General features: G+C 38.0%; 1 non-coding gene and 1 pseudogene across 1 annotated transcript; both read right to left on the bottom strand.

Annotated features, from left to right (window-relative positions):
- Positions 1–38,234: 38,234 nt before the first annotated feature.
- Positions 38,235–38,341, bottom strand: LOC127133595 (small nucleolar RNA R71). Its single transcript, XR_007807550.1, has one exon. It is a non-coding gene; the product is annotated as a small nucleolar RNA R71 (small nucleolar RNA).
- A 25,995-nt stretch (positions 38,342–64,336) lies between these two features.
- Positions 64,337–68,049, bottom strand: LOC127131896 (damage-control phosphatase At2g17340-like; annotated as a pseudogene).
- Between the last annotated feature and the right edge of the window lie 4,040 nt (positions 68,050–72,089).

The following is a 72,089-nucleotide window of genomic DNA, read 5'->3' as shown; positions in this document are numbered from 1 at the left end:
TACATAAGATGCTGTGTCAGTACAGCTATTTGGAGCATAACCACGACAAGTGCCGCGTCTGTTCGGTTAATCGCTTGGGTTGCGACCAGGTCCGCCGTGAACTTCAGAAGATGTTGAATGAGGGTACCATTGAGATTCTCCAGAATCGCAATGTTGATATAGTTGAGCCTGAAGTGAACGTCATTTCACCAGTGTTCAAGTTGCCTGAACCGGTTGTTATCCGCTACAATAGCAACAAGTCGAAGGCTTCCCCTTCTTTGATTATTAAGCCTGCAGGCCCTGTGCCATTCAGATATAATCCTGTTGCTGTCCAGGATGGGGTCGAAGTACCTTTGCCTTCCACTTCCGTGACCACTATTGCTGATGTCAGTGGGCTGACCCGAAGTGGTCGTGTATTTTCTGCACCTGCCAAAGCCCCTGCTGTTTCTGATACTGTTGAGCGTCCGGTTGGGACCGCTGTGAATGTTCAGAATCCGGCACTTGATGTTGCCAAACCCTCCTCATCCGTACAAAAGACTCCTATTTCTTCAGTTGGCCCAAGTGGCATTGTTGATGAAGAATCTGATGAGATGTTGAGGCTCATCAGAAAGAGTGAGTACAACATTGTAGACCAGCTTCTACACACGCCATCCAAGATTTCCATTCTTTCTCTGCTGCTGAATTCAGAACCCCATAGGGAGTCTCTGCAGAAAGTCTTGGATCTGGCGTATGTCGATCATGACGTCACCCTTGAGCAGTTTGATAGTATCGTTGCAAATATTACCGCTTGCAACACTTTGAGCTTTTGTGACGCTGATCTCCCTGAGGAGGGAAGAGACCACAACATGGCTTTACATATCTCCATGAACTGCAAATCTGATGCAATGTCCAATGTGTTGGTGGACACTGGATCATCTCTTAATGTATTGCCAAAAACCACACTCTCCAGATTGTCATATCAAGGTCCTCCTATGAGGCAGAGTGGGGTTGTTGTGAAAGCATTTGATGGGTCGCGCAAGACCGTGATTGGGGAAGTTGATCTCCCAATCAAGATAGGACCAAGTGATTTCCAGGTTACTTTTCAAGTAATGGACATCCACCCATCTTATAGCTGTCTCTTAGGCAGACCATGGATTCACGAGGCTGGCGCCGTGACATCCACCCTACACCAGAAGCTGAAATTTGTGAAAAACAAGAAATTGGTTGTAGTAGGGGGAGAAAAGGCTCTCCTGGTTAGCCATCTGTCTTCTTTCTCGTACATTGACGCAGAGGATGAAGTTGGAACTCAGTTCCAAGCTTTATCTATTGATGAACCAATCGAGAAGAAGTCCCCTTCATTCACTTCCTACAGAGATGCGAAGCTGGCCATCGAATGTGGTGCAGTCGCTGGTTTAGGGAAAATGCTTGAACTTGAAGACAACAGATCCCGGGCTGACATTGGCTACTGTTCTGGGGCACATAATGAGCAAGGTTTGTTCACAAGTGGAGGATTCATCCACGCTGATCAACCTGAAGAAGAGGAAGCTGCTGCTATCATTGAAGAAGACGCAGAAGACTTGAACAATTTTGTTATTCCTGGTGGTGTCTGCCACAATTGGGTCGCTGTAGATGTTCCTACAGTCATCCATAGATCAGAGTAATTGTTCATTTTGTTTAAAACCCTTCTCCCATGCCAAAAGGAGAAGTGATGACATTGTTGGCAAAGCATATATACAATGATGTTTTCATTCAATTAATGCATTGTTAAACATCTGTTTTTCCTTTTGTTTTCACTTTTTGCTTTTTTGCATGAAATCAGTGATCACAAAAAACCCATAAAAACAAAAACAAGAATAAAAGCAAACATTTTTCATTTGCATAATGATTTGTTTGTTTAAATTCTAAAGTTTTTCCTTAACCAAAATCATTATGCAGGTTGATCCTAAAACCCATTGAACATAATGATCCAACGCCATCTCCCAATTTTGAATTCCCTGTATTTGAGGCAGAGGAAGATGACGTTGAAGAGATTCCTGATGAGATTACCCGTCTCCTTGAGCACGAAGAGAAGATCATTCAGCCGCATCTCGAAGACTTGGAAACAGTCAACTTGGGGTCTGAAGATTGTGTTCGTCTGGTAAAGATTGGGGCACTTCTGGAAGGGTCTGTCAAGGAAGATTTGATCAGTTTGCTACGAGAATATTCAGATATCTTTGCTTGGTCCTATGAAGACATGCCGGGCTTAGATACAGATATTGTGCAACATTTCCTGCCTTTGAAGCCTGAGTGCGTGCCTGTGAAGCAGAAGCTCAGAAGAACTCATCCAGATATGGCAGTGAAGATCAAAGAGGAAGTTCAGAAGCAAATTGATGCGGGGTTTCTGGTGACTTCTACATATCCTCAATGGGTAGCCAACATTGTGCCTGTTCCTAAGAAGGATGGAAAAGTCCGTATGTGCGTTGATTACAGAGATTTGAATAAAGCTAGTCCAAAAGATGATTTTCCTCTACCACACATTGATATGTTGGTAGACAATACAGCCAAATTCAAAGTCTTTTCCTTTATGGACGGATTTTCCGGATATAATCAAATCAAGATGGCACCAGAGGATATGGAGAAGACAACATTCATCACACCTTGGGGAACATTCTGTTATCGAGTGATGCCCTTCGGTTTGAAGAACGCCGGAGCCACGTATCAACGAGCTATGACTACCTTGTTTCATGACATGATGCACAAGGAGATAGAAGTCTATGTTGATGATATGATTGTAAAGTCCCGAACGGAAGATGAGCATATTGAGCATTTGTTGAAGCTTTTTCAGCGTTTGAGAAAGTTCAAACTTCGTTTGAATCCGAACAAGTGTACATTTGGAGTCCGTTCCGGCAAGTTGTTGGGTTTTGTGGTAAGTGAAAGAGGTATTGAGGTTGATCCTGCAAAGGTCAAAGCAATACAAGAGATGCCTGCACCCAAAACTGAGAAGCAAGTCCGAGGTTTTCTTGGCCGCTCACTACGCCAAAAACTGGAATAGACAGCGCCCCTTAGAGGGCGCTTTATTACAAAAGCGCACTCTAAAGTGAAGAGAAAAAATAAGGAGCATACTACTAGAATAGACAGCGCACTTTAGAGGGCGCTTTTGTAACAAAGCGCACTCTAAAGTGAAGCGAAAAAATAATGAGAAAATGGAGGGACACCAATAGAGGACGCTTTATTGAAAGCGCCCTCTAAGGGTAACCTTAGAGGGCGCTTCTAAAAAAGCGCTCTCTATGTCCATGTACATTTCCAGTTTATAAGGCGCTTTTGGAAAGCCTTAGAGAGCGCTTTTAGAAGCGCCCTCTTAGACCCCCTTTAGAGGGCGCTTTTGTAACAAAGCGCCCTCTAAAGTGAAGCCAAAAAAAAAATGGAGGGACAACAATAGAGGGAGCTTTTGTGAAAGCGCCCTCTAAGGTTACCCTTAGAGGGCGCTTTTGAAAAAGCGCTCTCTAAGTCCATGTACATTTCCAGTTTAGAAGGCGCTTTTGGAAAGCCTTAGAGAGCGCTTTCAGAAGCGCCCTCTTAGGCCCCCTTTAGAGGGCGCTTTTTTTAAAAAAGCGCCCTCTAAGGTCCCCTTTAGTAAACATTAAAATTATAACATATACTGCATGTCTCTTTATTTTCCCTCTCTATAAGCTATTTCGTTTATGTAACTGGGTTTTCTCTCAACTGCGATTACTCTCTACTGCGATTACTCTCGTCCTCCGTTCGTTCTCCCTCCCTCACCGTCATCGTCGCCGTTCGTTCTCCCTCCCTCACCGTTCACGTTCACTGCGTTATCCTCTTCCACCGTCACTGTTCACTTTCTTCTCCATCGTTACCGTCACCTTTAAGGTATTTCTCTTCTCCATCGTTACCGTTCACTTTCTTCATGTGTTTGATTAGGGCATTTTCTAAACTTAGTTTTTCATTTTGTGCATTATGTTGATTAATGTTGTTTAGGGCAAACTGAGTTTTTTATTTCTGATTGAAAACTGATATATTTGAAGTGTGTTTGAGCTTGTGCTTGGAAGTTTGATGATTATGGATGCAAGTTTGTTCATGTTCCAAACACCATAAGTTTGCATTGGTCTTTTGCATGCAGTAGGTGTGTGTGAGTTTGTATTCAATAATGATAAAAAAAAAGAGTTTAGATTGTTGCATGCATTGGTATATGAATGTGTTCACGTATTGAATCATTGTCTTACTTGGGTCTTATTGAATCATTTCTATATTACAGATAAAATGGCTAACCAAGACGATACCAATGCCGCGAATGAATCACGTAATAATGTTGAAAAAGAAATCAAACGAGGATTGACTGTTATGAAGTCAATCATTCGTGCAAGAGACAAGGGTGTAAAATTTGAAGTACATTGGAGTGCTGAAGACCAACTAATTGAGCCTAACGGTTCAATGTTGGCAAGTTACATTGGTTTCCTTGTTCGCCAACATATTCCGATTACATGTGATAATTGGAGAAGTCCGGACTTGAAGGTTGGCAAGGAAAAAATATGGTCGGAGATACAGGTACTTACCATATATTGTTATATGTTTTTTTTGTTGACTATTTGTTAACCATATATTGTTATAATATTACTTTATAATAACACACTCCATTTGTATGTTTTTTAGAGATCCTTTCACATCGATGAAAGCCGGCAAAAATATTGTATTCAATTGGCCGGAAAAAGACTCCGAGGATTTCGATCCTTTTTGTGCAACAAATTTCTCAAGGATGAGGAAGGAAAATTTGTTGAAGGAGAACGGCCAATGAAGTATGCCGAGATTATTTCAGCCGATGAATGGGATAACTTTGTCGCCAAACGAAGAAACGAAAAATTCCATGTAATGTCTATTAATTATGCTATTATACAATTGTTAAGTTACTTGGTTCTAATATGCCTTAAACTTTTTTATCCAGGAAGTAAGCGACATAAATAGGAAAAGGGCATCAAAACCCGCGTATCCGTACAAAAAAGGGCGTACGGGTTATGCACGGTTACAACAAAGAATTGTGAGTATATTCAAATGCTATGAGCTTATACATTGTCACAATATGTTATAATTGATGATCTTATAATCTAATTCAATGTGTAGCTAGCCGAGGAGAAAAGTGACGCAACATCTCTTCCGGAGCACGTATTATGGAAGGCTGCTCGGGTTGGGAAGGATGGGGCTGTCGTTGAAGCGGTCCAAAATGTTTATGACGAATGTGTAAGTATATGTAACATTATTTCTTTAATTATATCGAAAATTTTGTTAGACATATAATTCATTTTTAATCTCCTCTAATAATATTTCAGGAGACTTTATCCCAAAACGTACCTTCAACCGAGGTCCAGGATTGCAGGAGCGTACTTAGTCGAGTACTAAATGTTCCTGAGTATTCCGGTCGTGTGAGGGGTAAGGGTTTTGGTGTGACTCCGTCGTCATTTTATAAAAAAACAAAAACAAAAAATCCTACCAACAAAGAGGTGATGGAGACCTTGGCGGAGTTAAGGGCACAAGTACTCCAACTGCAAAACGAGAATGCAAGGTATAGAGAGGAAAGGTGCGCTTCCGAGGCAAAAGATACTAGTGACCGAGCTAGTATCAATCATCAACCAAAATTTCCCGAGGTAATTATATATGTTATTATGAAATTAAAATAGCACTTTTTTACTTGACACATATACAAGTTAACAATAACATTTATTATTGGTTTAGGGCATTTCACCTTGTCAGCTGTATCTATCGTCACCAACTTATCGCATGGTTGGCAAGGGAAAAGTGCACAATACTTCGGGTGAATTACTTCACCATAATCCCCTCCCGGTGGGATTTATGAAAGTTTCGGTTGACCTCGTATTCGATACGGACGCCCGTCTACCATTACCTGACGTTGTTTCAGAGACAACGTTGATGCGAGATGCAGTCGAATCCTTTGTTGGTTGGCCGTCAGATCTAATTTTCCCTGATGCCGAGGTATATATGTTCTAAATGATTATGAATATTTAGTATTCACATTTCAATTCAGCTACAATTATGATATTTAATCAATCCTTATTACATGGTAATGTTAGACTCCTACAAGACCCACCCCTAAAGCTGGTAAAGGGATTTCAAGACGCATCGAGTCGGTTGCATCTCAAAAAGAGGTACAAATATATATACCCATTGAATTATATACACAACGATTCTTTTGCATCACAAAAAGTAATGATTTATTTTATATGAATTTTTAGGTTCCCGGTCGAAAGTTGAAAAGCGATGGTAAGGATATTCCAACGAAGGATATTCCAACGAAGGATATTCCAACGACGGCCGGGACAAAATCTCAAATTATGATGCGTCTTGAGAAAATGGTGGAAGAGTCCGATATTATGGACGGGTCCATTCGTAGTATAGATTTTGATGAAGGTATTTTCGGAAAAGCTCATTTCGAAATAATTGGAAAGGAGGACATGCAACAACTTTTTGAGCACGACGAATTGGGCATCGCTATCATTCATACATACATATGGTACTCCGATCAATCTATAATTTACTTAGTTTAACAATTTATTTACACATTTCAATGAGTAGTCTAATATTTATTATGTTTCTATTTAAGGTATATGTATGACAAATTGATGCGGGGAACTGAATTGTGTAACCGTTTCAATTTTATTGCTGCTTCCCGTGTCAACGCAACGTTAATATCAAAAAATCCAACATCCGTAAAGAATGATCTAGTCGATAGATTCATGGCGGCCGGCGATAATACTACACGCAGTTTGTATTTGTTACCGTTTAATTCTGGCAACGGGTTAGATTTTCTTTCTAATAATTTCATTCTAATCTATGTATATCTTTTACGTAGAAAATTTTCATTCATCTAAATTTTTGTTTTATTTTACAGTGGTCACTGGGTGTTGGTTGCTATGGATCTTTCGAGACTAATAGTGTATTATCTCGATTCGTTATCGGGTGATTGGAGTAAATATCCGGGTTTGAAGAAGACGGTTGACACGTAAGTGAAATTCCCCTAAATATTCGTGTGTATTTCTATATTTAATTATGTCTGTCAGATTGATCTCAATATACGTTTTTATTTTGTTAGGGCAATAATAAAATTTAGATCGAAAAAGAATTACCGCATTAGGAAGGACATTACCTGGGTCAGAGTTCAGGTATATATTAAGTATCTTATTTTTGCTTATAATAGTGTTTGTTTTTTTGCTTATAATAGTGTTTGTAAGAAATTAACTATATATATATTGTTTGTTTTTCTGTGTAGTGTCCTCAGCAAAATAATTCGGTCGATTGCGGATTTTTTGTATTGAGATTTATGAGAGATATCATTGCGTTGAATCGTATAGACATCCCAAAAATGGTATGGAATAATAACTTAGGGTTTATTTTAATATTATCGGATAACTCATCTAATTTATTACTAAATCATGAATATGTTTTATTCTCTTAATTGTAGTACTTTGAGGAATACAAATCTTACTCAAGAGCTCATTTGGATGAAATGAAGGATGAATTGTGTCAATTCATTGTTGATCAAAGAATCATATAGCTAGGTTGTATATTGTTGTACATATATGTATGGAATGTTGTTGTTGTATGCTGTTGTTGTATATATGTTGTATATTGTTGTTGTACTTTTACTAAATCATGAATATGTTGTTGTATATTGTTGATCAAAGAATCATATATTAATGTTGTATATATATATGGAGGATTAATGTTGTATATAAATGGATTCATGTTGTATATATCAATGGATTAATGGTGTATAACATTGGATTAAAGGATGAAATCAATATGAATTTTACACATTTGCAGCATGCGAACAGGTTACCAATTAAATATCCACTGTTTTTCAAACAAATTTTTTTAAAATAACTAACACTTTAGAGGGCGCTTTCTGTAGGAAGCGCCCTTTAAACACTTTACATTGAGAACTTTAGAGGGCGCTTTGTCCAGAAAGCGCCCTCTAAACACTTTACATTGACAACTTTAGAGGGCGCTTTCTGCAGAAAGCGCCCTCTAAAGTGTTAGTTATTTTAAAAAAATAAGCGCCCTTTGAACACTTTACATTGACAACTTTAGAGGGCGCTTTTTCCAGAAAGCGCCCTCTAAACACTTTACATTGACAACTTTAGAGGGCGCTTTTTTCAGAAAGCGCCCTCTAAGGTGTCCCTTTATGGACCACTCCAGAGGGCGCTTTTTTCATAAAGCGCACTATAATGTGGCCCTTTAGACAGCGCTTTCTCCAGGAAAACAAAGCGCTGTCTTTACCTATGCCAGCGCCAGATTAGAGGGCGCTTAAAAGCGCTGTTATAGGCCAAAATAAGCGCCCTCTTTTCCCTTATTTGGCGTAGTGGCTTGAACTACATTTCCAGGTTTATATCCCACATGACTGCCACATGTGCGCCGATATTCAAGCTCCTCCGGAAAGATCAGTCTCATGATTGGACCGAGGATTGCCAGAAAGCTTTCGACAGTATCAAAGATTATCTGTCCGAACCACCGATATTGTCTCCGCCTGTAGAAGGAAGACCTCTGATTATGTATTTGACAGTTCTTGAAGACTCGATGGGTTGTGTACTCGGTCAACAAGATGAATCAGGGAAGAAGGAGTTTGCTATATACTACCTCAGTAAGAAGTTTACTGATTGTGAGTCTCGGTACCCTATGCTTGAGAAGACGTGCTGTGCTTTGGCTTGGGCTGCTAAGCGTTTGCGCCAGTACATGATAAATCATACAACTTGGTTGATATCCAGAATGGATCCAATTAAGTATATCTTCGAGAAGCCTGCTTTAACTGGGAGGATTGCCCGGTGGCAGATGTTGTTGTCTGAGTATGATATCGAGTATCGAGCTCAAAAAGCTATCAAAGGTAGTATCTTGGCTGACCATTTAGCGCACCAGCCGATTGAAGATCATCAGTCTGTTCAGTATGACTTCCCTGACGAAGAGATTCTGTATTTGAAGATGAAAGATTGCGATGAGCCTACACTTGATGAGGGTCCAGAACCTGGTTCCAGATGGACGATGGTGTTTGATGGCGCTGTTAACCAATATGGGAATGGAATTGGGGCAGTGATCATTACTCCTCAAGGTTCACACATTCCGTTTACAGCAAGGCTAACTTTCAAATGCACGAATAATATGGCGGAGTATGAAGCCTGTATTATGGGACTTGAAGAATGCATTGATTTAAGTATCAAGTATCTTGATGTCTATGGTGATTCAGCCCTGGTTGTCAATCAGATCAAGGGTGAATGGGAGACGAATCAACCTGGTCTCATCCCATACAGAGATTATGCAAGGAGAATTTCAACATTCTTCACAGAAGTTGAATTTTATCATATTCCTCGAGAGGATAATCGGATGGCAGATGCCCTTGCTACGCTTGCTTCCATGATTGTAGTCAGATGGTGGAATGATGTCCCCAATATTACTGTGATGCGCTTGGACAGACCAGCTCACATATTTGCGATCGAAGAAGTGAAAGATGACAAGCCTTGGTATTTTGATATCAAGAATTTCCTCCAGAACCAGGCCTACCCGCCTGGGGCATCGGTGAAAGATAGGAAAACTTTGAGAAGGTTGTCAGGCAGTTTCTACCTCAGTGGTGAAGTGCTATACAAGAGAAATTTTGATATGGTTTTGCTCAGATGCGTGGATAGACACGAAGCAAACCTGTTGATGACTGAGGTCCATGAGGGTTCATTTGGTACTCATTCCAATGGACATGCCATGGCTAAGAAGATGTTAAGAGCAGGCTACTATTGGCTGACAATGGAGTCTGACTGTTGCAAGTATGTGAAGAAATGTCACAAGTGTCAAATTTATGCGGATAAGATCCATATTCCTCCGACACTCCTGAATGTGATTTCATCACCATGGCCTTTCTCTATGTGGGGAATCGACATGATTGGCATGATTGAGCCGAAAGCGTCCAACGGACATCGATTTATTCTCGTAGCAATTGATTACTTCACCAAATGGGTTGAAGCCGCTTCGTATGCGAATGTAACCAGGCAGGTGGTTGTGAAGTTTATCAAGAACCAGCTGATTTGCCGTTATGGTGTGCCAGAGAGGATCATTACTGATAATGGATCTAATCTGAATAATAAGATGATGGACGAGTTGTGCGCTGAATTCAAGATTGCACACCATAATTCCTCTCCCTACAGACCTAAGATGAATGGGGCTGTTGAAGCTGCTAATAAGAATATCAAGAGGATTATCCAGAAGATGACGGTCACGTACAAAGATTGGCATGAGATGCTGCCATTTGCTTTGCATGGATATCGTACGTCTGTACGCACTTCAACAGGGGCAACCCCTTTCTCTCTTGTTTATGGCATGGAAGCCGTTCTCCCAGTAGAGGTGGAGATCCCATCAATGCGAGTCTTGATGGAAACCAAGTTGACTGATGCTGAATGGATTCAGAGTCGTTATGATCAGCTGAATTTGATTGAAGAGAAGCGATTAACTGCCATGTGTCATGGTCAGTTATATCAGCAGAGAATGAAGAAAGCATTCGATAAGAAGGTCAAGCCTTGTGTGTTCCGAGAAGGTGACCTCGTGCTCAAGAAAGTTTTGTCTTTCGCGCCCGATTCCAGGGGCAAGTGGACTCCAAACTACGAGGGTCCATATGTTGTTAAGAGAGCCTTTTCAGGCGGTGCTTTGATGCTTACAACAATGGATGGGGAGGATTTCACTCGTCCTGTGAATTCAGATGCAGTCAAGAGATACTTTGCCTAGAAAAAAAGTATATGCAAATGAAAAAACAGAATAGCTCGCTAAGTTGAAAACCCGAAAGGGCGGCTTAGGCAAAAATGAGCGTCTCGGTGGAGAACCCGCAAGGGTAATCCAGGCAAAAATTAGAGACTTGAAAAAAGAGAATATTTGCATCCCGCTAGATTGAGTACCTCACCCTGGGGCAATCTAGGCAAAAATTAGGGATTTGGCAAGTAACTGCATCCTGACAAGACTGTCTGGTTCATCAGTCGTCATTTCGTCAGAAGATTCTCGATTCGTCGTTAACTGAAGCTTCGGATACATCGAGATTCAAATTGGTAGAGAAAGGATCATTATGTTCAATGTAGCCCTCTTCCAATATATATCACTGATTTCAAATTTGTACAGATCTATGGAGTCTTGCCATTTGCGGACTACCACTCCATCAAATAAATTTGAGCTTTTTATCCAATTATTTGCAGTCTTATTTGTTTCAATTCAACAAATGTTTTGCATGTTTTAAATTGATAAAATATCATTGTTTTAAACAAATAAATTTTTCAAAAAAATTGTTGTTTTAAACGAAGTGAACATTCACAAGATTGAAAGGATACTCAAGAATATCTCAGTGCTCTCCCGAGGGTGGCATGATTTCCAACAGGTAAGACATTTGTTCATATTCCTGGTTTGGTTGTATCTTCTTTCTTCAGATCTTTGTTGGGGTTGTTCCTCAAACAGAGTTGTTATTGGGGTTGTTCCCCAGTATAGTCGCAAGCAAAGTGTTGTTGAAGATTTCGTTTTCTCCAGCAGCATTTTTCCCCAGCATGGGTGTTTCTTTGTGAGTTTCGGCGGTTGACTGGTTTGTCATCTTGGTGCCCCGTCACTTTCTCCAGTGGGTCGTCTGCCCCCGATTTTATTTGTCTCCTCAGCACAGTCGCGAGTAGAGCTATTATTGATATCCCTATTGGAGTTGCGAGCAGAGTTGTTATCACTCTTCCCAGTGCAGTTGCCAGCGGAATTGTCTGTTTCCTCAGCACGATCGCTTTCTTTTTGAAAGACTCGGTAAGTCAGTGGTTCGATACCCGGTACTTTACCTTTTCCCCGGCGAAGTTGTCTGCGGAATTGTTGCTATCTCTCCATCAGAGTTTGTTCTCCTCGGCAGAGCAGGATTTATTTTCCTACTCGATGGTTGATCGGGTTAACATCCCAGTATTTCATCCATCTTTTCCTCAGCGTAGTCTGCAGAATGTTTGTTGTGGCAGTTTTGCCTGCTGAATACTCCTTCAATCCCCAATATGGTCGGATGATGGCTCTAGCCTCCAGAGAATGGATTGATTTCCTGACTGTTTGTGATCCCCAGTAGAGTGGCTTATATTGCAGAATCTACTTGTTGTGATCAGTTTGCTATGTGTATTTTCCCCAAGTGGAGTGGTTTGTTGCAGAATCTACTTGTTTGATCTGTCCTCCCTCAGTGGTTTGTTCCCCAAGAGAGTAGCCGACAGTTTTCCCCAGTAGAGTTGCTTATGCAGTTAGATTCTATTTGGATGATATCATTCTCCCTCAGTGGGTTGTTCCCCCAACGGAGTTATTTGGATTTGCTTCTACAGCAGTTCGTGCTTACGCACTTTTTGCTTCTCAGTTGACACCGGGATCCCCTGCAGATATCTTGGGTTTTCTCTTGTTCCCCTACAGATTCGTCTTGGTGGCTGCTTTGCCCGTTGTGACTTTCTGTACCTGGTTGGGTAGTTTCCTGACATCTCTGACCCTCTGCTTCTCCAGCAGTACCCGCAGATCGTTGTTTCTCAGCGTATAGATCTCCGCAGATTAGCTCTCCAGCTGGTTTTTCCCCTGGAAGTATAATACCGGGCGTTTGATTCCTGGACCTGTTGTGTTAGAATTGTCTGTTTTGTCAGCATTCATCAAATATAAATCACGCATATTCATGCATATTCATAAACATTCAGATATTCATGTTGCATTGTTTGCCATATATCTTTTGTTTGTTGTTCCCTGCTTTTGGGTGATGTAGATCTCTTTATAGATTTCCCCAAGCAGATGTCGGGTGTTTATAAATCTCTCCATATAGAGTCAGCCCCATAAGCAGAAAATGTCTGTTGTCTTTCCTTCTGTATTTCCCCACTGAGATATATCCTCGTGGATGACGGTTTCTTCCGTTTCCTCCCAACACATATATTGGGATGGATTCTCCTATTTGAGTTATATCCTCATTAGGACGTGTCTTGATTCAGTCCGTCTTTTCGAATTATTCCCGAATTGGCTATTTGTCACAAGTCTTGTGCTTCCCAGTGGGTTGTTCCCCAGCGGAGTAGTTTTTGGGCCTCTACCTTCATACCGGTAGTTATAAGTCCTACTTTTCCTGGCTTTCTTGGCAGAATTTGTGGTTATACACCTTTTATTCTCCAGCCAGAGTTTTGGTTTTCTACCCTCATACCGGTAGTTGTAAATCCCATTTTTCCTGCTCTCCAGCAGTTTGTGGTTTGTTATAACCCTGTCTTGGTTTCCCGTGCGGATTTGTGATTTGTTATATCCCCACGCAGAGTTGTTGGTCTTCTACCCCGTATTCGGTAGATGTAAACCCTAATTTTGTGGTTACCTCCACCCTTTTGGCCCTCTGCCTACAAACCAGCAGTCGTAAGTCCTATCTTTGCGGTTTTTCTACAAATCGGTAGTTATAAACCCTGTTTTCTCCGCTTGCAGAGTTAACTTTGTTGTTCATCCTAACCGATGACAATTTCCCTTGTGGTTATCTTCATCTATGTTCTCGATGTTGATTTTCCTTTGCTTGGATAAGTTGCTCAGATCAGCACTTATATCCCTAGCAAGTCTTTTGTGGATAATTGCCGTATGCTAGCAATTTTATCCCCAGCGGGTCCTTTCACCTTTTATCAGTGATTGTATTCCCCGGATCATTGATTTTCATCAATGTATCCCAGCGAGTCTTCTTTCATTTACCCTTTGTTGGTAATGTCTGTTGCTCCCTTTGACTGGTTATCATTATATACCTAGTTTGGTATCCCGATGCCTTTCTTTTCGGTTGATTTATCCTTTATTAACCCAGTAACCGGTTGTGGATAATCTTCCATGCGAGTATATTATTCACGGTCTGCCGGTAATGAATAATATATCTCATTGCACTCTTCAGTCGAAGCCTTTTGTGTTTTCTTTGTTGAGTAAGATTCGTTATTTCCCTTTGTGGAATCGAATATTTCTATATTGTCGGATAATTGCCGGATGCTTGTAATTTATCCCTTTGAGTTGTCTTTCGTTTACCCGGATGCTTGGTATCGATTGTCTCTCTTTTTTTTTGGTTAGTCGCCTATTATATACTTCGGTATCCCTGGTGTCTTTTCCTTTCGAGTATATTATTCACGGTCTGCCGGTAATGAATAATATATCTCATGCGCTCTTTAGTTGGAATCCTTTGTTGATTTTCCCCAGCTGAGCAAGATTCGTATTCTCTGTAGAATCGAATATCCATCCTTTAACCAGTTTGTGTTTTGGATGATGTGTGTTTTGGCATATATACCAATTCACGTTTCGGTAGATCACCTATTATATACCCAGTAACCGGTATCTCTGGTGTTTCTTACCATGCGAGTTTATTATCTACGTTCTGACGGTAATAGATAATATATCTCATGCGAGTATTCTCATCCACGGTCTGCCGGTAATGGATATTATATCTCATGCACTCTTTGGGTTTGTGTCCCCAGTTGAGTAAGATTCGTTTTCCCGTTGTGGATTCGAATGTCCATCCTGTAAGTCGATTTGCTTTTTCAAGCCCTCCTTTCGGATGATGAGTGTTTTGGCATATATACCAATTCACGTCTTTGGATAGTCACCTATTATATACTTCGGTATCTCTGGTGTCTTTTCCTTTCGAGTATATTATTCACGGTCTGCCGGTAATGAATAATATGTCTCATGCACTCTTGGATTAATCTTTTGATTGTTTTCTCCGCAGAGTAAGATTCATATTCCTTGTGGAATTGAATATCCATCCTAAACAAGTCTGCTGTTTTAGCTTTCTTCAGGATGATGTGTGTTTTGGCATATATACCAATTCACATTGCGGTCGGTCACCTATTATATACCTCGGTATCCTTGGTTTCCTTCCTTTCTGCTCCCTATTATGACCTCGGTCCCCCCGTGGAGTCAGATTTTCCTGAGTTTATGTACCTTTTCAGGTCTTTCTCAGATGTTTGGTCGATTGATATCTCTCACCCTTATACCGGTCTTAGATATTCATTCTTCCTGAGTTTGATGCCCGTATACCGGTAACACCTCGTTCTTTAGTGCTTCCTCAGTGAAGTTTTCTTTTGCTTCTCCCCAGGAGTCAACTTGTGTCTCTCCAATGGATTTATTTTCCTTTGGAATGCTTTTCCCCAGTGTGAGTCCTTCACTCCCCAGTGAGGTCTCCAGTCTGTTTTTTTCTGTTTCCCTAATCAGAGTCGTGTCTTGTTCACGCTGTGTCAGTTTTGTCTGTCCCCAACTAGAATCTTGTTAGCGTCTCTGTTCCTGGCGAGTATATCACTCCGATGGATCGTCTTTTCTTTTGTGTGAATCATATTCCCCACAGAATTTGTGTCTTTTGCATGCATACATTTGCATCATGAGGTCTCTTAGGGACCAAAAATTCGTCTCATTACTGTTATTTAAGCCCATTCTACCGCGTCGAGATGAAGATTTCTAAACTTCACTTCTCCGGCTAGAATGACCTTAAATAGGGGCATCTGTAAGACCCCAATTTTGGCCCTAAGATCCCTCATGGCCCATATCATATCATGGCCTCAAGGATCATTGCATGCCCTAGCTTCCCTCCTAGTGGGTAGGTTGCCTTGTGAGTATGGTTCTTGATCACCAAGCATGTCTTGCATTTGTATATCTTTGCTTTTCATATGTTTATTAATCAAAAAGTACAAAAACATTGTCATCTAACCATGTTACTTGCAGCTGAAGCAATCATCAGCAATTAGGTCAAAATCAGTCAAAGTCAGTCATTGCAGTGGATGGTGGCCATTCTTGCAGAATTTGGGCACCATGATCAATAATCAAGAGTTCATATAACTTGGGACATCATTTGGAATCAAGATCTCAAGGATTTAGGGTTTGGAATTCATCAGAACATGCTTCAGTCATCCAAAACCCTAGAAAGTCAAACTTGGTCAACTGTCCATTTAATCAGTGATTTGATGGTGGGATTTGGTCTGAGAGGTCTCATTCATGTCTATACAAGCTTCATACATCATGTCAAGCATCCACAGTGAAGAAAATAAAGTCAGACAAGAAATTTCCAAAAATAGAAAGTTGACCTATAATTGGAATTTGCCAAAAATGGAAACTTCTTGATCCTAAACTTACATCATGATAAAAGCTTCGAATGAATTTTTGCCCAACATGAAAGTTGAAGATCTTGTTCTCCCATTTCCAAAAAGTCCAAGAACACTCAATTCCCATGTATGGTTGGCAAGTTATGATCAATTCAATCTCAAAAATTTTTGAACTTCAAAAGGCCATATCTCTCAAACCATTTGGCCAAATTGGGTGGGGTTTTTTCCTACAAGTCATATTTGATCCCCTCTTTCCAAAAATGTCATCATCATGCATCAAAACATCACCATTCAAAATGGCCTTTTTGAACTTGCTTGAATTAATTTCAAGTGAGGTTGAAATTTGACTTTTCCAAATAATCATTTTTAATCATTTTGGCCAATTGGGAATGTTCTGAAATGTCATTTGGGACATGTTTGCAAGCCCAAATTCGTGTAGCACATATCCCCATACCAACTTGAATTGTTTTTTAGCAATTTTGGCAAAACATGTCATTTGAGCCAAATCCCAATTAACACTTAAACCAATCATGCTCAGCTCACTAAACAGCAAATATATAGCTCTTTTTCTGCCAAACAGAACCCTAGCAGCCTCTTACCAAGACAGAAAAAAAACCATTCTCTAAAAATCTCATTTCTTCATCTTGGAATTTCTGCTGAAAAAATTCAAAACAACTCGAGCTGGCTTTTGTTGTTTCATGATCCCTCATCATCTTGGCACCATTTTCAAGCACCATTTCCCCACTGTAAGCACAGCACGCATCTGTTTTCATTAAAGCTCAGCCATGGCAGATCTGGATTGAGGCCATTCCAAGCACTCTTGAGCCAAAGTTCTTCAACCATTCATCATCTGGGAACTTTGTGAGCACCTGTTTCGAGCCAACAAAGCCAAACAACCATTACATCTCAGTTGTTCCTCAAATCAAGTGAGTTTTCGACCTCTTTGTTTTTCCAAACCATGTTATGCCTTATGTAGAGTTTACCTTGCTGGTCATTATGAGCTTTGAGTTGATGAAAATGGTCAAGTATTTAGCAAGTTATGTTGTTTTAAAGTTTCATATGTGAATGATGTTTTGCTTAGTTCTTCCATTGCTAGCTCGATTTCATGATTTTTGATGTTAGGATGTTGATAAGGTTTGTTTAGTGTTTCGATTGCTGTGCTTGATTTCATTTTCTGGGCCAAATTCATTTCCACGATTTTGGTTGAGTGAGGAAGATGACACTGTTGCGTTGAAACCCTAAAATGCATTTCCAGCTTTCCTGTTCACGTTGCATGGTACTGTTTCATTGAACCGGCCAATCAAAACATTCCGTTTCCATGCGCAAAACGCCGCGTTTTGTTAAGTGACTTCAATAATTTCAAAAATGCCCCTGGTCGTACCCCTTTGACCCATTAATCCATGTTGTTTTATTTATTTGTTTCATTTTGATGCACCAACTTACAAAAATCATAACTCATCCATTTTAAATCCAATTTTTATGAAATTTTTTGCATTATGCTCTGCTTGATCTCTACTTTTTTATCATGATTTTTCCAGAATTTTTGGATGAGTGTATTTTTTATTATGCTAGGGTTTGTGACATGTGTTCATATTTTGTACCTTTTACCAAAACCTTTGTGAAATGATGATGCATTATCCAATGGCCCTGAAATTTTTTGTGCATAAATTAGACACATCCATGGTGATTTTGGTGTAGAGTTTGTGAATTTATCTTATCTGGTTGTTGAGTTATGAATTTTTGAATTAGGGTGTGACAATTTGTGTCACACCATTGATATGCAACTTCATGATTTTTGATACCATGCTTCCTGACCTTAAATTGATGTGAATTTTTGCATGATTGTACTCTTGTATGTCTAGTTCACATGTGAATTTTCTTGGAATTATTTGTGGCATTTCCTAATTGTTTGAGATTTTCTCCCCTGTTTGACCAAAATGTTGACTTGTGTGATACATGTTGCCATTTCCTTTGTGAAATTCTCATACCTTATTGGATGGACATGAAATTTGACATGTGACTAGTAGACATCTTAAGCTTTGCCATGGTGTTGATCCCATTCATTTATCATTTGTTATCACTGATTTATGAATTTTTCAAGTTGATACATGTTTGGTTGACTTCTTTGAGCATGCTTAAACTTGCCTTGACTTTCTGATTTTCATTGACCATCTTCCCATGATCCAAATGAGCTGAAATTTTATATGCATGTCATGTTATGGATTGTGATTGATCATAAATTATTTGATGATTTTTGGAATTGATTATGTTTGGTTTTGGTTTAAGTCTTGCTGTTGACTTCTATGAGCTTTCATTTGCCATGCTTTGACTTCTTTTGCTTATGAAATCACGATGAGGAATGATATGCATGTGGGGCCAATTGAGTTTGTTTCTTGAATGTTTAAACTTGATTTTTATTGGATATCACTTGCTGTTTTGACTTTCTCATCCCCTTTTGACCCTAGGCTTGTCCTAGTGGTCCTGTTGCTTATGTTTGAGTTCATGTTTTCAGGTTAAGCAACAATGCTCCAAAAAGATCATACAAATTTGATTAAGCTTGATTGTTTATCATGAGCTAACATCTTTGTTTTGTAGGTGGCTTGACTCATATGATTTGAGTCTTATGCTTTGCACATTCATCTGATTATGTTGACTGTTAATTCTATTCTCCTTTTGCTTTAACTTTTGAATTGTGTACTGATTCTGTTTGACTATTTCAGGTACCATTAGTTGCTTAGTTCTTTGAACTTGCTTTGCTTTGCTTTATAGCAATTTGCATTGAGGTATAATTCCTTATTCTTCATGTAGTCTGGAAGACCTGGCCTGTTACTTGGCCAGGCAACTGTCTGAAGTCCTCCTTAAGAGGCAATGCTTGTGTGTGTTTACTTTTGTCCCAAGCAGGAAAAGTCCTTTAAATAAGGCAATTGGTAGATCAAAGAGATAAGCAACCTATCTCCTACTATTCTGTGAGTCTTCTCCTTGCTCCCATTACATGGTTGTAGCATTGAGATCCAAACCCAAGATCTATAGAGTCTAATATGTGGAGAGAGTTCCTACTTTCTGAACTCCCACACCTTCTGATATTCAAATGCTCTCCCTGACCAGGGATAAGAGCAATGAGGCACACCCCTCATATCCTTTCATCTGCTTCACCTTAGCCCCTCAATGGCAAGGTTAAGAGCACCAGTAACCCTATTCCAGTTGGCTTCAATGCCTAACCCTTTTGTATGAGCCTCCTTGTTTGGATATAGTGTGTGCTGAATGCTTTCATTGATTGATTGTTGTTTCATATGCACATGTTTGCTTGTATGCTCTATGCATTTATCATCATTAATTGCTCATTAGTGCATGATCATTTCATTTGTCTTTGTGACATTATCATTGTTGTTTACCCATTGAGGACAGTTGTAAGACCATCCTTTGGTTATTGTTCCTATGATGTGGAAGTAAGTATAAGACCATTTCATTGGCCACTCATTTTATCTTTGCTTGATGCATTTGGTTGTATGTGAGGATGCAATTATAAGCCCGTGTAATTTGGCATTTGCTTTCCTATGATCATATGTTGCTTTGCTTGTTTGTATGTGAGGATACAATTATAAGTCCGTGTAATTTGGCATTTGTATTCCTAGGACCATACTGTGGAGGTTAGAGTAAGCCCAGATAGATTGGCATCTGACATCCAAATGTTGTTCTGTTTTAGGAGATTGGTATAAGCCCAGTGATTGGCATCCGGTATCCACTTTATTTTCTTTGTTGAGGAGATTAGTGTAAGTCCATAGAGTGGCCTCTGATATCCAGTTCTGTTTTAGGAGATTGGTATAAGCCCAGTGATTGGCATCCGGTAACCGCTTTTGTTGACTTTCTTTGTTTGTTTGTTATTATCCATTGCTTATTCCAAAGGACACACTTGGATCATCTCCTATATGATTTCAAGAGGTGAACCTTCTAAGAAGTTTTATAATCCATCTTCATCCATTCATCCCCATTATGTCCTAAAACCTTTTCACACTTTGATTTCAAACTTGACATTGATATTGTGCAAACATCTTCATGTTTTCAAATTAAAAACCTGGACCCCAAGTCCTTGACTTTTTCAAAACTCCATTTCATAAAACTTCTTTGAATTAATCTTAATCATACTTTGACTCTACTTTCATAATCATAATCAATTAACTTCACCCATTCACTTGTTTTGGCTTTGTCCATTGTTAATCTTTTCATACATTAGCCATAGGTTTGATTTATCCTAGTTGGTTGATGTCAATCTCACCTATTTGTCCTTAGTTGATTGAATCGTAAGTCTTCCTTGCTTATTATAGGGTTAACCCCTCACTAGCAAGTTGAAGCTGTTCTCACATGGTGGACTTGTTGTTTGTATAAGGTTGAGTTTTCTCCCGTGGATAACGTAAGACCTTAGGGCTTGTGTTTAAAATTGAATCCACCCACTTTTGGAAATCTTTTAGCCGAACTACGGCGTTTTGATCCTTACCTTTGATGGAAGGTACGTAGGCAACGGGTTCATCCGTTCGAACACAAAAATAATAAAATGTACATTCTTTTCTCATTATCTCAATCATGTTTGCACAATAAATATTTCATAACAAATAACAATTTTATACAACAAGTGTGAAAAGGGCTCCCTAGGAGTACCTAGGACGTGATGGGTGCCTAACACCTTCCCATTGCGTAATTTACCCCTTACCCAGACTCTCTGATCTTTTTATTAGTTTTCTACGTGTAAAACTTCTTAGGCTTTTGTTCGCTTTTTAGCCAGTCCTTTGGATAAATAAAAGTGCGGTGGCGACTCGAAATTTCATTGTATGCTTTGCTTATGGTTTAATCGATAAATCATATAGCGACGAATACACCGCTACACAAGGTAAACCATACAAAGTCGAGTCGCCACCGCACTTCTATTTATCCAAAGGAATGGTTAGAAAGTGAACAAAAACCTAAAAGTTTTAACAAAAACTAGTAAAAGAAATAGAGATCTGGGTAAGGGGGTTGGTTATGCAATGGGAAGGTATTAGGAACCCAAAACATCCTAGGTACTCCTACGGAGCCCTTTTCACAATTGTTGTAAAGGTTGTTTGTTTTTGTGAGAATTTATTTGTGCAAACATGATCGAAGGGATGAGAGAAGAATATACAAGTTTATTTACATTTTGTGTTTGAATGGATGAACCCATTGCCTACGTACCATCTTAAAAAAGATTAGGATCAAAACCTCGTAGTTCGGGGTAAAAATCTCAAAATGAGTGAGTGGATTGATTGGTCCAAAAGCCTTAAGGTCTTTTGTTATCAAAGGGAGAAAACTCAACCTGAAACCACAAGTCCACCATGTGAGGATAGCTTCAACATGCTAGTGAGGGGTTAACTCTATAATAAGCATGGAAGGCTCATTGTCCATCACTAAGGACATAAGTGAGTATTACATCCACTACAAAGATAACTCAAACCTAATAGCTAAAGGTTATGGAAAATTTGATTAAGAAAGTGGCCATTGAAACCACAAAAGAAATTTGAATGGGTTATATTTACCAATTAGAAGTATATACAAAAATGGTCAAAGTGGATTAAAAGGTTCAATTCAAAATAAGTATTATGAAAAGGAAGTTTGAAAATCAAAAGCATAAGGCTTAGGTTTCTAATGTTGAAAACAAAAGTCAAATGTTTGCACAAGGAGTTTTTGGCTTGGGTTAGAGTGGAGGGAAGAAGAAGAAGGGCTAAGTCCTAAATAAAACAAAAAGGTAAGGGATAAGAAAATGAACCACACTAGGAGTTCCTCTCTTGAGATCATATTGATGATCCAAGTAGCTCCCATCCTTTGGAATAAGCAATCACAAGCAAATATTTCAAGCAATCAAACACACAAATCAAGCTTCTAGGAATCCTCCAATGGCTTTGGTATCTCTCACTTTGGATGCTCATGGTAATGGTTCCTCAAAGTTACTCAAGGTTGGAATCCCTAGCACAAGAAAACACACATCAAAAAGTTCTATAAACAATCAAAGAATGGACAAGAGGGAGTTTAGAATATGGTCCTTTCAAAGTTCTTCCTTGAGCTTTAAGCATTCTAAAGGCAGGAGGCCTAGTTGCTCTTTGACATTTAAGCACTCTAAAGGCATGTGGCCTAGTTGCTATTCAAATTCCATTTGCTTGGGTAGGGTCCTAAATTCTAAGTCCTTATTGTCCAATCATTTGCATTTGAGTCACAACAAACAGACAAAATACAAGCACAAAAGATATATTCACAATTATGTACCCAAGTGGGCAAAAGGCAAATGGCATTAACATAAACATGTGCTCCAATGAACAAAGGAAAAAGCAAATGGATAATATGTGCAAGAATTGTAAATTTCATAAAAGTAAATTGCATAAAGTAAAATGTTAGTTGTTAGTGGTTAATGGTTAGTATGCCATAAGGCAAAAATTTAGCGCTATGTTAAGCAATCGTAATTGGACTTATGTAGAAGTCACAACTATCTGAGGCCGGTCAATAATAATGTAGGCAACAAACACAAGTTAGGAGTCTTGATTAGTGAACCAAGTCCCTACAACTTGCCATGCCAAAAAGAAGAAGAGAAATGATCTTGTATTGGTTTAAGCCATTTGCATGATTTAAAAGACAACATATCCTTAATGCAAAGCCATTCACTTGATCAATTGATCAAGATGAATTAGATTTGAATCAAGGAATGTTAAATCTCCCTAATCAATGCTAACTTATCAACCTTCAACTCATTGATCAAAAAGAAAAAGGAGTAGAAGAAGAAGAAGGAGAAGATGGATAAGAAAAAATGGGAATGACAAAATAAAATGCATTAAATGGAATACCATGTACCAATCCTCATATGTTGACCAATAACATTGAAAGTCAAGGTCAAACAATCAAGAACAGAAGTGAGATGAAGATTGGAAGTCAAGAAATGAATAGAATATTTTTGGCATTTTTTAATATTAAAATAAACTTGAATAAAAAATAAAAAAAGAAAGGTCAAACTTCAAAATCACTTCAAATCAACCTTGAAAGGTCCAAGTGATTTATCCTAAGTTCAACAAGGTCAAACAAAGTTTGACAAAAAAAATCAGCATTTTTAAAAGTCATAAACTATTTTTAATCAATTAAAAATGAATAAAAATAACCTAATTGAACTAAAATCTCAAATAAATCTCAAATCAATTCAAAAATTGATGAGAATATTTTTCATAGATCCATCATCATTCAAAGAGGTTAGGAAAATATTTTTGTATTTTTTGAATATCAAAAACTATTTAAAATGAATTAAAAATAACCATAAAAGAGAAAATTCACAAAAAATATCAAATGATGAAATAAAAAAAATTAAAAATCAGAAATAGAAACTAGAATTTATTTGGGAAATAATGCAATTGGTCCCATATTTTTTGGATTAAAAATGAAAGAGATATTAATTTTTGAAAATAATTGGAATTAAAGAAAATAAAATGAAAATAAAACAGAAAATAGAAATTGCAAAAAGCGTGGACCGTCTGATCTAAGCTCATTAATTGAGCTGGCAAATCAAGAGGCCAGGAAGCGCGCGCATATGAAACACCAGAGTCAATGCGTGCACACGGGAAAGAATAAAAAGTCATAAAAGGCAATGGCTAAGATTGCATCTGGAAATCAGATCAAGCGGTCCAGATTCAAACTGGACACGATGAAGCCACCGGAAACTTCATCTTCTCCGGTGAACTTCCCAGATTCCGGCCACTTCACAAAAACTGCAGAAACGCAAATGGCCACCAAATGAGGCGATCTATATATCAATCGAAAGAGGAAGTGATGTACATCACTCCTATACCATGTACTTCCACTCTAGATCCCTATAAATGGAGAAATCAGAGCTGGAAGTATGATGGTGTTCATCATGAACTTCATGTTTTTGCAAAATTGAAAGCACAAATCAAATGCCTCTATTGAGAGGACTTCAGCCAACATTAGATCCAAGCAAAAAGGTCAATGGATGAAGAGAATCGAGGAAATTACCAGTTGGAGTGCAAGCTTGAGTTCTGGTGAATTGAGCATGAAACCTTGCTTGCTTTATTAAAACAGAAGTCCAATGGATCAAGGTGAAGAGGTCTAGGAACTTTTAGATCTAAGAAAACAGTCAAGGAAACTGAATTCTAGATCTGAATTTTTTAGAGAAAAGAGAGAGTTCCTTTGGTGTGAGGGTGGGGATTCAATCCAACAGAGTTTTAGGCGCCTTCAGGTTGAAGAAATAAGAGGCCAGGGCATTGTATTTATAGCTGAGTAAGGCTGAATTGCATGATCAAATCGTGTGCATGGATGGAAAGGGCCTCCATGCATGGGCCTGTACAGGCGCATGGAGGGCCCAATTCCACTTGGTTTTGGAAGCTGATCATCATCATGTACAAATTGGACGTGTAGATTGTGTATTAATGGATCATGCATGGTAATTGGAATGATTTTTCAAAAACGCACTATTTCATTGAAGCCTTCGAAAATGCCATGTCCAAAACCAAAATGCAAGCTTATGAGTAATGGTTGGAAAGCTTATTGCATAAGGAACAAATGTCATGTTGATCAAAATTTCATTTGGGCCTTGGAAATTAGTGAAATTTGAGCTTGAAGGGTGATGTGCAAAACATGTCAAGGCAAGGTTTCAAGCCCTTCTGTTTTGATGATGAAAGCTCCAAATGTAAAAACCTCCAACATCAACGTTGTAGATCTTTTCAAGACAATCAAAATGGAATTAAATTTTGCATCATTTGGAATTTTGATGAAAGAGTTATGGGCACTTGAAGTTGGACTTTTTTGACTTTTAATGCCTTTGGTCAAAAAGGACCTATAATGTATTGCATTATCACATGTATTTTCTTTGAGATTTTGAAATTTTGTTCAAAATAACATTTGAATTAGATATCTTAAGATTTCCAATGCATTTGATCCCACCTAAAAATCATAAAAAATGAGTGAGTTATGTCCTTGGGAAGTTGACCCAAAATTAGGGTTTCAGTCAAAATGACCTATAATGTATTGGAATGGAAGATGGTCTTTCAAGCTTCAAATAAATTTTTGATGAACATGAAAGTTGTTCATATTGTCCTTAAGAACATTTTTTCTTTTGGAACCATCTCTATTTGACCAACACATAAAAGGTTAGGTCTCAGTGCATTTCAAAATAGTCAGATGAATTGACTGATCAACTTCTCAAGTCCATGACTCATACCTTGATGAATTGATGATTGAGGACACTCAAATAAGTTCAAATATGAATCAAATGATGAGTTAAAGAACTTCCCTTGATTGTATTTGACCATGGGCCGAGGTTGCTTCATGAGCAAGGCATTGTGGTGTATAGATGAAATTAGGGCTTCTCTGGGGAACAACCTCAAATCCTTTGACTTGTCTTGATCAAACATGATGAATTGAGATACTAGGGAGGCATATTTTATGGATGAGAGCTTTGGGAACCATTATCATGCTTGCTTCCACCTCCTCTTGGCTATGTCTTTGTACCAATGACCTTCTAGAAGCTCTTGATCTTGTGATTGCTCAAGCTACACACAAAGGATGTTATTGACATATTTTTGTGCTTTTGGTTAGTAAACAAAATGAGAAAAGCAATGATATACAATTCAAGCATGCTTGGTGATTTCAAACCACTCACAAAGAGTCCCACCCAAAGGTAAGGGGAACCAAGATGCTCAATGATCCTTGAGGCTATGCAAATGCAATGTATGATGCCATGAGGGATCTTAAGGACAAAATTGGGGTCTTACAAATGCCCCTATTTAAGGTCATTCTAGCCGGAGAAGGGAAGGTTAAAATCTTCGTCTCGACGAGGTAGAATAGGCTTAAATAATAATAAAGAGACGAATTTTGGTCCCTAAGAGACCTCATGATGCAGATGTATGTATGCAAAAGGTAATACTCTGTGGGGAATGCATGTCCACAAAGATAAAGATTAAGAGGAAATTGACGACTCCCATGAATAATTCATTCTATGGGGTAGAGACTCTACTGGGGAGTAAAGGACTGAAATCGCGTGAGCAGGTCACGACTCAAAGCTGGGGAACATAATTTCCAAATGGAATAAATCCATTGGAAAGACTCGAGCTGACTCAAAGATGCATGTATTGGGGAATATGCCAATACAGCGAAATTATCCACAATGGATACCTCGGATAAAAATCCGGACGAAGGCAATCCACTAAGGAACTTCGCTGGGGATGTCTAAAAAGACTCTCCTGGGGAAGTAGTGGGATGAGGTATTACCGGTTACTGGGTAATAAGCTCAAAGAGACATGTGATCCGAACGCCGGTATAAGGGCGAGAGATACAACATGCTCAGGAAGAAATGAATATCTAAGACCGGTATAAGGATGAGAGATATCAAAACTTCAACACATCTGAGGAAGACCTAAAAAAGGTATATTTCCACTCAGGAACTCTGACTCCACAGGGGACAAAAGTCATAATAGGGAGCAGAAAGGAAGGAACACTAGGGATACCGGTTACTGGGCATATAATAGGTGACCAACCAAGACGTGAATTGGGGAATATTTCCAAAACACTCATCATCCAAAAGAGGGCTACAAGCAAACTCGATTATGGGATGGATATTCGATTCCGCAAAGGGGATACGAATCTTACTCGACTGGAGAAGAGCAAAAGGCTTCAACCAAAGAGTGCATGAGATATATTGTCTATTACCGTCAGAACGTAGATAATATACTCGCATGGAAGATTATCCACAACCGGTTACTGGGTTAATAAAGGATAAATCTACCGAAAAGAAAAGGCATCGGGATACCGAAACTAGGTATATAATGATGACCAATTCAAGAAAGAAACAATCGTTACCAACAACAAGGTAAACGAGATGACTCGCTGGGGATAAATTGCGTAATCAGGGCAATTATCCAGGCAAAAAGGGCATATCAACACCGAATATTGGATGAAGATAACCGTCAAGGAGGGGATTACACCTACCGGATACTGGGTAGGAAACCACAGAAAAGTAACCGTCATCGATTACGATGAACAAAAGGTTAACTCTGCAAAGGGAAAGAGAATAGGGTTTACAACTACCGGTATAAGGGTAGAAAACCACAGACTCCGCCGGGGATAACATGAATGATTACTAATTACTGAGCAATTATTCATTTATACCACAGGGAAGATAAAGGAAACAGTCACAAGAGCCAATTTAGGATCAAACCAAAGAGGCAAACTGAATCAAGACTCGTCCTAATGAGGCTATAACTCAAAAGGGAAACCCATCCCAATATATGTGTTGGGAGGAAACAGAAACAATCATCATCCACGAGGATATATCTCAGTGGGGAATGTGGAGGAAAGGATAAACGCTTTCTGCCTATGGAGCTGACTCTATATGGAGAGATCAGACACACACATCTTCTAGGGGAGATATATATCACCAAATAGCAGGAGATAATAAACGGCGATATATGGCAAAGAATGTAACATGAATATCTGAATGTTATAATTATGCATGTATATGTGTGATTTATGTTTGATGAATGCTGACAAACAGACATATCTAACACACACTGGTCCAGGAATCAACCATCTGGTACTACATCTCGAGAGAGAAAGCCAGGATCACCGAAGAGTATCCAATCTAACGGGGATCAGAGATACCAGGAAACAACAATATCTCTGTAGGGGATGAATCATCACAGATAAAATCCACCACACCAATAACTCTACTGGGGATTTTTCCGAGGAAATGAAGGAATAATGGGGGCCAACCACCAAATATCGAACCTTCGAAAGAGAACACATCTGCTGAGGAGGAAAGATCACTACTCTGCTGCAGGGAGGGGAGGGGAATAACCTCAACAAGCACTTTACTCGGTGGGCTAAACCACAACAATATTCAGGGGAAGAGGATACAGTCATGCCAGGAATATGAACAAATGTCTTACCCTGTTGGAGATCATACCACCCTTGGGAGAGCACTGAGGATCTCTTAAGTATCTTTCCGTCTTTGTGAATGTTCACTTTGTTTTAAAAACAATTTATGAAAAATTTATTTATTTAAAACAATGATAATTTCTCAATTAAGCATGTAAAACATTTGTTGAATAGAAACAAAATAAGAGTCCAAATAATTGGATAAAGGCTCAAATTTATTTGATGGAATGGTAGTCTGCAAACGGCAAGACCCCATAGATCTTTACAAATTTGAAATCGGTGATATATATTAAAAGAGGGCTACAATGAACATAATGACCATTTCTCCACCAATTCCGAATCTGATGTATTTGAAGCTTCAGTTGATGATGACTGAGCAAGAATCTCTGACGAATTCGGTTACTTGCCAAATCCCTAATTTTTGCCTAGATTGCCCCAGGATGAGGTATTCAATCTAGCGGGATATATATCTTTTTTTTTGTCTCTAACTTTTGCCTGGATCGCCCTTTCGGGTTTTCAATCCATCGAGACGCTCATTTTTGCCTAAGTCGCCCTTTCGGGTTTTCAACATAGCGAGCTATTTTGTTTTTACTTTTAGGCGAAGTATTTCTTGACTGCATCTGAATTCACAGGACGAGTGAAATCCTCCCCATCCATAGTTGTAAGTATCAAAGCACCGCCTGAAAAGGCTCTCTTGACAACATATGGACCTTCATAGTTTGGAGTCCACTTGCCCCTGGAATCGGGCGCGAAAGACAAGACTTTCTTGAGCACAAGGTCACCTTCTTGGAACACATGAGGCTTGACCTTCTTATCAAAAGCTTTCTTCATTCTCTGTTGATATAACTGACCATGGCACATGGCAGTCAATCTCTTCGCTTCAATCAAATTTAGCTGGTCATAACGACTCTGAACCCATTCAGCATCAGTCAACTTGGCTTCCATCAAGACTCTTATTGATGGGATCTCCACCTCTACTGGGAGCATAGCCTCCATGCCATAAACAAGAGAGAAAGGGGTTGCCCCTGTTGAAGTGCGGACAGATGTACGATATCCATGCAAAGCAAATGGCAGCATCTCATGCCAATCTTTGTATGTAACAACCATCTTCTAGATAATCTTCTTGATATTCTTGTTAGCAACTTCAACAACCCCATTCATCTTGGGTCTGTAAGGAGAAGAATTATGGTGTGCTATCTTGAACTCACTACATAATTCTTTCATCATCTTGTTGTTCAGGTTAGATCCATTATCAGTAATAATCTTATCTGGCACACCATAGCGGCATATGAGTTGATTCTTGATAAACTTCACAACCACCTGCCTGGTCACATTTGCATACGATGCCGCTTCAACCCATTTGGTGAAGTAATCAATTGCTACGAGAATAAATCGGTGTCCATTGGACGCTTTCGGGTCTATCATGCCGATCATGTCAATTCCCCACATGGAGAAAGGCCATGGTGATGAAATCACATTCAGAAGTGTCGGGGGAATATGAATCTTATCCGCATAAATCTGACACTTATGACATTTCTTCAATTATTTGCAGCAGTCAGACTCCATTGTCAGCCAATAGTAGCCTGCTCTCAACATCTTTCTAGCCATGGCATGTCCATTGGAATGAGTACCAAATGAACCCTCATGGACCTCAGTCATTAACAGGTCTGCTTCGTGTCTATCCACGCATCTGAGCAGAACCATGTCAGAATTCCTCTTGTAAAGCACATCGCCATTGAGGTAGAAACTGCCTGACAATCTCCTCAAAGTCTTCCTATCTTTCACAGATGCCCCAGGCGGGTAGATCTGGCTCTGAAGGAAACACTTGATATCATAATACCATGGTTTGTCATCTTTCACTTCTTCTAATGCAAATACATGAGCTGGTCTGTCCAAGCGCATCATGGTAATATTGGGGACTTCATTCCAATATTTCACCACAATCATTGAAACAAGTGTAGCAAGAGCGTCTGCCATCTGATTCTCGTCTCGAGGAATATGATGGAATTCAACCTCAGTAAAGAATGTTGAAATCCTCCTCGCATAATCCCTATATGGAATGAGACCAGGCTGATTCGTTTCCCATTCACCCTTAATCTGATTAACAACGAGGGCCGAATCACCATATAATCAAGATGTTTGATCCTAAGATCAATGCACTCCTTCAATCCCATAATACAGGCCTCATACTCTGCCATATTATTCGTGCATTTGAAAGTTAGCCTTGCTGTAAAAGGAATATGTGTGCCCTGAGGAGTAATGATCATTGCCCCAATACCATTTCCATACTGATTTACAGCGCCATCAAACACCATACTCCATCTGGAACCAGGTTCTGGCCCTTCATCAAGTGTAGGCTCATCACAATCTTTCATTTTCAAATACAGAATCTCCTCATCTGGGAAGTCATACTGAACTGACTGATAATCCTCGATCGGCTGGTGTGCCAAGTGGTCAGCCAAGATACTACCTTTGATAGGTTTTTGAGCTCGATACTCAATATCATACTCAGACAACAACATCTGCCAACTAGCGATTCTCCAAGTTAAAGCAGGCTTCTCAAATATGTACTTGATTGGATCCATTCTGGATATCAACCAAGTCGTATGATTTATCATATACTAGCGTAAGCGCTTAGCAGCCCAAGCCAAAGCACAACATGTTTTTTCAAGCATTGAGTATCGAGACTCACAATCAGTGAACTTCTTACTCAGGTAGTAGATGGCATATTCTTTCTTTCCTGATTCGTCTTGCTGACCCGGGACACAACCCATTGAATCTTCGAGAACAGTTAAGTACATAATCAAGGGTCTCCCTTCCACAGGCGGGAAAATCGGAGGCTCAGACAGATACTCTTTAATACTGTCAAAGGCTTTCTGGCAGTCCTCGGTCCAATCATGAGACTGATCTTTCCGGAGGAGCTTGAATATTGGCGCACATGTGGCAGTCATGTGGGATATAAATCTGGAAATGTAATTCAAGCGGCCAAGAAAACCTCGGACTTGCTTTTCAGTTTTGGGCGCAGGCATCTCTTGTATTGCTTTGACCTTGGCAGGATCAACCTCAATACCTCTTTCCCTGACGATGAAGCCCAATAACTTGCCAGAACGGACTCCAAATGTACACTTGTTGGGATTCAGACGAAGCTTATACTTCCTCAAACGCAGAAAAAGTTTCAACAGGTGCTTTACATGTTCAACTTCCGTTCTTGACTTAGCAATCATATCATCAACATACACCTCAATATCCTTATGTATCATATCATGGAACAAGGTAGTCATAGCTCGTTGATACGTGGCTCCGGCGTTCTTCAAACCAAAGGGCATCACTCGATAACAGAATGTTCCTCAAGGTGTGATGAATGTTGTCTTCTTCATATCCTCGGGTGCCATCTTAATTTGATTATATCCGGAAAATCCGTCCATAAACGAGAAGACTTTGAATTTAGCTGTATTATCTACCAACATATCAATATGTGGTAGAGGGAAATCATCTTTCGGACTAGCTTTATTCAAGTCTCTATAGTCCACACACATCCGGACTTTTCCATCTTTCTTAGGCACGGGCACAATATTGGCCACCCATTGAGGATATGTAGAAGTCACCAGAAACCCCACATCAATTTGCTTATGAACTTCTTCTTTAATCTTCACTACCATATCAGGATGGGTTCTTCTGAGCTTCTGCTTCACAGGCACGCACTCAGGCTTCAAAGGCAAGAAATGTTGTACGATATCAGTATCTAGACCAGGCATGTCTTCATACGACTAGGCGAAGACATCGACGTATTCTCGTAGCAATTCTATCAACCCCTTCTTAACAGATTCTTCCAGGAGTGCCCCAATCTTGACCTCTCGCACACAAACTTCAGACCCCAAGTTGACTGTTTCTAAATTCTCAAGATGCGGCTGAATGATCTTCTCTTCATGCTCAAGTAGACGGGTGATCTCATCAGGAATCTCTTCAACATCATCTTCCTCTGCCTCAAATATAGGGAATTCAAAATTAGGAGATGGTGTTGGGTCATTATGTTCAATGGGTCTAGAAATCAACCTGCATAATGATTTTGGATATGAAAAGCTTTAGAAATCAAACAAGGAAAATCATTATACAGATGAAAAGATTGTTTTTATTTTATTTTTAGGGTTTTATGTGATCACCAATTTCATGCAAAAAGAAAAAAGGGAAAATAAATGGAAAAACAAACATTTAACATGAATTTATTAAATGAAAATATCATTGTATTTATGTTGCCAACAATGTCATCACTCCTCTTTTTGGCATGGGATACGGGTTTTTTAAACAAAGTGATTATTACATTGACTTGTGGATGACTGTAGGAATATCCACAGCGACCCAATTGTTGCAGATTCCTCCAGGGATAATGAAATTGTCAGAGTCCTCTATATCCTCTTCCAAAACAGCAGCAACCTCCTCATCCTGACCAGTGTGGATGAAACCTCCACTCTTGAATAATCCTTGCGTGTTGAAGACCCTAGAAGAAAAGCCAATGCCAGCCCGGGACTTGTTGTCTTCTAGCTCAATCATTTTTCCTAAACCAGCAGTTGCACCACATTCGATGGCCAACTTTGCATCTTTATAGGAAGCAAATGAAAGAGTTCTTTTCTCAACAGGCTCAACTATAGATAAAGCTTGGAAAGGAGTCCCAACTTCATCCTCAGTATCTATGTATGAGAAAGAAGACAAGTGGCTAACCAGGAGAGCCTTTTCTCCCCCCACCACTACCAGTTTCTTATTTTTCACAAATTTCAGCTTCTGGTGTAGGGTGGATGTCACAGCGCCAGCCTCGTGAATCCATGGTCTGCCTAAGAGACAGCTATATGATGGGTGAATATCCATAACCTGGAAGGTAATTTGGAAATCACTTGGTCCAATCTTGATTGGGAGATCAACTTCCCCAATAACAGTTTTACGCGACCCATCAAAAGCTTTCACAACTACCCCACTCTGCCTCATGGGAGGCCCTTGATATGACAATTTAGAGAGAGTAGACTTTGGCAATACATTCAAAGATGACCCAGTGTCCACCAGCACATTGGACATGGCATCGTCTTTACAGTTCATGGAGATGTGTAAAGCCAAGTTGTGGTCTCTTCCCTCCTCAGGGAGATCAGAGTCACAGAAACTCAAATTGTTACAAGCAGTGATGTTTGCAACGATGCTATCAAATTGTTCTATAGTGACATCATGATCTACATATGCCACATCCAAAACTTTCTGCAGAGCCTCTCTATGGGGTTCTGAATTCAGAAGCAATGATAACACGAATATTTTTGATGGCGTTTGTAGAAGCTGGTCTACAACATTGTATTCACTCTTCTTGATGAGCCTCAGCATCTCATCACAGTCTTCTTTCACATTGCCACTCGGGCCAACAGAAGCAGGAGTTAACAATGTAGAGGAGGATTTAACAGCAAGTGCATGATTGGGAGAATTCACCGCATTCCCAATCGGGCGTTCAACAAAATCAGCATTAGTTTGAGGCTTGGGAGGTGCTGAAAATACACGACCACTACGTGTCAGCCCACTTACATCAGCAATATTAACAACGGAGGAGGATGGTAAAGACACCTCTTTCCCATCTTCCATAGCAACGACATTGTAACGGAAGGGAATTTCCTTTTCGGACGAGTAAGGCACTGGACCGGTAGGTTTAATGATAAGAGTTGGAGAGACCTTTTGCTTGCTACCATCGTATTTGATGATAACAAGCTCGGGTATCCGAAACACAGGGGAAATTACGTTGACCTCAGGCTCATCTTCGTCAACATTCCTATTATGAAGGATCTCAATAACTCCCTCATCCAGCATTTCCTGAAGATCTTTACGCACCTGGCGACAACCCAATCTGTTAACAGAACAGACTCGGCATCTATCATGATCGTGCTCATAGTGACTGCAATCACATAATAAACGATGCATTTCAACTAGAGACTGTCTAATATGGCTGACATATTTGACCTTGTATTTTCCAGGGCAACCCTGGACCATGTTAACAGATTTCCCATGCTCGGGCAATGGGTTCTTCTTAACATTAGGACCTATGTCCTCAAAACACAAGATACCGCACCTCACAAGGTCTTGAACCTTGGTCTTCAACGGGTAGCAATTCTCCACGTCGTGGCCGGGAGCACCAGAATGGTAGACACAATGCAACTCAGGCTTATACCACTACTGGGGGTTAGCAGGTATAGCCGGTGGGTCTCTTGGAGTAATCAGTTTTGTCTCTATCAAAGAGGGATATAATTCTGCGTACGTTATCGGAATAGGATCAAAAGTGACCCTTTTCCTCTCGTAACTCGTGCTGGCTTGATTACTATTGTTGCGAGGCTGGTAGGCCTGCTGCTGCGGACGGTGTTGTTGTTGTTGATATTATTGAGGTGGTTGCTGATTGTTATTGTGTTGCTGATACTATTGATTGTCTCTAAAGACAGGTGCTATATGAGCCACCTGATGCTGGTTACTGGCGGGACGCACAGTCTTCCTCCTCACAGAGGGTCTTCTGGGTTTCACATGGGAGGTCACGACATGTGCCTCTCCATCTTTCTTCTTTGCAAACGCCCCATAACGTTTGGCAGAAGAGCCTTCATCCCTGGTTAGACATCCTTCTCTAACCCCTTCTTCTAGACGCATCCCCATATTCACCATCTCGGTGAAGTCAGAAGGAGCGCTAGCAATCATCCGCTCATAATAGAATGAACTCAAAGTCTTCAGGAAGATCTTGGTCATTTCCTTCTCTTCTAGCGGAGGCACGATCTGTGCTGCCACCTCTCGCCACCTCTGGGCATATTCTTTAAACGTTTCTTTGTCCTTCTGGGACATGACCCTCAACTGACCCCTATCGGGAGCCATATCCATGTTCTACTTGTACTGCTTGACGAAGGCCTTGCCAAGGTCGTTGAAGGATCAGATGTTCGTGCTGTCTAGACCCATATACCAACGCAGAGCTGCATCGGACAGACTGTCCTGAAAATAGTGGATGAGCAACTGGTCATTATCAGTCTGAGTAGACATCTTCCTGGCATACATGACCAGGTGGTTGAGCGGACAAGTGTTTCCTTTGTCCTTTTCAAAGTCGGGGACCTTGAATTTCACAGGAATCTTCACGTTGGGAACTAAACAGAGATCGGCAGCAGACTTGCCGAAAAGATCCCTTTCTCTAAGAGTTTTCAATTCCTTGCGCAGCTCAAGAAATTGATCATTCATAGCGTCCATCTTCTCATAGACATCTGGGCCCTCAGACGGCTCAGAATGATAGATGGTGTCGTCTACCCTGGGTATGGTATGCACGACAGGAGGAGGAACAACAAGGACCGGGCTAGATGCCGACATAGAAGCAAAAGTCGGAGCAGGACCCTCAGGCATGAAGTTAGGAGGCATCCCCCACGGAAACCCGGCTGGCATGGCAGTCGGAGCAAAATATGCACTGGCAGCAAGCACAGTCGAAGAGACGATTTCTGAGATAACTGTCCTCTGGGGAGGAGTTGAAGGCGTCGGAGAAGACTGACTTTGGGCAACCATGAATGACTCCATCAGGGCAGTCAATCTGGCTACTTCCTCCTTGAGTTCACGGTTCTCTTGCTCTAGATGATCCATCAGTTTTGCAGAATTGGCTCTAGTGTAGTACCGGTGAGTCAGCTTGTCTTCAAAATAAATGAAGAGCACAGAGTTAGACCACAGGGCAAGAGGCCGGAAACAAAACCTTCTTATGCACATGATGCATGCAATGCTTGTGCATATGATTTATTTTTATATTTCAAAGGAACTTTAGGGTTTTACTTGTAAGCTTTGGAAGCATTAAGCATTTTATCGCATATGGAAATATCTCATTGATAACATGAAACTATATCACATTTTTAGACTTGATTTAATTAAATTATATCGTTATTTGATTCAATTTATTTTATATTATTCGATATTACTCGGTATTTTCTTATTATTTATTTCAGGTATCATTATTTAAAGCACATGTGAAAAAGAAAGAAAAGGGGTGCAAAAAGAAGATTTTCTAGGAAAAGCAGCAAACTGAAGCACCAAAGCGCAACCCACGTTTGGAACAAAGAAAACTGCTGTCACGACCGCCACAAGCACGTGCCGAGCGCCACGTCCTAAGACCTAGTGTTACGACCGTAACACATAGTGTGACGGACGTCACACATCCCATCCTATATTTTAGGCTTTACGTGCGTAACGGAGTGGACGGTTTCCCCTAAATCTTCTCCTGCACTCGTAGACGTTTTGAATGACACTGAAGACCCATTCTAGGAAACGGTTATTTTGGAGAGGTGAATATAAATAAACCTCACAAAAGCCAATTGAAGCACTCTCTTCTCCGTACAACTTTTCCAGCATTATTTTTCCAGCACTCTAAATTTCAAGTAATTTATTTTCTTTTCTTTTTTTTAGTTTAATTTCCAAAGCATACAATTTATTTTCTCACGATAGTTTCTACACCGGAAACTATTGTGTAATTTTTACTGGATCTAACCTTACGTTAGATCATAGTATTTTATTTCCTTGTGTTTACTTTCCTATCTGATCGAGAATTGTGAAGAACAAATTCAACCGGCTTGTGGTGGAGTGTTCGAGCATCGAAGCTAGGAGATAAAATCCAGATTTCTAGTATTTTTCTAGGTTCATTAATTAATTAATTTATCGTCTTAATTTACATATGCTTTGTTCCGCTGTTTATATATATTGTTTGTTTGATATGACCGATTTATACATGATTATTGTTTATGCATGTTTATCATGTCTGGCTAATTAATTTAGATATCGGTATGTAAAGTAAGCGGAATAAAGGAATCAAAATTGAGTTGGTTTAAATTTATTTCAGAATATAGTCACTCTTTTTCTGGTCTCAATTTACAAAGTTAATACCAAGATTTTTGTACGAGAGTAAAAGACATAAAGAAGTTAAAATCAATAGAACGACGGTTTGAGTTTTTAACTTGAAAGTGTAAATTGAACATTAACTTTAAATCAGGGCGAAAGCAATTTTTAAGGTTAATTAAATTCTAATTATTTTCAAAAATTATTTTTAAAATTTAAATGTGAGGACGAGAGTTAAGCATTTAAGTTTAATCATATAATCTAAGTCAACAGAGCGAGAGTTTGAGACGAGGGCGTTTAAACGGTTAGTATTTTCTCAAAAGGAGTTTCTATAGATTCTATTATTTTCAAAAGTGATTTTAGATTTAACGAAATAGTGAGAGCGTATGTTAAAGTATAAAGTCATAGTCTAATTCAACAGAGCGAGAGTTTGAGGAAAAGACTTTTAATTAATAGTGTCTACTGAAAAGACTTATTTTAAAATTTAGAAAAAGACCAACGAAGATTTGATTCCCTAATTACGACTAACTACATATTGATATCCATATTATTTGATATTTTATCTAGATCTAAATTTAGTTTTACTTTTCCCCCTAATCATTAAAGTATCATCCGCCCTAGCTTTACGCAGTAACCCTAGAAAAATGGTAGATCGATTCATTAAGTCCGTGTGGGATCAATATCTTTTAAAACTATGCGATTAGACTGTGCACTTGTAGTTAGTACCCCGATAGACTCATAAAGTCGCGATCAAGTTTTTGACGCCGTTGCCGGGGAATTTTATTTAGTCGATATCGTAACTCTTCTGTTACGCTGTAGAGACTAAGGCAATTTTTATTTTTTCCCTTGTTCGTTGATTTGTATGCCACACACTCGCTCACAAGGCGAGCCATACTACTTACGAATCAACGACGTCGAACGATATCTCCGATTATTACGACGAATTCGGGAGTATCGTGCTAGAAACAATCTTCCTCCAATCGAAGTTCCTGATCTCAAAAATCTCCTTCCTTTAACGATACCAGCGATGGCCGAACCAGCTCGTGCTCTTCGAGATTACGCTGCTCCATCACAGGATGAGCCGCATTCGAGTATTACTCCACCCGCAATCGAAGCGAACAACTTCGAACTTAAACCTTCGCTATTGCAGGCAGTGCAACAAAATCAATTTCTGGAAATCCTACCGAGGATCCAAACCTTCATTTATCCGTATTTGTCCAATACGCTGACACTATTAAAGCTAATGGTGTCACTTCAGAGGCAATTTGACTTCGTCTCTTTCCTTTCTCGTTAAGAGATAAAGCTAGAAGATGGCTTCAGTCTCTTCCTTCCAACTCAGTCACCACATGGAATGAGTTGAAGAAAGTCTTTCTTGCCCGATATTTTCCTCCAAGCAAAACAGCTATGTTGAGAGCCCAGATAAATGGATTTAAGCAAAGAGATAACGAATCTCTTTTCGAAGCATGGGAAAGATACAAGGACATGATGAGACTTTGCCCACACCATGGTTTAGAGGACTGGTTAGTAATTCACACCTTCTACAATGGTCTCTTATACAACACAAGGTTAACAATAGACGCCGCCGCTGGTGGTGCGCTTATGGATAAACCTTACACCGACGCTTATCAACTTATCGAGAGCATGACCCAAAATCATTATCAGTGGGGAAGCGAACGAACAGTGGTAGAAAAACCTCAAACAAAAGGTGGCATGTACGAGATAAGTAGCCTTGATCATGTTAATGCAAAAATGGATGCTCTTGCCCAGAAAATTGAAAGTTTAAATGTATCACCTCCAGCCACCGTGGTTGCCGTAACTCAAAATTGTGAGATCTGTGGAATTCAAGGTCACACTCCTACAGATTGTCAACTCCTAGGAATTCAAACAGAACAGGTGAACTATGCTCAAGGAAATCCTTACTCGAATACCTGTAACTCGAACTGGAAGAACCATCCTAATTTCTCGTATGAAAGTAACAACGCTTTATACGCACCAGGTCAAGCTCCCAGTCAAGCTCCAGCTGTACCACCTGAATATCAAAAGCCGACCCCATCTACACCTAACAATAACGTTCCTAGGAAATCCAACTTGGAAATCATGATGGAGAACTTCATAGCTTCTCAACAGCAAACCAATAAAGAGTTCTTAAACCAGAATGTACACACTAGCGAACAGATTAAACAACTAGCAAGTAAAGTAGATGCCCTGGCTACCCATAACAAAATGCTTGACACACAAATCTCGCAAGTAGCTCAACAACAAGCGTCTACTGCTGCCCCGACTGGTACATTTCCTGGACAGCCACAACCTAATCCGAAAGGCCACGCTCATGCAATTATATTACAAAGTGGTACAGAGGTAGAAGGACCATCTGACCCAGGGATTGAGAACCAAAACTCTAAAAAGTCAACTGAGGAAGAAGGTAAACCTAAGGAAAAGGAAGAGTGTAATAAGGAAATCGTAGAAAAAAAAGAACCTTATGTACCTCCACCACCTTACAAACCACCTATCCCTTATCCTCAAAGGCTAATTAAAACCAAAAACGCGGGCCAATTTAAAAAATTTGTTGACCTACTGAAACAATTAAACATCACAATTCCTTTTACAGAAGCTATTACACAAATGCCCTCATATGCTAAGTTCTTAAAAGAGATTTTATCTAATAAAAAGAAACTTGAAGATAACGAAACCGTTACACTCACTGCTGAGTGTAGCGCAATAATCCAAAATATGCCTCCTAAACTTAAAGATCCTGGTAGTTTTTCTATACCCTGTCATATAGAAAAAATTGTCATAGACAAAGCTTTATGCGATTTAGGAGCCGGTATCAGTGTTATGCCCTTGTCCATATGCAAGAAACTTGAAATGGGAGAATTAAGACCAACTAAAATGTCTGTGCAATTAGCAGATAGTTCCGTTAAATATCCCGTAGGAATTCTTGAAAACGTTCCCGTATGCATAGGTCAATTCTACATACCCACCGATTTTATAATTATGGACATAAGAGAAGATGAAGTTACCCCCATTATATTGGGAAGACCCTTCTTAGCAACTGCCGGTGCTATCATAGACGTAAAACGAGGACGACTCACTTTCGAAGTAGGAGAAGAGAAAATTGAGTTTATTCTTTCCCAATTTTTGAAAGCACCTGCGATAGAAGACACATGTTACTTCATGGATATCATCGATGAATACATAAAAGAAACAGAATCCGAAAACGACGATTTGTCCGACTATCGTGTAGAAGACAGACTGAACCAATGTTTAGCAATAACATCAGATCCTACGCAATGCCTTAAGAAACCAACCCTCGATCTGAAAACACTTCCCAAAAATCTGAGATATGAATTCCTAGACTTAGAACTTGAACGACCAGTAATAGTCAATGCAGACCTAGGAAAACTTGAAACCGAAAAACTCCTACATATCTTAAGAAAATATCCAACCGCATTAGGATACAACATCACCGATCTTAAAGGGATAAGTCCTTCTATTTGTATGCACCGCATCATGCTAGAAGAAGACTGTAAGACTTCTAGGGAACATCAGAGGAGACTAAACCCGATCATGAGTGAGGTAGTGAAGAAGGAAGTAACGAAGTTATTAGAGGCAGGTATCATATATCCTATTTCCGATAGCAAATGGGTTAGTCCTGTACACGTAGTACCAAAAAAAGGAGGTATAACAGTGATCGAAAATGAAAAAGGAGAAACTATAACCAAACGAATTGAATCGGGATGGAGAATATGCATTGATTATAGAAAGCTAAACAAAGCAACCCGAAAAGATCATTTTCCTTTACCATTCATAGACCAGATGTTAGAACGACTAGCCAAGCATTCTCATTTCTACTATCTGGACGGTTACTCAGGTTTCTTTCAAATACCGTTTCATCCTGATGACCAAGAAAAGACAACGTTCACATGTCCTTTTGGTACCTTCGCTTATCGACGAATGTCGTTTGGCTTGTGCAATGCTCCTGCAACTTTCCAAAGGTGCATGATGGCAATATTCGCCGATTTTCTCGAAAACAACATGGAAGTCTTTATGGATGACTTTTCCGTATGCGGGCAAAGTTTCGAAGAATGTCTCGAAAACCTAGAAAGAGTTCTAGAACGATGTGTATAAGTAAACCTAGTACTTAATTGGGAAAACTGTCACTTTATGGTACAAGAAGGAATTGTTTTAGGACACATCATATCAAATAGAGGAATTGAAATAGACAAAGCCAAAATAGAAGTAATTGAAAACCTTCAACCTCTGAAAACCGTGAGGGAAATACGAAGCTTCTTAGGACATGCCGGTTTTTACCGACGATTCATTAAAGATTTCTCTAAAATAACTAAACCTTTAACCGAATTATTAATGAAAGACGCTGAATTCATCTTCGACAACAAATGTTTAGAAGTATTTCAAACACTTAAACAAGCATTGATCTCCGCGCCCATAATGCAGACCCCGGATTGGAATGAACCTTTCGAAATAATGTGTGACGCAAGTGACTATGCCGTAGGCGCTGTTCTAGGACAACGAAAGGATAAAAAACTTCACGTCATATATTATGCGAGTAGAACTCTAGATGAAGCGCATATGAATTACGTCACGACCGAGAAAGAACTTTTAATAGTAGTATTTGCACTAGATAAATTTCGTTCCTACTTGGTCGGAGCTAAAATAATCATTTACACTGATCACGCTGCCATTAAGTACCTCTTAACAAAAAAGGACGCTAAACCTAGACTCCTAAGGTGGATCTTGTTGCTACAAGAATTTGATTTGGAAATCAAAGATAAAAAAGGAACTGAAAACGTAGTAGCAAATCACCTCTCTAGACTCGAAAACCTGGAACCAGAAAGAACATCGATCAACGATGATTTCTCGTACGATAAACTTATAGCTAATTTGGAAGAAAATAGAGCTGACAAACAGGTAGAGACCACCTTGGTTGTATGCGTTACACCATGGTACGCTGATTTTGTCAATTATTTAGCCGCCGGAGTGGTTCCACTTTATTTATCCTACCAACAAAAGAAACGATTCTTCCATGACATAAAACATTATTACTGGGACGACCCTTTACTTTTCAAAAGAGGCTCCGATGGTATTTTCCGTCGCCGTATACATGAAGAAGAGGTAGAAAGTATAATCCAACATTGTCATTCCGCTCCTTATGGTGGACATGCAAGTACATCCAAAACCTGCTCTAAAATCCTACAAGCCGGTCTTTATTGACCAAACATATGGAAGGATGTACATACCGCTGTCAAGAAATGCGATAGGTGTCAACGCACAGGAAACATATCTAGATGTGACGAAATGCCACAAAAAGGAATTTTGGAAGTAGAAATTTTCGATGTGTGGGGAATAAATTTCATGGGACCTTTCCCACCTTCTTTTGGTAACAAGTACATACTCGTAGCGGTTGACTACGTATCAAAATGGATTGAGGCTATAGCTTCTCCAACAAACGACACACGAGTGGTAATTAAACTCTTTAAGAATATAATCTTTCCAAGATTTGGTGTCCCAAGAATAGTCATCAGTGACGATAGATCTCATTTCATATCTAAAATACTCGAAAAATTATTGTTTAAGTATGGTGTAAAACATCGAGTAGCAACACCTTACCATCCTCAAACTAGTGGACAAGTGGAAGTGTCTAATAGAGAAATTAAACAGATATTGGAAAAAAATTGTCGCTACATCGAGGAAAGACTGGTCATCAAAATTACCCGAAGCTTTATGGGCATATCGAACCGCTTACAAAACTCCCATAGGAACAACCCCATTTAAGCTTATTTATGGTAAATCGTGTCACCTCCCAGTGGAGTTAGAACATAAGGCCTATTGGGCTATTAAAAATTTAAATTTAAACTATAAGGCCGCCGGTGAAAAGCGAATTCTAGATATAAACGAATTAGAGGAACTTAGACAAGATGCATACGAAAATGCTAAAATCTACAAGGAAAGAACGAAAAAATAGCATGATAAACGTATATCAAGGAAAACTTTCAAACAAGGCGATGTAGTCCTATTGTTTAACTCTAGACTTAAATTATTCCCAGGAAAACTACGCTCTAGGTGGTCTGGCCCTTTCAAAGTCACTAATGTCTTTTCTAGTGGGGCTGTAGAAATTAAAGGAAAATCTATTGAATCATTTATCGTAAACGGGCAGCGTCTAAAACATTATCATTATGCTGAAAACAATGAAGACTCGCAAGTCCTGCACTTAGACGTATTGTCTCCAAAATTAATAGATTAACATTTAATAGTTCTCTGTCGAGCTTGCGACATTAAACAAAGCGCTTCGTGGGAGACAACCCACAAATTTTTATTTTTCTTTGATTATTCTTTTGATTTTATTCAGTTTTCATTCTTCATATTCTTTATTTATTTTTATTAAATTTTTCTTCTTTTTCTTCTTTCGGCATCTGACCAAATCCTGACTAAAATTCTTGTTTTTCTTTTCTTTAGTTAACACTGACCTGATGGCACATATTAATCACATGGGTATTAATTTCCGAGGGAGAGCTCAGAGACAAAAATTTGAAGAACTTGCTGAGAGAGAGATGCACCCAAATTTTTATGCTGATGATTGTGCAATGACCGTACTTGGGCTAAGAGATAGTGTTCTATATCTGCTGAATCAAATAGGGTGGGAAACCACTTCTATTCGGAGACAATTTGTCACTTACCGGAGGCTAGCTCTAGAATTCCTTAGCTCCTTGATTTATTTACCAAACCATGGAAAAGGAATAAACTGAGGTTTCATTCAATTCAGGATGTTCAATATGGAGTATCAGTATAACATTAGAGAATTTACTAACGTCTTAGGGTTCCCTACTTCTTTTGACACATCACCATGAACCAAGAGGACCTTTTTGAATATCGAGAGCTTGAGCATTTTTGGGGAAGTTTGACGGGAAATGACGAACCTGAGGAACATGAGTTTCTTTCTGGAAACATACATAACCCAACTTTTCGTTATTTCCACAAGATCCTAGCACACACTCTTTTTGGGAAAAGTTCAAACATTACCACAGTATCACGTGATGAACTTTTCATAATATTTTGTGCTTCCCGGAATCGTCCAGTGAATGGTGCCACTTATATGTTGGCGAGTTTTGACCTCCTTATTCAAGATGACCGTGCACTGATTCAAATAGGGGGATTGATAACTATGATTGCTAATGCTATTGGATTGCGCCAACCCATGCTTGATTTGAACCCTTTTTGCGGTATTCAGCCTATGAATATAAATTTCCTTTTCAACACTATGTTTATAGGAAACCTTGGACCTGAAGAGTTTGAACTATTAATTAACAACCAAGCTTTTTACCTATTCACCATGCCTAGCCCGATGACTAGTGTCCATAACCGAAATAATTGGCTCTACAACCTGGATGGAATGCCTTCTCCTGTTAGATCTGTTGAAACCATCCAAGATTATGAGATTCTTGACAGCCAGATTCCTAATGCTGAGTCTGATCCGCAGACACCAACTGGTTACCATGATGCTGCCTCTCCACCTCATCCTATCTCGTCCGCAGAATCGGCAGTACCTGATCTTAGACATCATATGCCCGGAACTGATTATAATACCGCTATTCAAGCTTTGATGTCAGAACAAGAGGCCATTAGAGAAGAGTTAACTATGATGGGACATGAATTTATGAAACACATGAGTAGAATGACAAATCAATTTCACGAGTTGCTACACCGTGTCAATTCCTTTGCTCCTCCGACGAGAGATTCTACAAGTGGCTAGAAGAATTGTAGTTAACTACTTTTAGTCTTAGGAAATTTATAATTTCGTTTGACAATATTTTCAATCTTAGGATTTTCTTTCGCATGTTTTATTTCATCTTCAGTCAAATATTACATTATGTTTATTTTTATGAAGCTACTGGCATTATTGGTTAAATTAAATTTCATTTTGATTTATGCACTGTCTAAAATTACCAATGATGATATATATTGTATGCTACTACTTACATGGCTTATTAGAAAAGAATAATATATATTCTATGGTGTAGTAAAGTAGCATCCATGACACAAAAAAAAAACAACATAATAAAAATAACAAATATAATAAATAAAACCAAAAAAAAATATAATAATAATTAAACACGCATGCTGTCACGAACGTTTTGACCGTTGCATGATCAGAGGTGTGACGAGCGTAACGCATGCTGTCTTGGTCGCCACACCCCCATGACGCCCGTCACGCATGCTGTCACGAACGTGACAACTTGCTTTCTCGTAAAATGTTTTTGACCGTTGTCACGACCGTTACTCCCTTCAATTCACCTTTATCCCCATTAATTTTTTTCTCACCCACTTCTCTTCCCAATTTCAAAACTTTTCCTTTAAATACCTTCACTACATTTCTTCCTACACCACATCATTCCAAAAACTATTCTATACAAAAAATATTTCGTCCTCTTTTCCTTTCTCCTTTTTTTTCTACCTACCAATCAAAATGGCGGAGAACCAACATCAAATGCAATTTGGAAATATTATTTTCCGAACTGAAGATAGTAACTATCAACGGGAGCAATTTGTTCGATTTCAGCAACGCGGTGTCACATCTACCAGATACCCAGATTTCAATTGCTTACAAGAATTGGGATTACATCAAGGAGTGCAATGGCTACTTAGGCTATCCGATTTAACTTTTCTGTGCACACAAAATCACCCAACATACCCATCACTAACCTTGGAGTTTTTAAGCTCTTATTCATACACCACTCCAACCGGTGAGGCCGAGCACTTAACCGGTGTCGCAAAATTCCGTATGTTCAACACTGAGTACGCACTATCTCAAGAACAGTTGAGTGCCATGCTACGTTTTCCTGCAGGAGACGACGTCCACCCAAGAATCCCTCCAACCTCAGAGTGGAACACGATCGCATTCGAACTTTTTGGAAAAATATCTGGTGTGGTAACCACCAATTGGGACGCATTACTTGCTTCACACATACACAACCCCACTATCCGGTATTTTATCCGTATTTTGCAAAACACCATCTTTGGAAGAGCCAACAACAGCAAAGTTAACGCGAAAGAATTATTCTTCTTACACTGCATCTTTTCAGCAAATACAAAGGTAAACGCCGCCTCTTTCTTACTTCACCATATCTGTACCCTTTGTGCTCGAGGCAATCAACCTTTTATGATTGGAGGATTAATAACCACCATCGCACTCGGTTTAAATTTAGGGGACCGACTTCAAAATTTGCAATCTTTGCCGCCCCTGTTTATGGATATCAGCTACTGTCGCTTTTGCCGCTTAATCAAAAATAGGGTAGGCGGGAATTATTATCTTATGGTGAATAACCAAGAAATCCCAAGCGTCGTTTTGCCCAACATTGCACTCACCGATGTTACTAACCCCAACAGATTCATCTACGATTTGAATGCTCCCGAACCTACCATGCCTACACAAGCAAACCCGCCCCCAGACGAGTTTGATGAAATGGAGCAAGGTGATCAAGATCATGAACAACATTCTGTCCCACATGATCCTTCCGATAATGTAGCTGGTCCATTATCCCGACGTCGTCGAAGAAGAAGGCCTGCAACAAATGATGACATCATGGATGCTATTGAACATCAAGGCCAACGACTTGATGCCATGCATGCGCGGAATAACGAAGTAATGCAACTGATGCGCCAGATGCAACAACAACAACAAGAGAGGAATGCAATAACCGACCAGAGGTTCACTGACTTGCTTAACAGGTTTGATGACTTGGCAGTACGTGACCGATCACCGGGTCCGAGAACAAGAGGACGCAGGCAGAATTGAGTTTACGTACCATATTTCCCTTTTTTCGTTTTTTTGAAACATTGGGGACAATGTTTCATTTAAGTGTGGGGGGGATAACTTTGTTTCATTCATGTTAAGATTTCCTATCAGTATGTTTATTTCCCTTTCAATTCAAGTATGTTATTTCCCTTTCAATAATAAAATTTTTCTTCTTAAGTCAAGTCTCTAGTGTGAAAATTTTTATTATCTATTCCCCTCAATTTTCTTGAGCCATAACAAAATTCAACGCACTCAATAAGTATAAAGGTTGCTTATTTTATAAAACTTGAGTGAAATTAAGACAAAATTATTACCGCCCCAACACTCTAAAAACCTCAGCATGTTAGATCAGTCTAAGTACCTATTATACAAATTCCTTGAACTTTTAGTTTTATAGTAACCCCGAGTAGTTTATACGAGAAGTCGGCGCCATCTTAATAGCAAACTACGTGGAGAGCCGATGAGTACAAGTGAATGATTCCTAAAACAGCATATTAAAAATCAGGAAATGCACTAATTAAGTTAGGTGATCCTTACCCGATCATTTAATCCAAAGGTTGCGGACCCTACAAAAACATGGTATGAACGATCCATTGTGAGTTGGTTCAGCGGTTTCTGGTGCTGAACTTGGTAGGGCGGACTACGGTCCGATCCCCCGCAATTTGCAATAGACTAAATAAAGAAGTTATCCAACTTATGTACCAGAACTTCTAACTAAAAGGGGATCAGAATCGCTAACCGGTTACTCCACTATGTGCGCGAAAAGATAAAGGGCTTAATGTGATTTCGCTCGAATGAAAACGTGTGAAATAAGAGTAAAAGAACTAGGCTGAGCTATAATAGCATGACTCGAACTGGTTTGCATAAGGTGGGGTTATTTAGTGTTGTTACGGTAGTTTTTGATGTTAAGATTAAACCCAGGTTATTTCTAACGAGATTTACTTGCAACCTATTACAAATTGATGTATGTTTGGAAATTTCATCTGGCTAATATTTATAAAAAAAAATTGATTTCTACATTGTTTCTTGCTTGAGGACAAGCAAAAGTTTAAGTGTGGGGGAGTTTGATAACATGAAACTATATCACATTTTTAGACTTGATTTAATTAAATTATATCGTTATTTGATTCAATTTATTTTATATTATTCGATATCACTCGGTATTTTCTTATTATTTATTTCAGGTATCATTATTTAAAGCACATGTGAAAAAGAAAGAAAAGGGGTGCAAAAAGAAGATTTTCTAGGAAAAGCAGCAAGCTGAAGCACCAAAGCGCAACCCACGTTTGGAACAAAGAAAACTGCTGTCACGACCGCCACAAGCACGTGCCGAGCGCCATGTCCTAAGACCTAGTGTTACGACCGTAACACATAGTGTGACGGACGTCACACATCCCATCCTATATTTTAGGCTTTACGTGCGTAACGGAGTGGACGGTTTCCCCTAAATCTTCTCCTGCACTCGTAGACGTTTTGAATGACACTGAAGACCCATTCTAGGAAACGGTTATTTTGGGGAGGTGAATATAAATAAACCTCACAAAAGCCAATTGAAGCACTCTCTTCTCCGTATAACTTTTCCTGCATTATTTTTCCAGCACTCTAAATTTTCAAGCAATTTATTTTCTTTTCTTTTTTTAGTTTAATTTCCAAAGCATACAATTTATTTTCTCACGATAGTTTCTACACCGGAAACTATTGTGTAATTTTTACTGGATCTAACCTTACGTTAGATCATAGTATTTTATTTCCTTGTTTTTACTTTCCTATCTGATCGAGAATTGTGAAGAACAAATCCAACCGGCTTGTGGTGGAGTGTTCGAGCATCGAAGCTAGGAGATAAAATCCATATTTCTAGTATTTTTCCAGGTTCATTAATTAATTAATTTATCATTTTAATTTACATATGCTTTGTTCCGCTGTTTATATATATTGTTTGTTTGATATGGCCGTATTTATACATGATTATTGTTTATGCATGTTTATCATGTCTGGCTAATTAATTTAGATATCGGTATGTAAAGTAAGCGGAATAAAAGAATCAAAATTGAGTTGGTTTAAATTTATTTCAGAATATAGTCACTCTTTTTCTGGTCTCAATTTACAAAGTTAATACCAAGGTTTTTGTACGAGAGTAAAAGACATAAAGAAGTTAAAATCAATAGAACGACGGTTTGAGTTTTTAACTGGACAGTGTAAATTGAACATTAACTTTAAATCAGGGCGAAAGCAATTTTTAAGGTTAATTAAATTCTAATTATTTTCAAAAATTATTTTTAAAAGTTAAATGTGAGGACGAGAGTTAAGCATTTAAGTTTAATCATATAATCTAAGTCAACAGAGCGAGAGTTTGAGACGAGGGCGTTTAAACGGTTAGTATTTTCTCAAAAGGAGTTTCTATAGATTCTATTATTTTCAAAAGTGATTTTAGATTTAACGAAATAGTGAGAGCGTATATTAAAGTATAAAGTCATAGTCTAATTCAACAGAGCGAGAGTTGAGGAAAAGACTTTTAATTAATAGTGTCTACTGAAAAGACTTATTTTAAAATTTAGGAAAAGACCAACGAAGATTTGATTCCCTAATTACGACGAACTACATACTGATATCCATATTATTTGATATTTTATCTAGATCTAAATTTAGTTTTACTTTCCCCCCTAATCATTAAAGTATCATCCGCCCTAGCTTTACGCAGTAACCCTAGAAAAACGGTAGATCGATTCATTAAGTCCGTGTGGGATCGATATCTTTTAAAACTACGCGATTAGATTATGCACTTGCAGTTAGTACCCCGATAGATTCATAAAGTCGCGATCACTCATAAAATAACATCAGGGAAAAGAAGCACAACATTGTCAATCATGTACAAGAGAAAAGGAAAATAATCATCCTATGGATCCCTAGAAACAATCATCTAAAGCTCGGGACACAGGAAGATAAGATGCGCGAAGCCTCTTTACCTCCTCTTCATAGGCTGCTTCCATATCTGTCTTCTCCTTGGCGAGTCGATCGTACTTCCTCTTCTAGAAACGGGAGGACTGAGGAAGTAGAGAAGTCCATGCATCATCAGGATCATCAATAACTTGATGCTCGAGAAACTCTATCAAAGCATCCTTCTCCTTAATCTGCTGAAGCAACTCCTCTCGTTCACGGATCCAAACGCGTGAACGGTCTTCATCTCTCAACTCCTCTACTCCTTGGTCAGGGAGGGTAGAAGGCCCAACCATAATCATAGGTGTAGGTCTCGGATACTCATAAGGCATGAGATACTCAGACGCTCTCTTCCTTACCTAAGCGGTATAAGGCTCCAAAGCAATGCAATTCTTAGGACCCAACTCCTTCCTTCCTTTCTTATGAATCTTGCGCCAAGCGCGGACCATCCTAGCTTTCAAGCCTTGGGGATCTTTACCCTCCTGAAAGAACACACCTTCTAACAGAATGTTATTGGATTTATCCTTTAGGGGGAACCCAAGCTGACGACGTGCCAAAACAGGGTTGTAGTTAATCCCACCACATGTACCAAGAAGAGGTACATTGGAGAATTCACCACAAGAGTTGATAATCTGCACACCATCATACACACGGTTGTACCAAGAGATATCATCATTAGTGAGAGACATAAGTCTCGTGGACCACCGTAGACATCTCTTATTCTCCTTGAAAGCGACCGTCTGAGGTAAGTGAGAAATAAACCACTTATACAACAGAGGCAAACAGCACACAATAGCGCCACCACCCTTTGCATTCCTCATATGCAAAGAGAAATAAGTATCACCCAATAGAGTAGGGACGGGATTAAGAGCTGAGAAGATCCTAATAGCGTTCACATCCACAAACTTGTCGATGTTGGGGAACAAAACCAACCCATAGATGAGAAGTACAAATATGACTTCAAAGGCGTCCTCACTCATGACCTTCCCATACATAGTAGCTTGAGCAATGAGGAACTCAGAAGGGAGACCTTGAATTCCACCTTTGGTAGTCATATGAGCACCAACCAGAGATTCATCTATGTGCAACATGTCTGCTATCTCTTGAGAAGTAGGAATACTCTCCAAGCCACTGAACGGCAACTGATCCAGAATAGGTATCCCCACAAGATAGGCATACTCCTCAAGGGTAGGCAAAAGCTGAAAGTCCGGAAAAGTGAAGCAACGATACAAGGGATCATAAAACTGCACCAATACACTCATCAGACCTTCATCCACCTGAGTAGTCAGAAGAGGAAGAAGCTTCCCAAAACGAGCCTTGAAACCCAAGGGATCTAGTACATAGGATGTCAGATTCCTTAACTCTTTCAAATCTGGTTGTCTGAAGCTGTACTTCTTTGTATTCCTTCTCTGTCTTTCCATGTCTGAAAATTTTGCACATAAACCCCTTAAGTTCCTTGAAAATTTTCTTATTATTTTGATGATATGGATGCAAATGGGTGCATGAATGTATGAATGCAACAATCACACTCAAGGATCAAGCAAAGCACACCAAACAAAGGTCATGGGATGGATCATATCATCCTTAATATCAATCATCCATTTTGGTGGATTATGGTTTACACCTTATCAACACCCAAGTTCCATTGATATTAAGGATACATGAACGGATCAACCATGAATCAAGGGTTTGTTGCAAGTCACGAGCATGGGGTCTTGGTTAAGAACCACCCAAAGGGAGTGTACTAAGGTTTAAGCCTGCCAGACATGTTCTACAAGAGGTTCCCATAGTCATCATCCCATCTTTCGGATATTATCGGAGGAACGAATACTCGTATTCCAAAAATATTCTCAAGAGAGACTCTTATGAGTGTAGTATCGCGTAACAATCGTATCAAATCTTACACTTGAATGACTTTCGCACTACATCCTAAGAATAGGCCAAGATGGGCTTGGTAAACTAAGGTCCTTGGCTTCTAAGGTCTATATTGGAAAGAGTAATGTCTAACCACAACTTACTTGTGTGACATTATTGATCCCAACATGACCTCCACCAAGTGAATGGACTTGCAAGTCAACTTGCTAAGGAATAACTCCACACAAGTCAATAAGACTATGCCATTCTCCTATCCTAAGTGCACTTGAGTTCGAGTATAGAACTCATCTCACAAAGACCACCAAGCATGCAAGGAATTAATATTCAAGCAGTTCAAACATTACATACAATACAGTAATCCCAAATAGCACAAAAATATGTCAAAACAAATATACAAATACAATACAACAACAATGAAAAGTAGGCAAAACCCACTAGGCAAATAGTTCCCCAGCAGAGTCGCCACTTTTCTGTAGCAGGGTATTCGTTACCATTAGAGATATTGACTAAATCCAAGGTAAACCATACAAAGTCGAGTCACCACCGCACTTCTATTTATCCAAAGGAATGGTTAGAAAGCGAACAAAAACCTAAAAGTTTTAACAAAAACTAGTAAAAGAAACAGAGATCTGGGTAAGGGGGTTGGTTATGCAATGGGAAGGTATTAGGCACCCAAAACATCCTAGGTACTCCTAGGGAGCCCTTTTCATAATTGTTGTAAAGGTTGTTTGTTTTTGTGAGAATTTATTTATGCAAACATGATTGAAGGGACGAGAGAAGAATATACAAGTTTATTTATATTTTGTGTTTGAATGGATGAACCCATTGCCTACGTACCATCTTAAAAAAGATTAGGATCAAAACCTCGTAGTTCAGGGTAAAAATCTCAAAATGAGTGAGTGGATTTATTGGTCCAAAAGCCTTAAGGTCTTTTGTTATCAAAGGGAGAAAACTCAACCTGAAACCACAAGTCCACCATGTGAGGATAGCTTCAACATGCTAGTGAGGGGTTAACCCTATAATAAGCCTGGAAGGCTCATTGTCCATCACTAAGGACATAGGTGTGTATTACATCTACCACAAAGATAACTCAAACCTAATAGCTAAAGGTTATGGAAAATTTGATTAAGAAAGTGGCCATTGAAACCACAAAAGAAATTTGAATGGGTTATATTTACCAATTAGAAGTATATACAAAAATGGTCAAAGTGGATTAAAAGGTTCAATTCAAAATAAGTATTATGAAAAGAAAGTTTGAAAATCAAAAGCATAAGGCTTAGGTTTCTAATGTTGAAAACAAAAGTCAAATGTTTGCACAAGGAGTTTTTGGCTTGGGTTAGAGTGGAGGGAAGAAGAAGAAGGGCTAAGTCCTAAATGAAACAAAAAGGTAAGGGATAAGAAAATGAACCACACTAGGAGTTCCTCTCTTGAGATCATATTGATGATCCAAGTAGCTCCCATCCTTTGGAATAAGCAATCACAAGCAAATATTTCAAGCAATCAAACACACAAATCAAGCTTCTAGGAATCCTCCAATGGCTTTGGTATCTCTCACTTTGGATGCTCATGGTAATGGTTCCTCAAAGTTACTCAAGGTTGGAATCCCTAGCACAAGAAAACACACATCAAAAAGTTCTATAAACAATCAAAGAATGGACAAGAGGGAGTTTAGAATATGGTCCTTTCAAAGTTCTTCCTTGAGCTTTAAGCATTCTAAAGGCAGAAGGCCTAGTTGCTCTTTGACATTTAAGCACTCTAAAGGCATGTGGTCTAGTTGCTCTTCAAATTCCATTTGCTTGGGTAGGGTCCTAAATTCTAAGTCCTTATTGTCCAATCATTTGCATTTGGGTCACAACAAACAGACAAAACACAAGCACAAAAGATATATTCATAATTATGTACCCAAGTGGGCAAAAGGCAAATGGCATTAACATAAATATGTGCTCCAATGAGCAAAGGAAAAAGCAAATGGATAATATGTGCAAGAATTGTAAATTGCATAAAAGTAAATTGCATAAAGTAAAATGTTAGTTGTTAGTGGTTAATGGTTAGTATGTCATAAGGCAAAAATTTAGCGCTATGTTAAGCAATCATAATTGGACTTATGTAGAAGTCACAACTATCTGAGGTCGGTCAATAATAATGTAGGCAAAAAACACAAGTTAGGAGTCTTGATTAGTGAACCAAGTCCCTACAACTTGCCATGCCAAAAAGAAGAAGAGAAATGATCTTGTATTGGTTTAAGCCATTTGCATGATTTAAAAGACAACATATCCTTAATGCAAAGCCATTCACTTGATCAATTGATCAAGATGAATTAGATTTGAATCAAGGAATGTTAAATCTCCCTAATCAATGCTAACTTATCAACCTTCAACTCATTGATTAAAAAGAAAAAAGAGTAGAAGAAGAAGAAGGAGAAGATGGATAAGAAAAAATGGGAATGACAAAATAAAATGCATTAAATGGAATACCATGTACCAATCCTCATATGTTGACCAATAACATTGAAAGTCAAGGTCAAACAATCAAGAACAGAAGTGAGATGAAGATTGGAAGTCAAGAAATGAATAGAATATTTTTGGCATTTTTTAATATTAAAATAAATTTGAATAAAAAATAAAAGAACGGTCAAACTTCAAAATCACTTCAAATCAACCTTGAAAGGTCCAAGTGATTTATCCTAAGTTCAACAAGGTCAAACAAAGTTTGACAAAAAAAATCAGCATTTTTAAGAGTCAGAAACTATTTTTAATCAATTAAAAATAAATAAAAATAACCTAATTGAACTAAAATCTCAAATAAATCTCAAATCAATTCAAAAATTGATGAGAATATTTTTCATAGATCCATCATCATTCAAAGAGGTTAGGAAAATATTTTTGTTTTTTTTTAATATCAAAAATTATTTAAAATGAATTAAAAATAACCATAAAAGAGAAAATTCACAAAAAATATCAAATGATGAAATAAAAAAAATTAAAAATCAGAAATAGAAACTAAAATTTATTTGGGAAATAATGCAATTGGTCCCATATTTTTTGGATTAAAAATGAAAGAGATATTAATTTTTGAAAATAATTGGAATTAAAGAAAATAAAATGAAAATAAAACAGAAAATAGAAATTGGAAAAAGCGTGGACCGTCTGATCTAAGCTCATTAATTGAGCTGGAAAATCAAGAGGCCAGGAAGCGCGCGCGTATGAAACACCAGAGTCAATGCATGCACACGGGAAAGAATAAAAAGTCATAAAAGGCAATGGCTAAGATTCCATCTGGAAATCAGATCAAGCGGTCCAGATTCAAACTGGACACGATGAAGCCACCGGAAACTTCATCTTCTCCAGTGAACTTCCCAGATTTCGGCCACTTCACAAAAATTGCAGAAACGCAAATGGCCACCAAATGAGGCGATCTATATATCAATCGAAAGAGGAAGTGATGTACATCACTCCTATACCATGCACTTCCACTCTAGATCCCTATAAATGGAGAAATCAGAGCTGGAAGTATGATGGTGTTCATCATGAACTTCATGTTTTTACAAAATTGAAAGCACAAATCAAATGCCTCTATTGAGAGGACTTCAGCCAACATTAGATCCAAGCAAAAAGGTCCATGGATGAAGAGAATCGAGGAAATTACCAGTTGGAGTGCAAGCTTGAGTTCTAGTGAATTGAGCACGAAACCTTGCTTGCTTTATCAAAACAGAAGTCCAATGGATCAAGGTGAAGAGGTCTAGGAACTTTTAGATATAAGAAAACAGTCAAGGAAACTGAATTCTAGATCTGAATTTTTTAGAGAAAAGAGAGAGTTCCTTTGGTGTGATGGTGGGGATTCAATCCAACAGAGTTTCAGGCGCCTTCAGGTTTAAGAAATAAGAGGCCAAGGCATTGTATTTATAGCTGAGCAAGGCTGAATTGCATGATCAAATCGTGTGCATGGATGGAAAGGGCCTCCATGCATGGGCCTGTACAGGCGCATGGAGGGCCCAATTCCACTTGGTTTTGGCAGCTGATCATCATCATGTACAAATTGGACGTGTAGATTGTGTATTAATGGATCATGCATGGCAATTGAAATGATTTTTCAAAAATGCACTATTTCATTGAAGCCTTCGAAAATGCCATGTCCAAAATCAAAATGCAAGCTTATGAGTAATGGTTGGAAAGCTTATTGCATAAGGAACAAATGTCATGTTGATCAAAATTTCATTTGGGCCTTGGAAATTACTGAAATTTGAGCTTGAAGGGTGATGTGCAAAACATGTCAAGGCAAGGTTTCTAAAATTGGCCAACTTTCAAGCCCTTCTGTTTTGATGATGAAAGCTCCAAATGAAAAAACATCCAACATAAACATTGTATATCTTTTCAAGACAATCAAAATGGACTTAAATTTTGCATCATTTGGAATTTTGATGAAAGAGTTATGGGCACTTGAAGTTGGACTTTTTTTACTTTTAATGCCTTTGGTAAAAAAGGACCTATAATGTATTGCATTATCACATGTATTTTCTTTGAGATTTTGAAATTTTGTTCAACATAACATTTGAATTAGACATCTTAAGATTTCCAATGCATTTGATCCCACCCACCTCAAAATCATAAAAAATGAGTGAGTTATGTCCTTGGGAAGTTGACCCAAAATTAGGGTTTCAATCAAAATGACCTATAATGTATTGGAATGGCAGATGGTCTTTCAAGCTTCAAATAAATTTTTGATGAACATGAAAGTTGTTCATATTGTCCTTAAGAACATTTTTTATTTTGGAACCATATCCATTTGACCAACACATAAAAGGTTAGGTCTCAGTGCATTTCAAAATAGTCAGATGAATTGACTGATCAACTTCTCAAGTCCATGACTCATACCTTGATGAATTGATGATTGAGGACAGTCAAATAAGTTCAAATATGCATGAAATTATGATTTAAATAACTTCCCTTGATTGTAATTGACCATGGGCTGAGGTTGCTTCATGAGCAAGGCATTGTGGTGTATAGATGAAATTAGGGCTTCTCTGGGGAACAACCTCAAATCCTTTGACTTGTCTTGATCAAAAATGATGAATTGAGATACTAGGGAGGCATATTTGATGGATGAGGGATTTGGGAACCATTATCATGCTTGCTTCCACCTTCTCTTGGCCATGTCTTTGTACCAATGACCTTCTAGAAGCTCTTGATCTTGTGATTGCTCAAGCTACACACAAAGGATGTTAGTGACATATTTTTGTGCTTTTGGTTAGTAAACAAAATGAGAAAAGCAATGATATACAATTCAAGCATGCTTGGTGATCTCAAACCACTCACAAAGAGTCCCACCCAAAGGTAAGGGGAACCAAGATGCTCAATGATCCTTGAGGCTATGCAAATGCAATGTATGATGCCATGAGGGATCTTAGGAACAAAATTGGGGTCTTACACACTGATCATGCCCATTCGTAAGGATCACTAAATGGAGAAAATTTTAAATTCTGCTGCGCCTTGGATGACAATTCTCCTTCAGCTTGGTCCCTGAGTATTAAGTAGCTCAAACTAAGTCACAATTTATATTGACATCCTTCGCCACGCCGGATTGAAATTTTACTGGAGTTGATTCACTATTAACAACGAGTTCATTTTATCCACATGCAAAAATTGAATGCTACAAAACATATAGATGAAATTTTCATAATTAATAATGATGAAAAAAATATATAAAAAACAGACATATATCTCCAACGTATAGTTATTGAATCACAAATGATAAATCAATATTTTCTTGGCTTATAATAACATTTGCAAATTGTGATTTAAAATGATTCTAAACAAATGGCGTATGGGCCACACATTGAGCCATATCTATGTGCACCCCTCTATATTTATTACAATTTTATTTATTTATTTATAGGGGCTCCTAGAAGCTTTTGATCCTGTGATTGCCCAAGCTACAAAACAAACAAAGTTAGTGACATATTTTTGTGCTTTTGGTTAGTAAATAAAATGAGAAAAGCAATAATATACAATTCAATCATGCTTGGTGATCTCAACCAACTCACAAGAGATCCCACCCAAAGGGTAAGAGCCAAGATGCTTATGATCCTTGAGACAAAATGCAAATGCAATGTTATGATGCCATGAGGGATCTTAGGGTCAAAATTAGGGTCTTACACACTAATAAAAAACTTAGGTTTAGTCCTTCGTCAAAAATCCAAAAAAAAACATTCTTCTCTCTTCTATTCTTTCTTTCCCACCTAATAACTTGAAAAGCCTAACATTTCAAACTAATATTAATGCGCACAACATGCCTAACGATTCCCGTTGAGTACAATGGACGTGAGGGGTGCTAATACCTTCCCCTTGCGTAATCGACTCCCGAACCCTGATTTGGTTGCGATGACCAATATCATTGTCGTTCTTTCTTGGGTTTTATCGATATTTCCCCTTTCCTTTTTAGGAATAAATAAAGTTCGGTGGCGACTCTGTTCAATCCATCATTGCGAGCGTGCGATTGCGCTTCGCTATATTGTATTCTCATTCATTTTCTGAGGTACGACAGATATGATCACACTTGAGAAGCTAGCAGGAAGTGATTAGAGAGGTTGCAAGGCTTTGGATCCTGACGCGTAAAATTTTGTTCAAATGAGCTCAAACGCCTTCTATTTATAGCCAAAGGGAATGATATTTGCACACTTCAAAATCTATCCAAAATTGGCAATGTGGATGGCACGAGTGCATAGGCATGTACATGCTAATGATGCATTACATTAAAGTCCAAAAATGATTCCAATTGAGGTCTGAATGAAGCTTGAATGGCAAGGCATTGTGAACTGAAGTTTGAGCAATTGATTCTTTCTAATGATGCAGTCCTGTTAAAGCCATGTGCAGACCTAGAAATCATTGTCCAAAATGCATGAACTTCGTTCTTTGGAAAGCTTGGATCAAGGGGAACAAATTTGATGTTCAACACTTTTTCACTTGGAGCTTGGAACAGGGAGAATTTTGAGGTGGAAGTTTGGAAATTTCAACACGTCGAAAAATTTTCTAAGTGTCAAGCCATATACCTCAATATTCCACCTTACTTAACTTTTTATGTGAGCTTCAAATGAAAAGAGTGTCTTCATAAAAGTTGTATCTCTTTCAAGTACCTTCAATATGGTCACCAATATAATGTCATTTGGATTTATAATGATAGAGTTAAGCAATTTTGAAGTTTGGAAAAATCACTTGTTCAAAGGTATAGGTCAAAAATGACCTATAATGTAACCTCATATCACATGCTGATAAAAGTTGAATCAGATCTCACTCCAAACATAAAAGTTGAAGTAGACATCTTGAATTTGATTGTGAAACTTGGAAATATTTCATCTCATAAAACTTGAGCAATTTATGGCCTTGGGAAGTTGACTTTCAAATTAGGGTTTAGACAAAAGGACCTATAATGTTTCAACATAGAAAATGATTTTCCAAGAAAAAATAGCTCTATGTCTCAACATGAAAGTTGTTTGGAATATCACTTAGAGTAACTTTTCTCTTGGAATCATTTTCATATGGTGAAAGTTGTAGGAGATAGGATCTAGGGAGACCCAGTTTTGATCAGATGAACTCATCTGGCCAACCACCACCAACCAACTTATTAATCTTCAATTATTTTGAATTTATTGGCTCATGGTAGATCATATATGCATAAGATGATGAATTTTGAAGTTTCCCTTGATAAATTTGATCAATTGGTGAGATAGCTTGTTGGAGAAGTTACTAAGATACCCAGACAAACTAGGGTTTCCAAGGCAAATCAGCCTCAAACTCTTGAAGAACACTTGATCAATATACCATGTAGGAATCAATGGAACTCATATATGATGCTCATAACAATTCTTGGACCAATTCATGGTTTTGCTCTTTGTCATGAGGGTCTCAAACCCTAGATATGAACTTGATAGATCAATGGAGATCATGCCCTACCTTCAAAGGAGTTAGGCAAATGGAAAGATATATTTTTGGTATTTCGGTTATAAAATGATAAAATACAAGTATGATACAAATATCATAGTGCTTGGTGATCTCTCCCAAAACAAACCCAATGAAATAGGGGTAAGGAGGATGCCAAGGTATGATCCCAATGCTAATGCATATGATGAAATTACATGAGGGATTTTAGGGTCAAAATTAGGGTCTTACAGCTGCCCCTATTTAAGGACATTCTAACTGAGGAGGAGAAGGTTAAAATCTTCATGTCGACTCAGTAGAATGGGCTTAAATAACAACATAGAAACAAATTTTGGTCCCTAAGAGACCTCATGATGCAATTGATATGAATGTAAAAGTTAATGCTCTATGGGGAAATATTGCCATAGAGGAAAAGAAATCAGAGAGACCGAAAGTCCGCAGGAGAATAATGCATTCCATGAGGAAAACTCACTGGGGAGACAGAGACTCTGGGGGGATAAATGAGGTTATGCGTAGGTCAGGCTATGACTTAAAACTGCTGGGGGACTCGAGGAGTTCCATACAAAAATGGAAAAGACTCAACCGGGGAACAACAACATCTGCAGGGGATACGAGTAAGTCAGGATAAAACTGAAGTACTTGAATCATGCAGGGAAATACGAGTAAGTCAGGATACTTGAAGTACTTGAATCATGTAGGTCTTTGTTCGTTGTTGCGGTTGTTGTTGTTGTTGTTGACATTGTGGTTGTGGTTGAACTAGTGTTGATTGTTGATTAGAAAATACCGGGATAACTGAAGATACTTGATGATGATGTTTACGGGATGGTGAATTCCTTCTGATCTGAGGCCTTCTCTGCCTCCCACTGCTTATTGCATTCGCTTCATTGTCCTTTTTCTTCCCAAAATTACTACCATACCTCTTACTCGACGATGCTTCATCTTTCGACAAAGGTCCCTCTCAAACTCCTTCCTCAAGCCTCATCCCCATGTTTACCATTTCGGTGAAGTCATTAGGGGCACTAGCAATCATTCGTTCATAATAAAATGAACTCAAAGTTTTCAGAAAGATCTTTGTCATCTCTTTTTCCTCCAAAGGAGGAGTGATCTGAGCAGCCAATTCCCTTCATCTTTGCGCATACTCTTTAAACGTCTCCTTATCTCTCTGAGACATAGACCTCAGTTGGTGTCTATCAGGTGTCATATCCACATTATACTTATATTGCTTGACAAAAGTCTCTCCCAGGTCATTGAAAGTATGAACACTTGCACTGTCTAATCCCATATACCATCTGAGCGCAACACTAGTTAGACTGTCTTGGAAATAATGAATCAGCAGTTGATCATTGTCAGTCTGAGTAGACATCTTGCAAGCATACATCACTAGATGACTGAGTGGACAAGTGTTCCCTTTATATTTTTCAAAGTCAGGCACTTTGAACTTCACCGGGATCTTGACGTTGGGCACTAAACACAACTCAGCAGCACTCTTTCCAAACAAGTCCTTACCCCTTAGCGTCTTCAATTCCTTGCGCAACTCAAGAAACTGATCTTTCATTTCATCCATTTTCTCGTAAACATCCGGACCCTCAGACGGCTTGGACTGATAAGTGGTATCCTCTACACGAGGTAAGGTGTGCACAACGGGAGGTGGCACAGACATGACCGGGCTAGATGCCGACATGGAAGCAAATGTAGGCGCAAAGTCTTCAGGCATAAAGTTGGACGGCATTCCCCATGGGAATCCGGCAGGCATAGTGGGTGCAAAATGAGTGGTAGCAGTAGGCATGGTAGAGGTAGCCACCTCTGAAATAACTATCCTTTGAGGAGGAGGAGTTACAGGTGTTGGAGAAGATTGGCTCTGAGCAGCAAGAACTGACTCCATCATGGAAGTCAGGCGGGCGATCTCGTCCATCAACTCTCTGTTCTCTTTCTCTAGATGCTCCATTATTTTGAGATGATTGGCATGGGTGTTGTATTGATGAGTCATCTTTGTTAAAGCACAGAAGAAACACCAATGAGACATCTGGCGAAAGAGAAACTTGCTTAAGCACATGATGCATGAAATTCAATGCTTGTTTATTTATTATTTTTTATTTTCAAGGAACTTACTATATCATTTGCAAATATATATTTAACAACATTTGCAATAATTTTTATATGACCAAAAATATCTTTTCATTTATATAATTGGAAGGATTACACTGAGTACAATTTCAGAAACCAAATGAAAAATACAAGAGAAAAGGAGACTAGTCATCCTAAGGATCCCTAACAACAATGTTAGAAGACCTAGCTGAAGGCGCGTACTCCCTTCGGATGCGATAGATCTAGGTCTCAAAAGAAGCCTTTATCTGAGTCTTCTTGAGGACAAGCTGATCAACAATCTTCTTCCAAGAAACGAAAGGTTGAGGCAGGCTAGAAGATGAAACCGATGGCTCTCTCTGCCTCTTTGTCACTCGGTCTTCAATTAGCTCAATGAGTGCATCTTTGTCCTTAGATTCCATTTGCAACTCTTCATGTTTCTTACTCAAAGCGTGGAAACGCTCTTCCCACATATCTTTCTCTCACTTCATCTTGATGAGCACGCCTTCCAACTCCTCTACATCTTGGTTAGGGAGAGTTAATGGCTCAACCACAACCATAGACATAGGTCTTTCACAAGGATAATGCATCTTCAACTCCAAATATCTCTTCTTCACCCAAAGAGTGTAAGCTTCCAAAGCTACACAATTGCACGGACCAAGCTCGGATCTTCCTTTCCTATGCACATTATGCCAAGCATGCGCAATCTTCTGCTTCAAATGTTAGGGATCTTTACCCTCTTGATAGAAAAGGCCTTCTAACAAAGTGTTATTAGGTTTGTCTCTCAAGGGGAACCCAAGTTGACGACGAGCCAAAGCAGGGTTATAGTTAATTCCTCCTTATGTACCAATGAGAGGCACATTAGAGAATTCACCACAACTATCAATAATCTCCAAACTGCCCAAAGAAGGATCATACCAAACTATATCATCATTAGTGAGAGGCATAAGTCTCTGAGACCACCATAGACATTGTTTGTTCTCCATAAAAGCAAGTGTCTTAGGTAAGTGCGAAATAAACCACTTGCACAGAAGAGGAATACAATAGACAATCGTTCCACCACCCTTAGAGTTCCTTAGATGTAAAGAGAAATACATATCACCCAACAGAGTAGGCACATGGTTCTTAATCAAGAAAAGTCTAATGGCATTAACATCAACAAAATCGTCAATGTTAGGGAACAAAGCTAAACCATAAATGAACAATACAAAGATAGCTTCAAAAGCATCCATACTACCGGCTTGAGCAAAAGTAGTAGCTTCCTTAATGAGGAAATCAGATGGCAACCCAAATAATCCTCCTTTCTTCATCCAATGAGCCTCTATCTCAGACTTCTTCAAGTGAAGAGCTTCAGCAATCATACTAGATCGGGGAATCTCCTCCAATCCATTAAAAGGCACTCTACTAGAAACAGGTATCTCCGAAAGATGAGAATACTCCTCCAAGGTAGGCACGAGCTGAAAATCTGGGAAAGTGAAACAACAGTAGAGAGGATCATATAACTGAACCAACACACTCAAGAATCCTTCAACCACATCAGCATACAAAATAGATAGAAGCTTCACATGACGTTGTTTGAATTCCAAGGGATCTAATACAAAAGATGCTAACTTCCTTAACTCTTTCAAGTCGGGACATCTGAAACTATACTTCTTAGTGATCCTTCGTCCATAATCCATGGTCTTAAAATGTTTGCAAATAATACCTCAGTTCCTTGAAATTTTTTATGTGATGAATGTTATGATGTGCATGAATGCATGAATGCAACAATCACAAATAAGGGATCACACACAAGGCAAACAAACAAAGGCTAAGGGATAAATCAAGTCATTGTCAAGATCAATAATCCATTTTGGTGGATTATGGTTTACACATTATCAACACCCAAGTTCTATTGATATTGACAAGACTTGATTGGATCAACCAAGAATCAAGGGTTTGTTGTAAGTCACGAGCATGGAGTCTGTAGCGATAAATTCATGATCATCAAGCTATGGATAATCTAGACATCAAATAACAAGAATCGCCACCGCGCTTTTATTATTTCCAAGGGAAAAGGGAAAAAGTACGAACAAAACCCAAAAGTAAGAAGTTTTCAAATCAAAACCAATAAAATGTCAGAGATTACAAGTAAGAGGATTAGTTACACAGAGGGAAGGTGTTAGTACCCAAAGTGTCCTAGGTACTCCTAGGGAGCCCTTTTTTATGTATGTATATGTATTTTGTATAAAATGATGTTTACAAACAAATAGAATGGGGCGATGAGAAAAGAATTCATTAATTATATTTTTGTGTTTGACAAGACCTTCGGACTTGTGCCTACGTACCAACATAAAAATGAGGGATCAAAACCTTGTAGTTCGTGATACAAATTTCAAAGTGGATGCATTGCTTTTAACAAAATTTAAGTTTGAAAGGCACAAAGGCCTAAAAATGGTTTGAACAAGTTAGTTCTTTTTGACTTTTTGAAAGTTTAGGTCAAGTATAGTTAAGTTTATTTACAATTTTGATTTAAGAAAAGAAGTTTGAAAATGCAATGGCATAAGGCCAAAGTTTCTATCTTTTTGCAAAGTGGTCAAAGTTTAGAACAAAATAAGTTCAAACAAAGAAAGTTTTTAAACGGAGGGAGAGATTTTGAAATTAAATAAATGGGGAGAAGATGAAGAGACTAACCTTATGCACAAAATTAAAAGTTAAGAGTTGAAAAGATCTGACCGATGGGTAGCAATCCAATAGGCAAGAATGGCATATAGAAAACCAAATTCCCTTGGACATTTAGAATCAAGCAACACACAAATGCACAATTATATCAATCTTGAAGAGATAAGGCATCAAATAAAGATTTCCACATCCAAGCTTAGCCACTCCATGATCTTCTTCAAATTAGCCCATGTAACAGATAAATTCCCCAAGTCACAGGTTTAAAATAACAGCTTCACAATGATTATGTTGCAGATGAACTCAAATGTATCTTTAATGATGTATCAGATGAAGTTTCAAATTGTGAGCACTTGATTTCACAAAAGTTGGCATTGGCCAAGTCCTTTAGCATAGGGAGGTTGCCTAAATTCTAAGTCCATTTGTCCAAGATCAAGTCAACAGTCCACACAAAAGTTTTTTAGGATTTTTGTTGTTATTATGTACATTAATGGTCAAAGACCACACAAACAAACAAAGTATACACAAAATGGAATATGTCACATAATATGGTCCAAGTGGACAAAGTGAAAATTGCATTAACATAAACAATTAGGATGGTATGAATAATGACAAATGAATAAAGACTAAAATTAAATGGCATTAAAGTAAATGGCTTGAAGTTAAATGTTAGTTGTTAATGAGTTAGAAGTTAGTATTGTTTTGCTTTTGCTTTTTATTTTAAGTCATTCTTTGGAGAACACTCAACCCACTTATCACAAGCATGGATCCTTGAGCCAAGACATCTTCCAAAGGAAGGAAAAAAAGCCAAGTTTCCACATAATACCATGAAAGAGGGGAGTTTTACAATCTCACTAACTAGAATGTTATGTCTTTTGTGTCACAAATTTAGCGTTATGTTAAGCAATCGTAATTGGACTTATGTAGAAGTCACAACTATTTGAGGTCGGGCAATAGAATTTTGGTGTTAATGCATGTTAGAAACATAGTATAATGGACTATGCTCATGAAACATACCATACACAAAAAGAATATGCAAAAGAGGTGGCCTAATCTCATCCATACTTATGAAATTAGCTAATGACATATTCAAAAGTTATTTTTAACCTATTTTCATAAAAAAATTAGTAGGGTCATCTTTAAGGGCATGCAAGGCGGGCTACCACATAGGGCCCAAAATTTATCACGAATAATCCTTGACTAAATAGGGCCTCATAAAATGTTTATCACGGTTAAATAGAGTCTCTATTTGTTTTGTCATGGCTAAACTGCAACTAATCTACACAATGCCTCTAAAACATGAGACGACTCTGCTTTCTAGAATAGCTTATGAAACAGCTTACACGAAAACTGAAATAGCTTATACACAAACACTTGCATGATAAGCATAGTTTGTTTATACAAATAGACCTTTCTCTTCTTTCTTAGTTGTCTTGTGTTTCTTCTAGTGTTTTCATCCTCTCATCTCGTCGTAATATCTTATGTTTCGTCATAATAAATTTTCTTTATGTAAAATAAATAAACAAAATATGGACAAACCTGACTCCCACGCTGAAGAAGCTCCCTTGCAAATGGTAAAATGCCCAAAATAATATCAGCACCAGAATTATCGACAAATATAATAACCTGCAACATGAAGGGAACACATTACAACACCGCTTCTGGAGAGAGTAGGCCAGAAAACAAAAAAAAAATCAACAAATCATTTTAAAATTGTATCGATTATGCATACAAAAACTTGCCTTCTTCCATGACTTTTTGCTCCATTTCACTTTGAAAGCATCAAGATCATCAATAACCCAAGGTCGAGGTACAAGATTTTGACAACTTGCCAAAAAGGACATTCCATCCTTAGAGAAAACCTCTGCAAGCTTCAAGGAATCGTGAAACGAATATGTTAATACTTAAACTACACGTAAATATGATTCTCTTGTACTCCTGCATATGATTTGTAATTGTAATTACTAGCAAAAAAAATCTTCCGAGGCTATAGTAACATACTAACATCGGCTGACAAATTTAGAGACCAAAATACCAAAGTAACATTTACTCTAATTTTAGTTATCGAGAAGTTATCAAAAGAATGCAAAGGAAATCATTCTACCTGCGCTGAACCAAGATCAAATATGTTTCCTGCAAAAATTCCCCTAACTAGATTCTCAATTCGCTTGCCTTCATCTTCAATGGCGTCATTAACAAGGACAACATTCTCAAACAATGAGATGGCGTTTGCATTTTCTTCATCCTATAGCACCCAATCAGAAAAGTGATTAGTATATCTCAATGAAACTCAAACTACATAGTTCATTGAGAAAATCATTTAATACGACACAACCTTCTTTAATTGAAATCGACAACAACATTTGTTGAAATTTCATGCCACTTTGGCAAGTAAATGTTTGTTTTTTGGTCATCATCCTCCATTTCTCAAAGAAAGGGGAGTCAGGTAATCCGGAGTTTGGTCGGAAGGTAAGTAAATGATTATTCCAATTCCAACCATAAGTCAAAAAATGTAGACACTTTAAGTCAACTAAATCTGATAACAATTGCATTACATTTCCTCCATATTCATGCAAGATGTTACACACGCCAACCCCTACAATTAGATAGGCACACACACACATGTTTCTTCAACATCGATGTTCTCAATAATATATCGAGAAAAATAACGGTTTATTCAAATTCCTCCACACTACAATGCTATACTACCAATATAGCCGTTAACCAAATGTTATCACTTTGTACTAAATAGAGCGTCTCAAAACAATATAGATTTGTTTAAATCCCGCTATGTTATAGTACCGTTAAAGTAGCTATTTGACAACATTGTTCTACATTGTATCATCTATGGCTGCACAGCAGTAACAAATAACAAATAGGATCCGAAATTGTAGACAACTTTACCTTGACTTTTTTTAAGATATCACTGAATCCCAATTCTCTGAGTATTAGCTCGCAAAGTCTGCATAGAAGCTAGCAAATCGCCCCACCCAACAAATCAAAAATTATAACAAAGAAGGTAATTAGACAGACAATCGAACTATTAGGGTATAATTTTGGCAATAGTATTCAACATACAATGCAATCGGGTGGTCCACCATGACTTTCGGGATCTTTCTTGAAATCTTCAAGTATATCAGCATAGCTTTTCCAGGAAAAGCAAAAAATAGATATAATTAGGAAAATCACACACTACAAACGAAAAAGAAAAAAAGAAAGAAGAATCAGATCACCTTTGAGCAAATTTTTCAGCTTTATTTGCAGCATCGGGAACAGAAGTATCGCTCTCTGCACGCTTCTTGCATAGACTAATCACTGGTACTAACTGAAATCCACTTAAGTGATTGACCTATCACAACATATATTTTTCATACGCACCGGCCAGAGATCATATCCTGAACCAAGCATCTACTACTTGTGTGAAACAACATGATCTCTGTTCATTCTCTAATCCTATTGAACCCACCAAGGTTTTAAAACAGTGCGTTACCATGAAAACGGGTCTGTTAAAACAATATTCAAATGTGTCGATAACGATACTGTTATTCACCGTTTTTACGATGAAGAAGAAATTATAGTTAATTCAAACTGCCATAACCGCAATCAATATCGCAACACATTTACGAAAATCGCGAAAGCCTTTACACGACAGTATTTTAAAACCTGGAACCCACATAAACCATTTCTAATGAAAAAAAAACAATATAACATACAACTACACAATAAAAAATATCTAATAAACAAGAAGAAGAAAAAACAATTTTTACCACAAACAACAGCAAAACAAACCATATCAAATAGCAAACGAGACGACCGCAATCAGTATTGCAACAATAAGTATCCCAACACTTGTACCGATCGAAATCGGGAAAACCTTTACGAGGCCGGGGCGACAGTTATTTAAAACTCTGGAACCCACATAAACCATTTCTAATGAAAAAACAAATATAACAAACACATACACAACAAAAATTATATCTAATAAACAAGAAGCAAAAAAAAAATCGTAGAATTGAAGGCGTGGTTTGAAGCGTTGGAAAGCTAACGTGAAACATTATTCCATGGTGATGGTTTAGAATTTTAATTATGTATATATAATTAATGGATATGAAATCGTATGAATATGTGTGATGTTTTGTCATTATAAAGGTGAAACTGTCATGAATCAATAGTGTTGTTCAATAATATTGAGTGCTAATCCTACTGATTATGCTACTGCGTGATTGTGAATAATTGATGATGATGTTGTGTTTAATGTGTAAGTTGTGATGTTGACATGCTACCGTATGAGCATAAATTATATTAATGTATTATGTAATGTTGTCGTGTGATAATAGTAAAGCTGTCAAAATGGATTATCCGATCCTAAACGGGCCGATCCTGGAAGGGCCTTGGGATTTTTAGGATTGGGATAAAAAACTCTGTTGTAATATAAACTCGAAAATTACTACCTGATACGGCCCTATATGGGCTTCGGACTACCCTGCCCTAAACAAAATTATTTTAAATAAAAAATAAAAATAAAAACCTCTTAATATTTATTATAAATAAAATTAAAAATTATATTATTTTAAACATAATACGTTTTAAAGTACTATATTATTTTTTTATAAATACTATAATGTGTTTTTAAATACAACACATATCTAAATTGTAGAAAATAATACTAGAATATTTAACATACAAGAAACTAATAGAACACGAAGAAAGAATGTTGATTATATTAATGTGTAAGATTTAAAAGAGAAAGGTTGAATAGAATAGAGATAAAATTTAGTGAGGCGAGAAAAATTAATGTGTTATTTTGGAGTAAGACAATATAAATATTAATATATTTTTAAAAACAACTTATAGCTATGTGAGTCTAACGGGCTACCCACGGTATATATGGGGTCGGGCTAAAAAATCCCTGAAAAATATGGGCTCTAATTTTAAGGCCTAAGCCCTATGATTTTTCGGATCTGGTGGGTCAGCCCATATGGGCAAGCCCATTTTGACAGCTCTAGATAATAGTTCGGGAGGAGAATTATTGTCGTTGAGTTAATGCATGTTTTGTTTTTTATCGGGAGGGTAATTTAAACATTACCTTATTGTTGCATTGATGTGTATTGACATACATCATTATGTCGTTGTTGTTGATGAAAGAGGCAAGTTGCAATTCGAGCAAGGTGGATTGATGACTTGTCCTGAAACCGAGTAGGGTGGATTTGGGGTTCGAGTAGGATGAACCTGGTTCCCGAGTGAACCAATTCATGATGATATGATACCATATGCATATTAGTATAGTTGAAGTTATGAGTCTCATTGCATAATTTAATTGATGAATATGTGATTGCTTTGTGTATGATGATGAATTAGGTGTTAGAATGATGTTGAGTGATTGATGTGGATTATTTAGATGTTTGTATTCTACCTTGAAGCTTATGTCGTTATTTTGTTGATGTGAATTCTCACGCCCTTTACTTTGATGTTGTCAACCACGAACATCTTATAGATACTCATGAATAAAGTTGTTGATGTAAGTAGGAAATAACTTTTGGAGTTATTTTTATTAGTTATCGTTTTTTTCATCTTTAGTTGCTATCCTCTGATTCGGTAACATTAGGGGGGGGGGGGGGGGGGGGGGGGGGGACGAACGATGTTTTCTTTATTATGGTTGATGTCGACGTATTTGTTTTGTTGAAGTTTGATAATTATTATGTTGATTTGTTTAAAGTTGTTGAAAGTGGATATTGAAGCTCATTTTTTAATCATTTTGTTAAAGTTAAGTCTTTATAAGACCTAAATTAAAGTTAACCTATTTTATTATTGCGATTTATGTGATTCCACTGCAATGATATCATAAGTGAAAGTGAGCATGCGATGACATGTGTTGTATGTTGTTTACTTTTTCACTGTGTATTCTTAAAATGTTTATGTTATGTTGAAGGGTTATCGTTAGTGACAGCTTAAATTGTCGAGTAAACCTTTTTATATAAGTTTCGGGATTTAGGGTGTTACATGTGTAAGCAAAAGAAGTCTCTTGCTTGTGTGTTTGAGCATTTGTAATCTTTGTTGATTATAATGAAAATCTCTTGGAAGTACAAGGGGACTGAACTACTCTTCAGTTGTGAGAGGAAGTAGGATAAATTCCTTGTGTTTTGTGCATTTACTTTACTTGCTTCTGAAATACCCCCTACTATCATTTGTTTACATCTGAGTCAGATTCTATTTCAAAATCTGATAAAGATATACAAGAGTTCAGACTCTGAGCAACTCTGATTCAGACTCTGACCTGAAGGTTTAGACTCTGATTAAGTTCAAACAGAAGTTAACCAAGTCTTTCTAAGTCATACTTTGAACTAAGTATTCAGAATATGTTTGAATGTCATCAGAAACAGAAGCTCTCAAGGCTTAAAAGAAGAAAAAGGCAATACAATTCAACCCATCATTCTTGTATTTTTCTCACTTTCGTAGGTGTCTTCTTTGTTATTTTTATTTGTCTCAAATTATTTGTCCTTTTAAAATATCAATGTAATATTTATTATTTCTTTATACTAACTTACACTTATTAATTATATTTTAAATCATATAACTACTTCACTACCTATTATTAATAAAGTTATTTTAGCAAATGACATTCATTTTATCATTGAAAACAACACAATAATCATTATCTTAAAAAATATAAAAATGTCAATACACAAAAAACACCTATTTTAAGAGAGAGAGAGAAGAGAGAGAGAAACCATTATGCTCTTTCAACATGTTATCTGATTACACCACACTTACTCATAAATTAGACTTTATTTGGAAAAAAAGTAGGAGACAATGATTAAGCCACACTAATAATGTAAAGATTATAATGGACTTGGAAAAAATTAGTTTCTCTTTCCCGAATTAAATAATCTAATTGACAATGTAATTATGAAAAATAGATAGTATATTATAAATTATTTTAAAAATTAATTATTTTTAAATAATTTTTAAAAAAATAAAAAATAATTTTATGATAGAGGAGTATTAGATAATAAATGTTATCTCTATTTTTATAATAATTATTATATTTTGAAAAGACGATCAATTTTCAGTGTAGTTTTAATTTTACTTTTTTTCAATTGAACAATTGTCACATTTGTATAAAAAATTGTTTATATTTATGATTTGGTTAAATATACTTTACTCTTGAAATGTGAGTGAATTTCAATTTATCCTCGGTAAAAAAAATTAATTATCCCATTATAATGGTTAGATTCTGTTTTTTTAGTCCCTTTGACAATTTGTTAATTATGGAATTTTCAAATTTGCTTACTAGTCGGTCCATATGGTATTTTATTTAATTATTTATTGTTTTTTAAATTCACGTGAATTTTTTTAAACTTTATTTATTTATTATTTTTATTTTCATTTTTTCTTAAAAAATTATAAGGGTAAATCGATTTCGCTTACATTGTAAGAGTAATTATAAGGGTAAATTAATAAAAAATACCATGTAAGTTGTCAAATAAGTAAATAAGAAAATTTTATAGTTATTTTTTTACGTGAATTTTTTACTCAAATAATTTAGTTTTTCAAAAAAAATCCAAAATAACTCATTTTTCAGAATAATTTCCAAACTACTCTACTTTAAAAAAAGTTAACATGTAGGTGACTCATGAATTGACGCCTACTCTTAATTTTAAAAAGGAGACGTCAATTGAATTGTCTACAGCACATGGTGTTGTCAATCCAATTGACGCCTATGTGTAGAAAATGAAAGGAGACGCCGATTTGTCGGCCTCCTCCGTGTATTGTGTAATATTTTTTGTATAAATAGAGATGTAGTATTGTTCATTTTGTATAGATGGATAAAATGAATCACACAACATCTCTATTTATAAATGATAGTAATGATCTTGTAAACATCGGATAGATGGATAAAATGAATCACACAACATCTCTATTTATATCAAAAAAAATTACACAATACACGGAGAAGACAGATCAATT

This window comes from Lathyrus oleraceus, chromosome 3, assembly GCF_024323335.1.
Source record: "Lathyrus oleraceus cultivar Zhongwan6 chromosome 3, CAAS_Psat_ZW6_1.0, whole genome shotgun sequence".
Classification (NCBI taxonomy): Eukaryota; Viridiplantae; Streptophyta; class Magnoliopsida; order Fabales; family Fabaceae; genus Lathyrus; species Lathyrus oleraceus.
The sequence above is the reverse complement of the archived record's forward strand: the minus strand, read 5'-3'. Positions and strand labels throughout refer to the sequence as shown.